Source organism: Ursus arctos, unplaced genomic scaffold (genome assembly GCF_023065955.2).
Source record: "Ursus arctos isolate Adak ecotype North America unplaced genomic scaffold, UrsArc2.0 scaffold_22, whole genome shotgun sequence".
Taxonomy (NCBI): domain Eukaryota; kingdom Metazoa; phylum Chordata; class Mammalia; order Carnivora; family Ursidae; genus Ursus; species Ursus arctos.
This window is the reverse complement of record NW_026622897.1, coordinates 17134337-17206425: the sequence shown is the minus strand read 5'-3', so window position 1 is coordinate 17206425 and position 72089 is coordinate 17134337. Positions and strand designations below refer to the sequence as shown.

Sequence of the window (72089 nt, the reverse complement as noted above, 5' to 3'; positions counted from 1 at the left end):
ACACACACACACATACACAAACACACACACATGCACACAAAAACACAGAAGCACACACACACGTGCACACTCAGACCTGACTTTGGTTTGCCCCAGCACCCTGAGTAATGATTCAGGCTAAGTATTGTCGACCCTCTCTATGTCCTAGGGAAGATTTTAGAAATTCTAATACAGGAGGCTGAGAAAGGAAAATATTGGCTTCTACAGTACAAACATCTCTGTCCTGAAAGGAAATGTTAATTTTCCCCTAAATCAAATGTTGACATATATCAGCTGCCGTGAAAGATGTGTCACTGTGGGAGAAGGCCTGTGCTCTGGAGCATGGGTATTGGGCTGGAGTCTCTCCTCCAAAATGCTGACTGGTTTAGAATCTAAACAGGTTTGGTTTAGAGGTTTTAGGAATCGTTCCGGCTTGTTTTCAAAAGCTGATCTCCCTGGGACACCCTCCTAAGCAGGGGAGCCAGGAACAGGGTTCCACTTTATGGAATGTACTGTGTTCCACCTGAGCCTGGGCCCCTGCACCGGCCTCCGTAATGACTCAGGCTCTGCTTACCTCCGCCGGGAATCCAGGATTTTAACCAGAGGGGAGGTGGGGTAGGCTAAGGGCACGGAGAAAGGACATCACGCACAGGTGAAGAGAAACTTCCCGTCCTAGGTGTCTTATTTACCTGCTGCTTTCCTCACGGCTCCCCAAACACGCAGGCTAAGTATTCCTCTTTGCTCAACACCTATGTTTAAAGAATTCCAAATTAAGTTCCCCCACTCTCTCCCTCCACCTAGGCACACACACACATGTGCACACACACACGTGCACGCACATACACACCCTTTCCACTTGTTAAGTTGGAAAGATGATGATATATACAGCCAGCGTGCTCTGCCAGTCTGCACGGCCAAGGCCAAGATTAATGCAGGGGGTTGGTGTAATGTTGCCGCAGCGCGGCGTGATCAGAATACAAGATGGAGCAGAGGGGGAAAGGCCAAGAAATATGTCTACGCTTGGAGTTTACACAAGTCTCCTTAGCAACTTGTCTGAATTTATTTTTCCCTTACTGTGTGTGGGTTTCTTCCAAACCCGGAGTGAAACGCGAGTCGGGCTTCTAACAGTCCTCGATTTCTCTTCGAAGAGGGTGAAATTGTTTCAGTTGGTAGCAAACCCTTCTCTCCCTCCCTGGCTCCTTCCCACCCGGGGCCCCTCCCTCCCTGAGGTGGCTCTGCTCCTTTGCATTATGACTTTGTGGGCTGTTGGTAGCTTTCCAGAAATTCTCATCTCCGCGGGGGAAAGATAGAGACTGTTTCTGATGGCCACAGCTGTGCAGGTTTCTGCCACGGCCTCGCTGCTTGCAGTGTGCGTTCCTGTGTGTGGCATATGTGTGAATGTGCCTGTTTATACGCCCGTGTGTTGCAAAATGGGGAGAAGCCACAGAGCTCCTTTCCTGTCCACATATCTCCCATCATGTTTTTGTCTCGTTCTTCTCCTCTTGCATCTCTCACCTCTTGCCCCCATACACACATACGCACACACACACAATCACACATGCACACATACACACACACAGGGTCCTGTAATTCTAATTAGAATATAATATAATTAGAATATAAAGCTATTAGGGAAAAAAATCCTGACTTTTAGGGATCGGTATGTTGTCGGATTTTATGCGATCGGACTTGCTTCAGGGGAGACAACCAGAAATACTGCAGTGGTTTGACCTCACATTGCTTTCCTTTGAAATAACTCTGGGGGAGTAGAGTTGCTGCTTCACTGGAGCCAATGTCGAATGTAAATCTTAATATTTCTCCTCCTGCCCCCTCCCCTTTGAGAGTCAGGGGAAAAAAAGAAAAGAGAAACCTGGCCAAAAAACGTGAAGGTTTGATTTTGGCTCTTTTACAAACAGATGTTGCTTGTCATTCTGTTGTTGTTAAGCAAGGAGCAGATTGGACCAAGCAGCAGTGTGTGTGTGTGTGTGTGTGTGTGTGTGTGTGTGAGAGAGAGAGAGAGAGAGAGAGAAGAAAGAGATTGATCCTAGGAAAAGTTGAGAGCAAGAAGTAGATAATGTAAATTGATACTTTTTTCTTTTCAAACTTCACTTTGGCGAAGACGATATAAAATCATGTTCTCCTTGGTGGTTTGTTGTTCCGACGGAAGAGGGAAAGGTAGAAATCAGTAGACGTGGAGCGCCTGAGCGGAGAAAAGCTGGCCTCTCCTGGGCTGAGATGTGGAGGCTTGGTAGGCTGTTCAGATGTTCCCTCTGAGTAAATCTGTACCCTGCAGTAATGCAAAGGTCTTTCTGTTGCAGCCGAACCTGGTTTCTTGTGTTTGATGGTTGTAGACAACCTTGCAGGGGCTCCGGGCTCTCTTGTACGTTTCCCGGAACAAGCATCCCATTGTTACACGGTCAGGGTTCCAAGGACATCCTGACTCTTTGCATATGGCTTATCTCTTTTCTCACAGGGTCCAAGTGATTTAATTGTCAGTTCTTTCCCAAGCCTCGCTGTACCCCCACTTAATTCGTAGCTTCCTAATCTAATTGCGGGTTGCGTTCTCAAGAGTAAAACATAGCTTTGAAAATGAAAGTGTTAACGTTGGCCAGCATACAGGAAGCCTTGCACACCATATAGTTCATTTATATTAAAGAAATGACAGACGTCTGATCTTTAAAAATCTGTATCTCACGTTTCCATATCACAACCAGGGTCTTCTCTACTTCTTAAAATTGTGATTCTTTGAGGAAACCCTCCTGGCTTTATTAAACCACCTAGCTAGAAAGGAGAGTTGTAGCCTGGCATCATTGTTTGCATTTTAAAAAGGAAGAAAAATTGTCATCCTAAGCAAACTTCTTGCTTTCAAAAGTGAAAGTAGTCTCCTTAGCCAGCTGCGCACGAGACAACTTGTTACTGACAGCCTCTTTCTCTTTTGTTTCTTCGGGTGTGTTGAAAGCAAATTTGCCTCCAATTCCTCACTCTGAAATAGTTGATCTCTTACACTTCTATTGAGGGCACACACAGAGTGGGTTCCAGACTGTTGGAGGAGTGGGCTGCTTTTTCTGTCATTTATAATCTGAGGGCATCTTTTGTTTCTGACCACTCTGTCTTACTCGGTCATACCATTTTCATGTCTTTGTTCTTCCATTGACCTAGCCACACCTTCATTTTTCATTTTACATAAAATATTAATTTTTTGAATGCGGGGGGGTGGTGGGGGTGATAGGAAGCTTATCCATATCAATTCTAGTTTTCCCTTCCGCCGAAAGGAGCACGAACACGATGGCGTTGCCTGGCCAGTCTCCTCCCTCCCGCTCCCTTCTGGTCAGTTTTTCCTGGGCAGAGAAGAATTAATTTTACCTAAGCTAGCTGGCTTTGGTGCCGGAGTCTGTGCATTGCACGCCTGAGAGGCACTCCTGCACTGGGGTCTGGTGTCCCGGGGGCAGTGTTGCAGGTGGATGGCGCCCGGTGTGGCACATGGCACAAGTGAATGGCTCTTGGAGCACCGGTGGCTGGATGTGCTTCTTTTCTTGAGGTGATTGGATCTTCTTACAAAAAGCAAGGGCTGCAGAGGGTAAGAGAAAAGCCATCAGGAAAACAGAAAAGCCATAGGGAGACCAAAGACTAGCTATCTCCCCTGCTTCATGATGAATGCCAAAGGGTAGTTGAGTCTTTTGTTGTTGTTGTTCTTTTTGGTTTTCTTTTCTTTTCGTCCATCCTCCCTCCTTCTTTTTTTCTCTGTTTCTCTTTTTCTTTCTCTTTCTGCCTCCTTCTTTTCTTTTTTCTTTCCTTTCTTCCTACATTTCTTTCATTCTTTTTCTTTCTTTCTCTTTTCCTTCCTTCCTTCCTTCCTTCCTTCCTTCCTTCCTTCCTTCCTTTTTAAAAAGTTCAGTTGAATTGCTCTATCCCCTCAGGACAAAGGAGGTCTGCTGAGATTCGGTACAAGACGTACATCTTTAAAAAAAGAGGGTGGAGGGCAGGAAATCTTTCTGTTGGTGTCTTTCTGCTGACATCACCATGGATTTGGTGTTCAAGTCCACAGCCAGGCAAAACTCAGATACATTTTCCGTTTTGCAAGCAGCTGCACCGTGAGTTTGCCTTCCATTAGTAAAGGAACAATGAAGGAAAAGCAAACCCTGCGTCTAAAACATGGCCAATGAAAGAACATTGGAAAGGGAGCCAAGAATCCTGCTGTGGTGGAAGGGGGTGGACTCATGAATTCTCCACAATAAGATATTTTACTTCTTGTAACAGCCCCATCAGCAGAGAGAAATAATGACTCCCGAAACATTTCAGAATCAAAAAGTTAAAACGATGTTTCAATGATGCTACATCAAGCCAGGTAATGATTGCCCAACTTGATTATACCTGAACCATTCTTAATTATCAATAGCCTGTCTCTTAATCATGTTTAGCAAGTGAGCGGTTTGGTATAAAACTTTGGAATTTGTGAGTATTTTGAGACCTCACATTCCTATTTGGTCATTTTTCTGGTAAAATCGTTCTCAGGGTTTGTCGATAGCCAGGGAAATTCCAGGAAAAATGTGAAAGTGACTTATTTGCAAAACCTTTATATCATGTGTAGTTTGGGAAATGAAGTAAACATAATGTTGCCCAGTGATTTTCTAGAATTATTTTTATTTCAGCGTTTGGTGTTCCCTTTTTACCCTCATTCTGGCGTTAATTCTAATTTAGCTTTCATCAAGAATTGGGTGGCAAAAAGAAACCAACCAAAAAACAAAGGGTCTTGATCCACTTAAAATAATTTTATTTTCCAGATGCGGGCTAATGGTTTGAAGATATTGGCCTAGCAAGATGGCCACAAGCTTAAAAAACAGGATTCCTAAGAAGTTACTTTTCTCAGGTAATAATGTTTTCCTATAACTTACCCAAAACTTCCATTTCTTCAAGTACTGCAAATTTTTAGGGCATGCCTGAATGCTTTAGTTCTGAAGAATAACTGAATTTTAAACTTGATTTTTTTAAACTAGCAAATAGCTTTATAAGATTCATAGCAAATGAGTAGAGCAGTTATGGCATTCGATTCTATGGAATTCAGGAAAAAAAATTTTTTTAAGTTATTACTTAACAGTGCTTACTTCTTTTGAAAATGATTTAGCCAGAACTCATTTGAAACCATCAGGCACTGTCCTTAAACTCTGTGGCTATCTTGGGTAATTGAATTTAAAAATGTAAATATTAGAGGATTGTCTCTAAAAAGCCTACCGTCTGCTCTGAATTCCTGGAAGATAGGGCTTGTATAAATTGCATAATAACAATATTGACGTTTTAACTTTAGTCCTAGATTGGTAATACAGTATGGCGTTTAATGCAGCTATCCCCATACCTGTCCAGTGGCTAGGATTTGAGCTCAGCTATCGTGATATAGGTAGTTTCCTTTTAGTGGTATTGAAGGACTTTGTGCCACTTAAAAATATTTTATAGCATAAATGATATATTTGCTTGATAAATTACCTTACCCTGCTTTGCCATTGTCCATGAGCATTCATTCTCCATTTTCCAACTTAATTATGAGTATTACTATCTAACAGAGCCCCACAGAATCTTGCTTCATAAAGCAAGCCAAAATTTCCTCTGAAAAGAACCTTTCTTTTCCTCCTTAACACAGAGAAGTTTCTTGAAGGAGGTAGTCAATTAATATTTTGGAGAAAATATCTTCTCCCAAACACACCATTCTTCTATGAGGTCAGGATTTGACTTATTTTTTTCCCCTGCAATCTAGACATCTCCTGATTTTTCTTTTATTTTCTGAAATTAAAACCGTGGATTGTTTGGAAGCTAACGCTACAGCCCATTTGGAATGAATAGCTTCTCTCTGTCCCATATTTACCAAAAGAAAAAAAAGAGAGAGAGAGAGATGCCCCCAATTAAAACATAACATCGCGCTCCTTTCTTTGGGGTTCGAGGGTGCAAATGTATGAAGAGGGCTCTAATTGAATGACTAAGTATAACCCTTGGACAGATCTTCTTTCGTTCATTGTGAACAAATACTGCATTTGCTCTTTTTAATAAACCCGATAATAATAGTTAGCCCTCATCACTTTGGAAGCCTGGGCCGGTTTCTTTCTGTTCCAATGAGAGTTCTTCCATCACACGTGCTCCAGCGACCCTTTAACAGCGCGCAGAGTGTCCAGCCTCAAATGCCTCTGGACCTGTGCCTTTGTCAGAAAGATCAAAGGAAAAGAAGAGGCTCGGGGTTCATTTTAAAATCTTTCATTTTAGAAAGGAAATGAGCATTTAAAAGAAAGCCAAGACCACTTGCAGGCGATCGGTTTGGATCCTAGTTATTTCCACTTGCTACTGTTGTCGCTTTGGATCTGAAAGTCAAGCCACAGAGCTGCACCTAAATTCTCAGTTTGGGGAACCTTCACTGCACGAGTACGCTGCCAGGAATCCTACCCGCAGCTCAGTCCTAATGAACGAGGCAGGCGATGGAGTATCTGTGAAGGGTCGCATCTCAGTCCCTATTGGTCCTTGCCGTTGGTGGGTTTTGTGTTCTCTTGCTTTCCCCTTTCAGGCTGTGTGCATGAGGGCCTGCTCTTGTCTCTAAATAATCCCCAAATTCAGCTCTGCCTTTTTTGTTATCAGTAGAGCCTCCTAGGATCTTGAGAAAGTCTCATGCTCATATGTCGAAGCGAAGGAAGAGAATTTTTTTGAGAGCCGGGATCTTTGATGTTGCTAGCACAAATTTAAAAGTTTCTTTTTAGTTCGTGTGGAGGATGGAGGCATATGTTTTCCCCAATATCGAGGGAGGGGGATTATATTGCTTTTCATCATGTGTCGTAGAGATGCTTATGATCCAGACTATGTCTTTAAGAAAATTCACAAAAGGAACTGTTAGTGAAGCTTCGTCGTCTTGGATGTCCCACGTTTATGCGTAGAGCGTTAGCGTGGGAGAAAGAAGGCTATACTGACAAATGAAATCATTTTACAAGAGGCCTCAGAAATAGATCCATTTTCACATCCTTGAACAGTTTTGGGGGGAACAATTACACAATTTCTTTTCCAGTTCAAATTTTATAATATATGCCCAAACTTGTTCTGTGTTGGTGTTGGGACCAATAATGGGGGTGGGGTGGAAACAGAAACACACATTTTTCCTGAAGATGAGTCTTCCAATTTAAGATAGCTAGAAATCTCCTCTAGAAGACTTTTCAGAAAATACTTCTAAGCCTGTTGGTGGTGCTTGCCAGTTTATTCCACCTGTTTTCCAGAATGTAAATGGAAGGGAAAAATTCACCATCCTTTTTCACATAATTACAGGCATTTAAAGGAAAGAACTTGCACTTGGGATTTCATGTGTTTCTCAATCTCTCTCTCTTTCTCTCTCTCTTACAATCTGATACCGCTTTGGCCCGATCGTGTGTGTAGGTCTGAATAAATAAGGCTTCCGTAATATTAAACGAATAACCTGATGAGATTTACCTAAAGCCTAGCGTAACTGGGGGATAAGTGAAAACAGAGGGACTTATGTGGGGAGAATGCAGATGCTGTTGGTGAACCTTCGCCCCTTCTAAGAGCAGAATGAAGTCTTTCAATTTGGAGCATAAAATATCAGAATGGCAGAATCTTTGGCTGGACTAATGGCTTTAACGTTTTATTTTCAGACATCTCAAACCCCCAAACGAGAGAAGATGCTGAGGCCTGTTGCCACAAACCCGTAGATCCGAACTTGTGATGATAGTCCACACAAGCTTGTGTCTATAGGTATGTGTCTGTTAGGCAATCGCACAGACTGCGGGCTTTGCCTGTATGCCACCCAATCCCCCTTCCCACCCCTTTCACGCCCCCTCTTCCCCTTAATTTCCTTTAAGAGTGGTAGAAATGGAAAGAAGGGCTGGTACGGGAGGAAGGAGACCTTCTGTTCCGAGATGGATGGGACTCCTCATTCATTAATTTATAAGCGTGCCCTCAATTCCCTTAGCTCTTGTAACTATTCTCAGCTATCAAATTAGTAGACGGGGCTCGCAGGTGAGGCAGCAAGACTTTGGGTGACTCAGACAGCTTACTGTTGAGGGATGAGTAAATAGATACCTAAACAAGGGTCTGTTTTGTTTTCTGTAGGCCTGACTAATTGTTTTGAAAGTTACCGTGATCTTTTTTGAAAACGAACAGAAGCTCGTGTAGGAGACCCATCTCACCCTGGCTTGATTTGTACCTTGTGGCAGTTCTTTCTCCCCCATTGTTCTCAAATCCATCCTTACCTTTTAAAATAAAATTAACTGGGGCAATGGATGTGCTGAAGTCTTTATACTTCTGTGCATAGCCAACACTGTAAGAAAAAGAACTTTTTATAAAAAAGAAATCGCCCATTGAGGTCTAACTTCATAGTTGGCCAGAGTTGTAATATAAGTCTTCACATGTTTAAGAGGCTGGAATGAAAATAATTTTATCCCCTTGCCTCTTAAATGTCACCATTGTGCCAGGATTGGAAAGCCAAACTGACAGCAGATCAAAGCAAAAGTGGCTATATTTGTCTCATTCCAACAATGTGAGCTGAGGAGTCTGTAAACAGAACCCAGGGTGAAAAGTTGATCAGATTTGGATGACTCTTAAACTCTTGCATTCCCTTCTGGTCAAACACGGTGCCAGGAATTCCCTTAAGATTTTTTTGTTTTGTTTTGTTTTATTTTTTTTTTGTGCAGACTCTTCTAACCAGAAGAGTCAATATAAAGCAGTTACTGAGTTACCATTGGCAAAAAGTTTGAAATTCGAATGGTAACATTTTATTTCATTAAATGCTCTTTCCTCTTCAGAGCCACACTATTCCAGGGGGTAGAACTCTTTCTTCTATTATGTCCATAAAAATGAAATGTTGTATGTTGGAATTGGGAAGGTCTAGGTATAGACCCCATATGTTTAAGGGGGAGAATGAAAAGTTCTGCAAATACTCCACCAGAAGGATATGGTGTACATGCATTTTCTTTGTGTTTGCTTGGCATAGCATCGAGAAGGGTTGTAGATCTCAGCTGCCAGCTTGCCAAGAAGTCATTACTTCATTATGCGATGATAGAACATGACATCCAGAAGAGAAAGATTGTCCTCATTGACATGTATCATGTATAATTGTTTGCCCAAGGCCTTGATCCACCCATTAAGCAAACAATCTACTTGATTGGTTTTACCTGCTTCTTTGAAGTGGTTGACTTAGAATGGATAAGCTGCTAGCAAATTAAACTTGTACCTTCCCTGGATAAATACTTATCTTTGATAAAGGCAAAATCATGTCTCTACTCATCATCCCTTTAACCTGCCATTAAAGTGTGTTACCAGTGGGACCGATGGAGTTCATTGAATCCAAGGGAATGTTATGCTGCCTGTAGTCCCCATACAGAGACAGCAGAAGGACTACAGGATGGCCATGAGGTGACTGCCAGAGTGTTTCTTTGAAGGAGGTTTTTAAAACCCATTACCCCAAGAAAAAAGATTATGGAGAGCAGTCAATCTTTTCAAGGTTTCTCAAAAACCTGAGATATTATTATTTGATTCATCTGACTGGAAAATATTCTAGTGGAAAACCCAAAGCCCCTGGACCCTAGCCACAAGAAACAGGATATTAAATATTTTACTTGATGATGCAATTCAGTGTTTTTCCCTCCCTCCATGTGCATGAATGAGTGCTCCTGTAGATAGTAATTATTCCTCTGGGTCTCCCTCAGAGTGGACCAAATATTCTACAGGAAGCTGCAGAAAGTAAAATAATTTCAGGTCTTCCTGGGAAGACTCTAAAAATATATTTCAGCAGTCATTATTGCATGGAGGTGTAGAGAGAAAGAGTATAAAACAAAGCAGTTTTATTAAAATCCTCAACTCGTCACTATCAAAATAAATTTATGAAGCTGTAACACCAGGATGTAGTTTAGATTTTTTTTAAAAAACAGAAAATTATAATTCTTTTTTTTTTTTAAGATTTTATTTATTTATTTGACAGAGAGAGACAGCCAGCGAGAGAGGGAACACAAGCAGGGGGAGTGGGAGAGGAAGAAGCAGCCTCCTAGCGGAGGAGCCTGATGTGGGACTCGATCCCAGAACGCTGGGATCACGCCCTGAGCCGAAGGCAGACGCTTAACAACTGCGCCACCCAGGCGCCCCAGAAAATTATAATTCTTATTCCAAGAATTGCATTTGATAAAGCAATTCACCCTTCATCACCAGAGATGAGGTGGGGGGCAGTGGGAGGAGCCGATACTTAGTTTTAAAAGAGTTTCTTTTTTTTTATTCCAAAATTAATAAATGGATTTTTCTACGTGGGAAGAAAATGGTATGTATGGGAAATAGTTAACTCTGAATTTTAATTTGATATGATTCCTTATTTTTCAATGTGCTTACTAATAATTCCTGGTATCTGTTAGGTCTTATGAATCTTCGTCCACTCACTATGGTATTTAACCTTATCTGATGTCCCCTACCCTCTCTAATTCAGATTTTTTAAGCTTCTTATGCCTGGAAGAGTGCTGAAATTTTATAGAGAAGTCCATATGAATGACTCTTTAAAAATGTCAAAGATTTATCAACACCTAAGATTTATCAAGTGCTCAATAAAGTAAAATTAGAATAAGGCTCCTTATTTCTTTTGGGATAGCCTTATGGCTAGAAAAATTATGAGATTCCTTCACTCATTCACCCAACAAACTTTTATAAATGCTTATGTATTCAGTACTTTGTGAAACGGTGAAGATATGACTCTGACTTCAAAAATAGAGCTCTTTAGTCAGAAGCCCCTTTGTAGGATTGCATGTCAGTTACACCGAACACTCACGCCTGTTTTAATGAATCATGCTTTACTCCAACAGTTGCCCAGCTTCCAAATACCTAATGGACAGACAATGTGTTTACTCATGGGGAGTCCCTCCTTTTCCACAATCTCAGACATTTGTAGCATAGTTTGAGGTTCACCCTTATTTCATTTGGGGGGATTGCAGCTAGCACCTCAGATCTCAATGTTCAACAGACCAAGAGTCTGTAAATATGGATTTAGAATGCCTTTGGAATCTATTTTTGAAAGTGAAAGAGTACAATAGATTGTCTATACCTAAAGATATATAACTATTGTTCTTCTATAAATGTTACTTATTTTATTTTTTACTTCCTTCTTTCAATAAGACTTTTTATGACATCATTCCATATCATAATTGCATGTTGTTATTGCATGCCTACAAATATTTATACTAATTATGTAATGAGCCATAATTGCACTAATACATGATAATGGGCTAAAATCAGTGTACATAAACAAGGAAATTCACACAACCAAAAGAGCAGGGTATTGAAAACCATTAGTATTCTAGCAACAACATCCTTCTGTCTTTGACCCCTAGAAGAAGATGAATTTTTCCGCTTCTGGATATTCTCTATAAGCTGTCCATTTAGGCTCATATACTAGCATGCTAGCACATCAGAACTTATACTGTCTTTGTTCTATCTTCTTTGGCTAACTCTTACCAGCCCTTTCATTGCCTTGTTTTCTATTCCTAAGAGTTAAACCTTCACAGTGTTTACAGAAATCAAGCAAATGGTCAGTGCAAGGAAAATGAAAGAAATTCGAATGCAAAGGAAAGACAATGACTTATGTTTTCTTCTAGTGTCCTAGTGAATATTAAATCTTATCCATAATTTAATATCAAGAGGCAGAGGACTCACACTCCTTGAACTTCCCTATGAGATCCAGGACTTAAGGCAAACTTACCAAATTGAATTCAGCCATTCTGCGGGTTTTTTTTTTTTTTTAATTTACCATACTACAAAGTTATAATAAAAGTAGAAGGACAAGAGACATGACATAAAAATAAAAATCACCTGGCTTTTATCTTCAGATTCTTTTATACTCCCACTTTGCCCATTCATTCATATGCTTTTGCTTTCATACAACGAACATATTTTTAAGTCTCTCCTTTGTGCCAGGTAGTAGGCACGCAGGTTGGATTAGATTTGCAATGGTGAGTAGCACAGCCCCATCTTCAAATAACTCACGGTGTAATAAAAAGAGATAGATGGATAAATTATGATGCAATAGTGTTAGGGTTACATTAGAAATGTATATATGAAATGATGAGTGATCAGAGGAAGAACTCTTTGAATTGAGGCTTGAAGGATGAATGGGAGTTTGCTTGGTGAAACTAACTTCCCAGTCTTCCCCTAAGCCGGGTAGCACTCATCCAGAGAGGCAGCCTCATCAAAAAAAGCAGCCCCACTCCATGATATCTGCATCAGGGAATAGGGCTGGAAAAATGGGAAAAATCGTCCCTCTCCAGGTTAGTGCAGCAGCGTGATGAAGCACCAACTCTACAACATTTGGATCTATTTTTTGGAACGTAATTAGCACCATGGGACTGCCACCTTTTATCCACCATGTGGCTTAGACACTCCTCCATCTCTGAATGCCTGGGCCCAGCTCCTTTATGGAACAGCCTTTACCAGGCAAAACCAGAGCTAAGCGATGAGGAGAGGAGGCCGTCTATAGACCAGAGAGCAGACCTCATGGGAAAGTGCAAACCTGATCCCACACGAATTCACATGGAGATGGGAAGTCATCAAGCTGCAAAAGCCTGTCTGCTGCTCCAGCATCAAACTAGGACTGAGGATAAACTAAAGACCCCATTTAAAAATTAAAAGCAAACAGGGAAATTTACTGTATTTCCTTAGAAGGAAAAAAAATACAGAATCACATTTTACACATTGCTAAATAAACTATTGGGGACAGAATTTACACCAAAAAAAAAGTGCTGAAACAGCTCTCAAAAGAGGGGCACTTGATAAGTATGTGAAATATGTAATTTTATGGTAAATACTGTTGAGTGAATGTTCAGCATAGCTTCTATATTATTTGTCTATCTCTGCTTTGCTCATAATCCTGTTTCCTAGCATTTTTCACCATGTTTTGGCTGAAGCTCTTTCCCTTTGTGAATTGACCCTTTAGAGATTATAGCTGTTCCGTTGCGCGGTAGAAACATTTGTTTTCCTAATTCTTTCTCAATTGTTCAAGTTTAAATATTGGTCTACTTTTATATGGTTAACATAGATACCGGAGGGCGTTAGTTTGATCAGAATAAACGCCATTTTATATCATTACCATAATTTTGATGCACCGATAATATCAAGAAGAACAGCCCTTAGTATTTCCTCCCTTCTTGTATGCACAGTAATCTCAAGTCAAGATTCTTGTGTTATTTTCTCTACTGTCAGACCCTTTGATGTGTTGTCTCTTATGAATGGCCCAAATAGGTGGCAGCACGAAGAACAATGATAAGACTAACATGTAATTTCATTGCTTAAGAAATGGTAGCTTTCCAGCCATTGTGACTGCATGTTCCCAGGTTGAGGTAGTAGGTTGTATAGTTTAGAATTACATCAAGGGAGATAACTGTACAGCCTCCTAGCTTTCCTTGGGTCTTGCACAAAGCAACATGCCGAGAACGATCATGATTCCTCCGGGCCTTTTTTTCTAGGAAAGCCTGTGAAAGGTAAGATTGGGTACAGTTCTTTTACTGGCATTTTAGAATTCAGGTTTTGTTTAATTCTTGTACCCATGCTGTATTTTCATGTTCTGTTTCTTTGGGTTGGATTTTGTTTTGCCAAAAACATGAGACTTTGAGGGATTCAGCTTATCAGTTACCCATTGTCACCATAATGCTGCATAATAAACAACAATAATCATGTTTAGCTCGTGAGTCTGTGGGTCAGTGATTTAGACCGGGCAGTTTCTCTGATCTTGGCTGGTCTCATTCATTCTGGCTGTCAGCTGTAGGACAGGGTCACTAGGATGCTGAGGTAATTCAGTTCTGTGCCCTCCATGTGGCCCGTCTTCCAGCAAAATCTTTGTAGCGTGTTCTCATGGTGAAGGCAGAGAAGCAAGAACAAGGAAGAGCCAAAAGGCTTAAGCATTTTGCAAGCTTCTGATTGCTTTATGTTTGCTAATACCTCATTGGTCAAAGGAAGTCACATGACCCAGCCTGGAGCCAGAGTAGGAGACACTAGGAGGTTTCTTGGCAAAGGGCAGGAACTCAGGAACACATGACAGACGGGGCCATTTTTGCAATCATGTTTCACTTTCTTAGAGTTCATCACATTGAAAGTAATTACGCACCCTCCATTCAAGCAAGCTCCCCAGATCAGGAGCCATGTTTGTGAATTCACATTTTGGATTTTGGGCGAAGCTGGTCTTTGTCTGAATGTTATGTATATCCCTGTTAATGAGGTACGTTCCAACCAACTTCTGTGGGACAATGCCAAGAGCCTGGACCGGTAATAATGTGGGGATTGACTAAATCAGAAACAAGGCTCAGTCATTTCATGGTGATAACTGGCGTCAACAATGATGGACATTTTGCCTGACTTAGCGTGAACTTGCACAACCTACCCAGAGTATATGAGTGGCAGAGCAGCACTAGAATCCAAGTCTGTTGGCCAGGATGGGGTTGCTCCAAGCCTAGACGCTTTCAATAGAAAATGCAAAAAGGTAGTCCGAGGTACTTAATGAGGTTATTTAATCCAATTGATGACTTTCTGGCATTTTAATATACAACATATGTAAAAGAGAATGGTTTTGCCCATATTAGCTGCAGCTCGCTCGCGCATGCTCTCTCTCTCTCAACTACATTAACGAAGAGACAAGATCCCCATGTCACCATTTTGATCGCGTGCTCAAACACTTTCATAGTGAATTATGGTGATTGTTACATTACTAAGAGGTTCAAGGATAAGTAGCCCCAGTTTGATGATAAAGCGCAGCTAGAGTTTCAGGTTCAAGGCCACCCCCAAAAGTCTACAGTAGAACTGGGAGTGATTCTAAGACTCCTGTACAGTCGTCATTTCTTAGTTCACTCATTCATCCTTTAGAAAGGCCTTTGGCTTTGCTCTAGAAGACACTGCCATTACTTTGTCACATTTATTATGAGTTTGACATGAAACACAGTTCTTACCTATATCTGTGTTGGCTTAGAGTTTGTGTATCAAACATCTGTAGCCACTTGACATATAAGGACCTACTTAGTACTGTTTATACATTTATAAAGCTTTTTTTTTTAATCAAGCTATCTTCCTGTACAAGACAATAAGATCCTCTCCTTGCATAAACCTGAGTGGTTTCACACAGCCATGGCTCCCAAGAGCCAAGGAGTATTTGGGGTCATGCTTTGAAAACAAGCCAACTTTCATATGTTTGATCAAATGATTGGATTTCTACTGACTAGGTAATAAGGATGTACCCACCAGATTTTACATAATGCCCTCTTTGCTTTTAGAATGGCTGTGGTGTCTGGGAGGTCATGGTCTTCCCTTTTTTGAGCCAGGTCAGAGTTTGGGAACTGCAAGAAAAATAAATTATGCAGGAGGCCACATTAGACACATCTCAGTGTAAGTTATAGCAGCACGGGATGGGTAGAGTATTCTTTAAAATGAGTCATTTCTTATCTTCATCTTTGGTGAGTATGTGTTCTTTCCTCAAGGGAACTCTTCACTGAATTTTATGTCTGATAATCATTCTTAGTCCAGAAACCCTAAATACACCATAGTATAACGTAAATAACCATAGTATCTTACGAGACTTAATTTCAGCTAAAAGGAAAAAACAAAGAGGTGCATGATGCTACATTTTAAGATAGCATCAAGAAATTATAATATCTATACGGGTGGTACAAATGTTATTTTAATGTTTTGGAATCTGGTCATTTAATCCAGCTATTTTCTAACACACTGATAGACTTCAGAACATAATGTGTTGCTGGCCTCTTGACCTTCTTCATCCATCAAGGAACATTTCACTGACACGATTTAAGGAGACTCTGGCCAGTTAGTATAGTGAGTTCATAAACTTTTCTGAAGACAGGTCATTTGTACTTCTTCATTTGTATGCATCAGATTCTTTTTTACCTTGACTTGGTGTATTAGTAGAGACATTTAACTAATACATGGTAACACCATCAATCCCCTTCTTGTTTGGAAGTACGCACTTCCAAAGATATTCTCGGAAGGACAAACGCTAGCCTTCTCAAAGTTGACTTTGGTTCAGTGTCTTCTCTGAGTGTTCTGAAGACCCAGGAAGAAATTAATAAACCAAGGTTTTCTTATTCAACCAAATAATACTCTCTAAATACTTACTACGAGTTTGATCTGTAACACCCTACCTCATTACCATTCTTGTCCCACTGTACTATTTTCTTGCCCTCCAAGATTCTAACCCCTCATCTCTTGCCCTCCAAATTCTAACCCCACTGAAATATTTGTTTGTCTCTTCTGAGTAAGACCGACCTCTGGTGGTCTTTACCTTCTAGTTCTCTAACAGCTATACTTCCAAGTTCCACTGAAAGCTTCCCTTCAGTACTGTTTCTCAAACTTTAATTAATATGAATCCCCTGAGATCTTGTTAAAACACAGATTCTAATTCAGTAGGTCAGGACGGGGCCTGAAATTCTGCATTTCTAACTGACTCTTAAGTGAGGCTGAAACTGTTGGTATAGAACATACTCTTGGGGGGCGCCTGGGTGGTGCAGTCTTTAAGTGTCTGCCTTCGGCTCAGGGCGTGATCCCGGCATTATGGGATCGAGCCCCACATCAGGCTCCTCCGCTAGGAGCCTGCTTCTCCCTCTCCCACTCCCCCTGCATGTGTTCCTTCTCCCGCTGGCTGTCTCTCTGTCAAATAAATAAATAAAATCTTTAAAAAAAAAAAAAAAAAAGAACATACTCTTGGGTAGCAAAGTTCTACATGATCGACTGCTTCTGAACCCCAGGATGTCCAGGCTTTTAAGCTGAGGGCAAGAAATTTGGAGACAGCTTTCCATCTTTAGATAAGTACAGCAATTTCCCCTCTAATTGTAGTCACAAAGCTTATCTTTTAAAAATATCTTAGTTCCTTTCACCAACAGAACTCAAGATGCAGGCCTATGGAAGTTGCATCTTAGAAACAGGGACACTGTGACATTGAGTGTAGTCCTAAAAACTTTTCCGGTTACCGTGATCATCCGTTCCACAGAAGCATCCTTGAATAGCACATGTCAAGAGAATTCAGCCGGAGGCATGAGTGCAGGTATCAAACCTGGCTCTACCGTACTCAGATCACTTAAGCTTTCTGACTGTCGGTGTCTAAATATATAAATCCATGGACCAGACCCAGATCTTTTCTGGGGTCCCTGTACTGTAGAATATCCTGCAATTCTGGGGCTGTCGCTCAGGAATCTTAGATGGCAGTGACTACAATCTTCTTGGCCTCCATATCCTTCCGTTTTATGACATGGCAGGGGATATTTTCAGTTCTGTCTCCATGCTGTCAAAGGGACGCGAGCACAATGGCAACATTTGCAGTAACGGTGACCACTACAAGCTGTCAACATGAAAGGCCACGTTAAAGCAATGGAAAAAGTAGCCTAAGAAAACAGTGACTATTAATCCTCTTGGTCCTTCCATGGTTTGTAGATCACTGGGGTAATAAAGAAAACTAAATTAATTTCTGCCTAGTTAATGTCTAAGAACAAGGTATGTTAAAGCACTGAATATCATTTTCCAGTAGAGGTTATCTCAGTGGTGAACAGAAGGGGGTATGTGGGATATGTGAGATTCACTACCTCCATCCCCGGTTCCTGTTTGTGCTCTTTCTAAACAAAAATTATGTGCTTCGTGCTCCACCGCCAACTGCAGTATGGAGCACACGAGAGCCTCTGTGGCCCTTCTCAACCCTTTTACATCAGTCACAGAACTCCCACTGTTCTGTGCTAATGCAAACTGCAATAACGTTTAGCATCAGGACATCTCTGAGTCAAGAGGTTAACGGAAAACACATCTCCCATTGTGTTCCTGCAGCTCTGATACTGTTAATGGCGAAAACACCATGGAGACAAATAGATCTCTCTTTATTCAGGAAGCTTTGAGTGAAGAGAAAATATATATGACACCTTTACAACATGAGAGCCCTCTCTATATGGTGCATTAAGGAAGGGTGGAGGAGGGGGACGTTCATGCAACACCATGTTTGATAGGGTTTGAGACTTCTCTAGATGGAAAATTCTGTCTCCTCCATTTTCTTTCTGTTGCTTTAGTAAATAGTTCCAGTTCTGGCAGGGGAAGTGAAATTTAACCTTTCAAGGTACAAATTCAGGGTAAGAGACTTCATGGAGTATTTTCTAAACCATGGCTAAAGAGCTAGATGAAGACACGCTGCCTCTTTTTTTCCTATCCTGCCTTTGTGCATCTTGCCTTTATCTGTTGTGTGCTTCAGACAGATTGTGGATCGATATGTTTATAAGAGGGAACCAAGGGAAAAAAAATCAACACATTATAATTTTGCTGAGATTTCACTTGAAAATTACCCAAAAGTAGACTGTGCGTTTTGTCTGGCCATATACAGATCATATGGAAACATATTTTGATGTTCTTATTTTCCATTCACTTGAGAGTGTCCCTCAGGGAAATCTTAGTCAAGGTCACTTCTTGTTCCTATAGAACATTCTTTCTCCAGTTTTATCGAGATATAATTGACATACACCGCTGTAGAAGTGGAAGGCATACAGCATAATGGTTTGGCTTACACATATTACGAAATGATTTCAGTAATTAGTTCAGTTAGCATGTATTGTCTCCTATAGATATAATAAAGAGAAAAAGCAAAAAAAAAAAAAAAAAGAAAAAGAAAAACAATGTCCTTGTGATGAGAACCCTATAGAGCTTTAAAAAGAAATTTGTTCTATAGTTTGTCAATTGTCATCGGAAGCTAAAATTAGGAGGCTCCATTTCTTGAGGATTAAAAACTTTTCACTCTGTGGTAAAAAAAATTCTGGTTTAGGAATCCATTTGAGGGCTTTTCTGCACAATTTAGGGGCATCAGATAATTATCAAAATTCCGTGATATATATAATCTTTGAAGCATTTGGAGGGTGTATGTTATTGACTGTCAGATGACTACATGGACATCGGTGGGGGGTGGGGTGGGGGGGAAAGAGCGGCACGAGCATCCAGCTTCTGCACTGAACTGGAAATTTCTAGACCTGTTTCCCAGCCAGGCTGATCCATTGCAATACTCGTACTCTCTGATTGTTGACTCAGTTGCATCAAGGGCAGCCAAATTTCATGTATAAAAGTTCACCAAGTCCAGGAAGGAGGGAAAGGAATTCCAGAATGACTCATTGTTTAATGAATAAGGCCCCAAGTGTTCTGCGGTTGCCATTTTTAAACTTGAATAAAATGTATAGAATTCAAATCATAGCTTGAATTCCAAATTGGGGCAGATCATGCTCAAGGGTGAGGCTGCCGTGTTATAGCAATAAGCCGCTTCTAGTCAACGGCTAATAAGCAACGTCAGAACATAAATGGGGCACTCATGATGTGTGCTCTGAGTCCTCTAAAGGTTTAAAAGTCTTTTAATCTATTTGTAGCTTTTTATTATTGAGTAATGAAGTGCTGCTAAAATACTGGAACCAATATGCAAAACACATATGAAATCAAGCATAATTCAAGGAGAACAGATCCCCGAAGACTGAACAGAAAGGTACAAAATGAATTGGTGGGAAGTAAACTTCTGTTGAGGGTGGGAAGGAGAGTCAACTTTTTATTACCTTTCATGACCAAGAAGCAGGGGTTTCTGGTTAATCAATAGGGGTTTTATCAAAATTGTCATATATAATAGGCATGAATGACGAGTTTAAAAAAGATTATATTTTGCTTAAAGCAAGATTGTTCTGAATACAATGTAATATTTCTTTCAGATTTATAAGTTACTTCGTGTCTCAGCACACATTCTGCCTATGATTTATCTTTCATCTCAATTATTCTCCTAGCTCCTGCTCTGAAATTACCTTGTGCTTCAACATCAGGACCATCAAGCCAAATTGATGTTATAGGGTTAGGTGACACGTGGAAATGCCCGTTGTAGGCTTAGCTTGGCAGAATACTGGTTAACCTAGAGTTTACCACTTACGTCCTTTGGCTTAAGTTGGAAACTGAAGTTACTATTGACTGTGATCTCATCTAATAGAAACATGCCCAAATATTCCGTTGCCAATTAAACCCTACCCTTCACCAATCAACCAAAATATTTCGCTCTGAATACAGCACATACATTATCCTGTGAACTTGTGTGGTTCTGAATTTAGCCAGCTCTGTTGGCTGTTCTCTGCCTTGCCAGATCTTCCCTCTACCTTTGTTCACCCTGTTCTGTGCTCTCAGAGATTGTTAGTCAAGGGCTGCCTCAACAGTCCCTTTGGCCCTCTGGCTTCTAAATGTGTTTGGCCAAGGGGAGGCACCAGCAGGAGACGCCAGGGAAAGTGGAGATAGAGGTCTGGTACATAATCCCCTTGACTGTCTTCCTGCAGGCCATGGGGTTGACCTGCTTTCATTCCCTACTGAAGATGGTGGCCACTCTGACAGCTCTAGGTCTTTCTCTAGCTTCTGATAACCACCTCCCCACCCTTGTTCCCTCACGCCTAGGCTTGGTACTGACTTTCCCCTGCTGTTAGAACTTGGACATTTACATATCTTAATGACTGTCTCAACTCTTCCCAACCTTTGCAAATAACCCTTACACTGAATTTCCCTCAGTTTCCCCATCCGAGTGTGCTAATTTCCTGTCTGGACTCTGATTTTCTAGCTAAAGTTAACATAAACTAGATAACAGAACTTAGTCACTCACTTTCCATCCTGTGTGGGAGATGAGGGATGGGGGAGTAGATATTTATCTTTTCCATAATACTGTAAGCTCTGGAAGGGCAGGGACCATGTCTAATACCTCCTTTATAATTCTTTACAACACCTGCAAAGGGCTTAGCTCACAGTGCATGCTCTGCTCATGGAGAGTCTTACTGAGTTCCTCTGAAATCCTCAAATTTGTTATAGGCTTAAATGGAATGCAAGCGCTTGACTTAGGATGTAGACTTCAAGAAGTCCAGGACCACACTATTTTTTAAAACAGCATTTATAATATATAATCTCTCATGACACAACTATCAAACCCACTCTGGAAATTCTAACTCCATAAAAATAGAAGACTTACGTCATGGGTCAGGTTGGTTTGTGTTTAGTAGATGAGAAATAATTCTACTTAAAAGGTTTAGATCTCGTTTTCCTTTTACATTCTTACTCACCCTCTACTGTACATTAAGTTTTCCTATTTGTGCTATTTTCTATGTATTTATTTATGTGGCTTTCTCCATAGAAATGGTGTTGAAACTAAAGAGTAGCATTGACAATTTTCTGAATATAATCTGGGTGGAGGGGACACAGAGGGTGCGTCTGAAATAAGGATTTAAGAACTGCAGGATAAAGGGAATGGTTACCAGGATGGTCACTGTTTCTTTGGGGTTCCTATTCCTGATTTGCCCTTTGACTTTTGTCATTATGCCAAACCTCTCCATACTTAAAATTTCGAAATTACTCCCAACTTCAGGAAATGTAGCAACTGGGAACGGAAAACACTTTGATTTGTAAAGTAGTGAGTTGTTACCATATCCTAGCATGTTGTATTTATTTCCCACTTTGAGCAAATCAGTGTTTTAATATCTACTTGCTCTGAAACCGGTGAAAAAAGATTAGGAGAAAGTTACGAAGAACTTGCCTTTTGACTTTCTTTACTGAAAGGAAACTGCTTGGCTAGTTCAAAGAGCAGATGCCTGACTGTTCATATTTTGCAAACAAGATCATTTCTTCAACAAATGGAGGCAGTTGGAACATGGTCAACTCAGATAAGTTAAGCTTTGTGTCTCCCTGATAAGTGAAACTGTTTAATGATAATTTTACTCGTCCACTTGGGAAGTGACCAAAGCACTATTAGATAAGTTAAAATTTTTAAAAAGCGTGGAAAATACTTTTGCCAACTGTTTCTTCTTGGCCTCTTGGCAAAGATCAACAGTTACGTTCCCTATCTAGGGACTATCTCTTGTGGGCCAGACCGGATGATCTAATAGGTCTTTATAATCTCTAAATACTGTGACTTTTATCCCCAAGTGAACTACATAGTTTATTTACATAGAAACACATTCACAGGCTTAAGGAAATGCAGTATGACTAATGCTAAGGAAAGTGAGCCAGAATGATTCAAGTGACTTTTTTTTTTCTAAATAGGATAAGTAAATTAAAATCATAGACATTCCCTCTAGTTCCCTTCCAGCATCTCAATATGTAGATTTTAGGTGTCAGAATTCCCCAGTAGCGAATTATTTTTCTGCCACCAGCAAATTATAAACATGTTGTCCTGTTAAATCAGTAAACCTTTGCCATACTTATCAAGAAAGCTCTTCAATGGAGATTAGGTTTAATTGTTGTTTTAATTTTACATTCTATCCTAGGCACATGGGAAATTAAAAATGTTGGGAATGATAGGAAAATAAAAATTGTTAGAAAAATACAAGCATGATAAATAAAGCAGAATCACTGTGCATTTCAACTTTATTAAGAATGTGGTTTTGTGCCTTGGGTTACATTTATAGAGACAAATGAAGCATTGGAGGAATCTCAATTTTTTAATAAAAAAATTGTTTCCTCGGGGTCATGCTGGCAAAGACAATGTTTTTAAGGAGACTTTTCTTTTTTCCCTTCTGTGTTGTACAAATATTTTATGCTTTCTACATCAGGTGATACTTTGAATTGTCTATCTGGGACTAAAAATCAAATGCTTTTATTGTTGTTGATTTTTTTTTTTTAAATCAAATCTCCTCCATACACATTGGGTCTCCTTCAGAATAAATACAGGGGCAGTCAAAAGCTCTTACTTCCAGAGGACTTAGAGCTTCCCAGCTGATTACTTGCCCAAATTACTCTGGCATACACAGGTTAAAAGAATGTGGTTAAGAGATACCAAATAAGAAAGCAGATGAAAAACCCTAGTATCACCCATGAATTGTGTTCCTAAGCCAATTGGGTAAGCGTCAGGCCATTTATTTTCAGAGGCGTTGTCTGGATGCTGATCCTTTCTGATAAAAATGGTCAAAGTGAGGAATTCTGTCTGGGGGCTTGATGATCGGTCCCTTCTATGGTGCTTTCTGCTTCCCCGGTCCTGATTTATCATTTGAAAGTCCGTTCTAGTTCAGCACTGAGGAGCAAGGCCATATAAATACAATGCATTACTTTCTGACATCCTGTAACTTAGTGCACGATTGATGATGTTGCTTATCCTTAAACGAAAGCATTTCTTAAAAGATGATAATTTTTCTACGGGCTCTCTTGGAGTATATGCTACAAGTTCCAGTAAGTCACTCCCAGCCCCCACTGTGTCAAGTGAAGATATCTCTCAGGTCGCTTCCCACAATAAATTCAATATGAAACGTCACATATATTCCTCATCCCGCAGTCTTAAGGTCTAAGTGAGGGTATCACTCTCCTGAACGCAGCTCCTTTTACTAACTTATCTCAGTTTGGTGTCTCATCACACTCTACCATGATTTATCTTTCATCTCAATTACTTTCATAGCTCATGCTTTGAAATTATCCGAAAACTCAGATCCCTGCTGAGGGCCGGGTTCATGGTTGAGGATACATTTGTTTTCACTGTTTGTGTCCTCCGAAGTCGAGCTCAAAGGTCACCTTCTCCCTTTCTGTTTGCCTCTCACCTCCCTCCGGCAGCTCTTCTTTTTGTGCTCACATAACACTTTGTTCAAACAGCGAGCATATCATTAGACGAGTGTTATACATGTCTGTTTCACTGAGAGCTTTAGCGAATTCTTTGATGGGACGGACACCATTTCAATCATCCTTTTATTCCCAAGCTGACACATAATAGTTGCTTAATAAGTGTTGGCTCACGCGAACCAGATTTTCTTTCAGTAAACAATTTTGACAGGCCTGTGATTTAGGAAATGTGAAACTCAGCTAACATTTGCACCCCACGTTTAAGTTCCGTATTGTATTCTGTGGCATCTACGGGCTTTTCCCCTTTCATTCCGCTATTGTTTCAGGGCACAAGATTGGATCTGAAATAGACTTAACAGCCAAGTGAAAATAGGATGCCGTCAAGGCTTGGCTTTTGAAAAGTTTTCTTAGGATATTGGGAGTTCCCAGAAATTCAAGGGTTCGGTAAACTGTGGATACATAGGCTAAGGCCCAAAGAGAAATATTTTAATGCTTATCAGAACAGAATTGATCAGAAATTGTATCACTCCCATGCGATTTCCCTGCAATGGGATGAAACTTACTGGAGAGGAAATCTCCCTTGATGAAATCTACCCTTCTCTGCATTGCTTATTGAGTGTAGATAAAACCATCATGGTCATGAAGATGATGAATGGCTTTGCTTTGATGTGACTAAGCTTCCCCAGTTGTCGTAGCCTCCTACTGAGCCACATTTCTACTATAGTTTTTGAAGTTTCTTTAAATTGAGGAATATATTTTATGATGGTGGTGGTAGTGATAGTCATGATGCTGATTCGTTACATTAGTACCCGTTGTGCAAGTGGAGTAGCCAGTATACTGAGCTCCTTTTTTCATTATCAAAATTAAAAAGTCCTTCCAATTAAGTGAGGTACTATTACTGTATCAACTGCGTCTAGCGATGTTTGCTCACTTTAAGAATTCATCGAATACATTTTGTTCGTATGTTATCTTTTATTTTTGAATCCCAGGAAGGAAATAAATACAGTTCTCTGAAAGGATTTTAGTACAACTCTGCCCAGAGAGTTAATGTGACAATAGTCAACTCATTGGTGTTTTCCAATCAGTTTCATTTCACTCTATCAAACAATTGTTAATTTACTGCTCTTTTTTTCTCTATTCCTCTATGTCCCTCTCAAGTTCTAATTTATCAATAATTAATAATCAACATCAATAATATGGGCTATTAACAATGTGTTGTACCTGTTCAATTTTCTGTGTTGTACATAGATTTTATGCATGTGTGTGTATATATGTGCGTGTGTGTATATATATGTGCATGTGTGTATATATATGTGCGTGTGTGTATATATATGTGTATATATATATCTATGTCTCCATTCATTCAATCGTTAAATAATACTTTACTGAGCGTTTATGTTAGGTGCTGTGGTAAAGGCAAGATAGATATGATTATTTCTGCCCCCAAAGATCTTGAAATGTAGTGAAGGGAATAAAATAATTACAAGATGATTACTTCACAAATACCAGCGCATTAAATACAATTCCAAAGTGCTGTGGTGAGTCAGAAGACGAGGATATTTCCAACAGGCTTCGTGAAAGAGATGCGTTTTGAGCTGAGGCTTGAAGAATGGGTCGGAATTTGAGGGACAGAGATTGGGGACAAGATATTCCTGATAAAGGCAGAAGCATGAAGAAGGGGCTTGATTAGCAAGAAGTAGGGAAATAGTCCGTTTGGGTTTAGACAAATTAGAAGAAGAGACTTTACAAGTAATCTGAAATCAGTCCATAGAGGGATTTGAATGCCACGTAAAGGTGTTTGGAGTTTTGCCAGGTAGCTGTGGGGAACAGGTAGGTTGATTAACTGTCTACTTTAAGATGATTAATTAGCGTATAAAGTGGACAGGATGGGATGTGGGGAGACTAGTTAGGAACTTATTACCGTAGACTCAGGTGATCCCCATAGCAGTCTGAACTAGAGTATTGGCAACGTGTGTAGAAAGGCGGGAATGTTTGGCATATCCTGTCTGTGCGATTGGGATTCAACAGAAGATGATGAATCGGAATAAGGAGGACAAATACTTGCTGAAGGTTGATTAAGTAAATTAATTTATTTTGGACTTAAGCAATATGGTCTTGTGCATTTTTATAGCAATATCTGCCAGGCCAGGGAGAGAAGCAGGAGAAACAAATGGCGATCACTCAGGATCATAGTTTGGAAAATGGAAAGCTGTAGAAGGTCAGAAGATAATAGATCCTGGGGTCCTAGGGAAAACCATCATTGAAATGACTTCACAAAAGTTACTGACCAAATGGAGATGAAGTACAGCTAGAAGACAGTGATGAGCTGGGGGGATCCAGAGGAATTTTGGAGCTTCTATGTTACAAATAGAAATTGAATATGTACGGGGCGCCTGGGTGGCGCAGTCTTTCAGCGTCTGCCTTTGGCTCAGGGCGTGATCCCGGCGTTATGGGATCGAGCCCCACATCAGGCTCTTCCGCTATGAGCCTGCTTCTTCCTCTCCCACTCCCCCTGCTTGTGTTCCCTCTCTCGCTGGCTGTCTCTATCTCTGTCGAATAAATAAATAAAATCTTTAAAAAAAAAAAAAGAAATTGAATATGTCCAATACAAGTGAGGACTGGGTGGCAATAAATGAAGAGATTTCCTGAGGGTGAACGCCATTCCTGATGATGAGGAAGCTCAGGCTGTGGCCGTGTGTATTGTTGGCTACACTGGAAATGAAAGGAAATTAATATCATTGGACTTGATGAGGTCAGGGTACTGGAAAGACCCTCAGACAGCATGGAGGAAAAGATTGTAACTGAGACAGAACTAAATTACAGAATGGAAACACCCCCCCGCACAGAATGAAAGTTCAGAGACAAATGTTCATGAGCTGCCTCCATCACGAAGAAAACTGTGATATGAAAATCAGGCGAGTCTTCATGAAGAAGCCCCGTTCTTGCCATCGGGTTCTGATAAGTAGTGAATCCTCAGTCACTTTCGAATTTTTCAAGAGCTCAATTTGTCATTTCAAATGCAAGTAATGTATTTATTCCCTTATTCACTTAAGGCAAAGGTACCCTAAGTTCACCATCGCTGGATACATGTAAGGGTGCAATCGATACTCATTTATGAATTCCATATTTTCAAATTCGCCAACTCACTAAAACGTATTTATATTTATGCACCCAGATGAATACTGACAGTGCTTTTGTGGCATTTGCAGACATGCACAGAGCATCGAAAATTTATGTCACCTGATTCACACGTTTCCAGCTGAGGTCAAACAAGGTGATGCTCTGCCTTCTTGTCTCGGCTCTCATCCTGTGTCCTTTCCGAGGTCTATTTAGTGCCACGTTTTTTGCAGTTTTGCACTTATTTGTTGATGATTTCACCGTTTAAAATGGCCCCCAAGTGCAATGCCGAAGTGCTGGCTAGTTCCTAAGTACAAAAAACTGTCATGTGCCTTATGGAGAAAATACATGTGTTAGATAAGCTTCATTCAGGCAGGAGTTATAGCTCTTGGCTGTGAGTTCAATGTTAATGAATCAACAATATATATTAAATAAGGTGTCTTTAAACAGAAACACACATAAATCAAGGTTATGTATTGATCAGTTGATGAAAACATGACCAGAGGCTTGCAGGAAACTCTCCCAGTATTTCCCCGGGGAGAAATTCTTCGGTATTCACTAATTCAGTGTTTGTGGCAACTCTGTAGACCTAACTACCACAAATAACGAGAATCAAGTGTGCCTTGCTTGTTTGGGTTAAAGGTAGCTGTTTTAGTTGTTTAGATCCCCACTCAAATTCTTTATCACTAATGACCATTTACTCTCCAAAGTGCATAAACTTTGCATAGATACCATTCTCTTGTTAATTGGTTGATGAAAACCAAAAGATAATTTAGTTAAATTTTTATTTTGAAGGAATTTTAGACTTACAGACAACTTACAAAATAATTATACAGGGTTCATCTAAATTTCCCCAATGTTCACATTTTTATAACCATCGTCTAATGAGCGACACTGAGAAATTGACATTGTTATAATACTACTAATCCACAGACTCTATTAGAATTTCTCAACTTTTACCTCCAATGCCCTTTTCCTGGTGCAAGGTCCAACCCAGAATCCTGCGTCGCATTCCGTGTCATGTTTCCTGTCTCTTTCAGTTTGTGACGGTTGTTCAGTCTTTCTTTGTCTTCCACGACCCAGACACTTTTAGTGTTTCCTACTGGTCAAATATTTTGTAGACTGTCCCTCAGTTTGGATTAACGTGATGTTTTCTGATGATGAGATTGTGGCTACTTATTTTTGGCAAGGATTCCACAGAAGAGATGATGACATCGTATCGGGGTCAATGATGTCATTATGTCATCTTACTGGCGATGTTACTTTTGATCATTTGATTAAGGTAGTGTCTGCCATGTTTCTCCACTATAAAGTTATCGTTTTTCTCTTTGTAATAAGATTTTTTTTTAATGTTAAAATTTTCTAGAGTACTTTGTAGTCAATCAGGAAACACATTATCACTAATCAGGTCAGTGCTGAGCGCAGTGATAAGTAGTTGGCTTAATTTTTCAATGGTATCATTTTGTTCACTGGGAACTGACGGTCTAGTTGAGGAGACACGTGTGGCACTCATTAAACAGCACTAAACAAGGAAAGATATGGAAAAGTACATTGTGGCCAATGGTATGGCACAGAATATAAAGGCTGCAGGAGTAGGGAAGTAATCTTGTGGAAAGTGGGAACACGTACTGGACTTGGAAGGGTGGTAGGACTTTTCAAGGTAGTAATTTATAATCCACTTAATTTAATGCAATATATTGAGTACCTTAGTTCCTTGGGAACTGTGCTAGAAGCCGGGAATATGGAGATAAAAAACGGAATTCCTACCTTCAAGGAGTTCCCAGTCTAGTGAGAAGGACAGAGATGTCTGACCGGAGACCATATATGATCAGTGTTGTACAGATACAGGTGAACAGTGGGTATTACAGGTGCAGGGGCAGCAATACCACACCGTAGAGGTTCGAAGTCGACAGTCTTCAGGTTGTCTAGACTCTCCACACTCTAAGAATGCCAAAAAAAAATATGTTCCTGTGTTGATGTCACTCAGTCTATATTTGACCACTTTGACTCACAAGAAGTTAACTTCTCAATATATCTTATTCTATCAGTGGGTCTAGTTTCTCCCTCTGTTGCTGCAGGGAATAATTCTACTCCCTGGTTTTGTTTTTGTTTTTTAGGATAGTCCTAAAAGAAGAGCTATTACATCTTTTCTTAATGTCTTCTTTTCAAGAGAAACATGAATAAATCTACATACTATATCTGATTTCTAGATCCTTCACAATCCAGCATGTTGGCTTGGTTTGTGTTTCCCTTATAAATAGTCCATTCCCCTGCACCCTAACCCTCACCCTCATCCTGATCTCCTCCCCTGGAAATATTTTAAAATAATTGTTCTATGAGGGCTCCCCCACCCAGTTCAGTTAGAGTTTTGAACCTAGCATTCAAAACGTATTTATTTCTGTCATATTTGGTGCTCTTCATTTTGACCTCTTGTGGGAGTTCTCTTTGAACTTTGATCTTTTTGTCTGGCATAGCTTTTATTTCCCCTCCCTTTTAATGTCTGAAGATTTGATAAGAATATAATCTATTTTCATCCAAGAATTTAATAAAATAAACAAGACAGGGTCAAGAACAGACCTCTTGGGCAAAAACCATGTATGTCTGATCGTTTCACAATATAGAAAGCTCCCATCTGTACTCTCATGCAGCTTCCATGTCTCCCTCTGGAGGGAACGCATGGTAAGGGAAGAGCAGGGCATGCTCGTTGACAGTGTTGAGCTTGATGCAACTAGAACCCAAGGTAGCATGTTGGCCACCAGTTTCAAATCAGGTTATACTTCCAAGAAGATGGGTTACAGTAGGTCATATCCTAAAAGCCAGGAAGAATCATTATGGCTAATAACAATAACTCTCTAGTATTATACTGCCTGTGGGGTTTTCTCACATGCACGGTCTTAGAGATATGAAATGGCATAAGTTGTCAGTAAAGACTTTGGGTTAGGGAATGATAAAATAAAAGCAAAATTTAAAGCAGAGTATGGGGGCGCCTGGGTGGCTCCGTCGGTTAAGAATCTGCCTTTCGCTCAGGTCATGATCCCAGAGTCCTGGGATCGAGCCCCACATCGGGCTCCCTGCTCAACAGGGAGTCTGCTTCTCCTTCTGCCCCTTCCGCCACTCATGCTCTCTTTCTCTCTCACTCTCTCTCTCAAGTAAATAAATAAAATCTTTAAAAAAATAAATAAATAAAGCAGAGCATGTATTCTGTTAATAGAACTCCAGATGGACTGGAGGGGGAAGAAACTGGAGAGGGGGAGATTAGTAGGGAAAATGCTCAAGTTATCCAGGAGGTGAGGAGGCAAAGAACTTAGTCAAAATAGACAGCAGTGAAAAGTGGAGGGGAAGGAAGAGATAAAAGACACATGTCCACAGAAGAGCAATAGACTTTATAACTTTTGTAAAAATGGACTTGGGGAGGGTGGGGGAGGGGCAAATCAAAGATAACTTACACATTCTAAATCTGGAAGAACGTGGCTCAGTAGATGGGGGGAAGAAAGGAATCAGTATGGGGAATCCTGTTTAGCTGAGGTTGGTTTTCCTGTTTTTGTGTGACTCAGTGGCGATGAGAGACAAGAGTATCCCAGGGGGAGCCTAAGACTATAGAGTAGAGAGAAGGGTTTTTGCGGAATGCCATGTTCAAGCAGAAACTTAAACAGCTTCCTTTGTGGTACAGCAGAATCATAGGATCACAGTAGTTGTCAACACCCCCTTGGTTTTCTGGCTCATAGATGGATTATTGCAAAAGTAGTAAGTGTTGTTTCTGATTGAATCAAGGATCTCTTAACTTTGCAGATCCTCTTAATGTGTTGCAAATGGCAAATGTGGTTATGAAAATCTTGGAAATGGAGGTTGGCTAAGACAGATTATGTCCACATCACGGAATGAGTCATAGGAATAAAATCTTGGAAATCCTGTTCCTTCACCATCAGCAAATATTCTAACAAAGCTATCTACCTACTTCCAAATAGAACATTCTGCATTTCTTCTTTCAAGGAATGTTCAATTTGTAGTCTCTCTACACCCACTAAAAAATGAGTGCAAAGAGAGAATGAAAAAATACTAACTTGAAGCCCCATTAATCAGCCTTTAGAGGAGACCCCGTTATTAAGCTCTTGTTCGTCATCATCACCAGACGTTTGTTAAGCACCTGACTGGGCTTATGCATGGGGCAAAAGTCACATAGGCTGGCCCTCTCTGGCCATGTAGACCCTGCATGCAAGAGCAGGAGAGAAAAAAATATACAACGGCCACACAGAAGTGGTAAATGAGCCCCTCTTCAATTACATTATCAATTCCTCGCCTATCCTATTTTATCAAGGAACAAAGTCCTCCATGTCAGTAAATGTTTGTAAGAATAGAAGCTATGTATGCAGGCATCACCACACTTCCACCTTCTTAGCCTTTCAAAACAGTTTTCTGCCCCTAACCCACTTGGTGGCTAAGGGTCACCTTAGGAAATGACCCTTGTTGAATTCTACGCTCTCATGAAGTCTTTCTTTGCTTTTTGCTTCTTGGTCATCTTCGTATTCATGGTTGGCAGTTGCCTCCCCTGGTCTTGCTGTGCTTGCCCTTCCACTGCTCCCCCATGTGACTTACAGCCTGTTTCTCTGAAACATAGTCAGGCCTGGGGAAGCAGTTAACCAAGATTGAGGGAAATGGTAAGTGCAATGAGTCAGTAGACAGTTCTGAGTGGGCCTCTAAAATAAAGGCATGGAGTATTGTGGAGACATTCAGCTTGCTACACTGAGTGTCCAAAAGTATGTGATCTGCTCACTGCTGTAGACTGGAGGTTGAGGTTAAAGAAATACTGACCTCAGGATCAGGGAGCTGGCTGTGTTGCTCTATTTACAGTATAGATTATTAGGTCACAGGTTAGTACGTGTTTTAGGGATGGAAAGCGAAGTCTCATGTCTGGAGAGTGGAGAAATTATAAACTTTCCTATAATCACGTGCAATAAAAATTGAGCTTACTATGGAGTTATAAAAATAAAGATAAGTGTTATACTCCCATCTTAGGTACCTTCTCCCAAATACACACCTATACATACACCATTTTGTTAATTTCACTGGTGGCCATTTTTATTAAGCCAGAGTAAAGTGGTGTTCATTCCCTGATGGGAATGCTGTTGTTCCCCGTGCTTCTGAAGAGCATTGTCCCTACCGACCATGGAACAATGGCCTGAGAACTAAGCACTGAAGAGTAAGCTAGACGCACAACCCTTAGGTAGAGACAGAAAAAAGAAACAGTCACTTTGAAGATCACAACTGTATTTTATTATCGAGAGATTAAGAGGTATCATGATTAGCTCAGAGCTTCGGGTTTTGTGCTAAGCTTTGGAGGGTTATTTGTGAGTCCCTAGAAGTATCCCGGTGGGCTTTTCATGTGTCAGGTGACTATGCAGCATGCTTTTCTTTCTTCGCTATTTTTAGGTTTTTCTAAGACTGAACATGAGGCCATACTCTTCCTTCTCATACTGTTTTAGAGGAAAAATATTTTCAGTGTTAAAGCTTATGATGATTTCTGGGGCGCCTGGGTGGCACAGCGGTTAAGCGTCTGCCTTCGGCTCAGGGCGTGATCCCGGTGTGATGGGATCGAGCCCCACATCAGGCTCTTCTGCTATGAGCCTGCTTCTTCCTCTCCCACTCCCCCTGCTTGTGTTCCCTCTCTCGCTGGCTGTCTCTATCTCTGTCGAATAAATAAATAAAATCTTAAAAAAAAAAAAAGCTTATGATGATTTCTAGATTGACTATTTTTCAACTGATACATAAATAGTTCGATTACAACCATCATTTAAATTTCCTTTAGTAATACCAATATTAAGAGAAGCTGTTATGCTTGCAAATTAGAATAGTGGTGACCTCTTTATTTCTCTTCGGTCGATCTATGCAGAGTACCTGAAAACACAGCATTCCCATTTTATTTATGGCTAACCTGGAACCCAGGGAGGACTAAAGACCCAGGGGCACGCTGGGACATGGGTAGCATGAGACTGGGGCTATCTGCAAGCAACAGGACCAGAAGTTCAAATAAGCAGGAAGGGTTTGGTGACAGCAGACAAAGGTTCAAGTACAGAGCAGTAATTTACAAAAGAGGAACAAGTCAAAGCAAATAGAGTCCCAGATTTTAAAGGTCGGGTGACAAATAGGGATATGTTAATAAGCAGAACTGAAAATCAGTCTTAGAAATGGAAGGTTTCCTGTCTGCTCAGTCTTATGGGGCTTGCTGGCACAGGTGGCTCTTGGGCCTCGGAGTCTAGGGCTAGACAGAAGTCCAAAGATGAATCCTGCCCCTCGAAGAGACGAGAACAGAGAAACACAGATTGCCTCATATTTGGTTCCATTTAAGTGGCACCCTGAAACTGAACTTCTCTTTCTGAGTTCGTTGCACAATTTCTTCTATACACTTATGAAATGGGTGGCAATATTTGAAAAGCCTTTCTCTTAATCTTAGCATAATGGTTTCAGGAAAGATTGGGAGAATTCAGTTTTAAATAGGATCCCAGTAACACCATGAGAAGAAACAACTTTCAAGAGAGCTTTTTAGAATAGCTCTGATACAGCATCGATCAGAGCTGTATCAGAATAGCTCTGATACAGCATCGATGCAGATATTCCAGTATCTGGATCTAAGTTGGAGTTATCTGGGACAAGATGCCATCAAACTTCATCTGTAAAGGGCCAGAGCATAACTCTGCTAGGCTCTGTGTGCCACATGGTCTCTGTTGCAACCATTCACTCTGCCGTTGCGTTGAGAACGCAGCCATCGACAAAAGCAACAAGTGGGAGCAAGCAGATTCCAGGACAACGGGCAGCAGGATAGGTGTGGCTCAAGGGCTATAGCTTGCTGACCCCTAAACTAAAAGAAAGAAATTTGTTTACCAACAAAAATGTATTAAAAAACAAACCCGCATCTTCCTCTATGTCATGAAGAGTACTTCACCAGTGCGCCATAGAACATGGAGAAATAACAAAGCTCCTCTGAAGTCTGTGATCCCAGAACTTCTCAACGAATGTAACTGCTCTCCTCTGCCACTTGTCATGTTGGGCAAACATTTGTATGAATCCATCAGTCCTTGAAAGTGTGATTAGATTATCCATTTTATTTCTGGGGAGAGGGATGTCTGTGTTCTTTTACTGAATGTGTCTGGTTACTTCTTAAAGACCAACTTCTAGCAATTTTTCCTTTCTGAGCGACTGGATTAAGGAGCCTCCTTCTGCTTGATTTTCTGTAGTCGAGTGCCCTTGCTGTATGTTGTATTCTAGCTTCTCCTTAAAACCTTTAGACCGGGGCCACATTTACCTACCACTTGTTTATCTTTTGTGTGTTTGGTTTTTGTTTAGACAATAGTTTGCTCTCCATTGACTGCACTCCCTGAAAGCAGTGGCACAGAAAATCTAGAAACAATGCAGAATCCCCAAGTCACTACTATTTTGGAATGCTTTCTGTGATTTTTTTTTTTTTTTTTGAGGAATGCATTTACTTTTTTAATTGTATCCTGCCCAACCTGATATAAAATCAACTCTAATTTCGGGAGTATTTCATTGACCAAAGTAACATAGAAGTGTGTCTCTGATTAGGAAAAAAAATTGTTGGACATGGATAATACTTACGCAGATAATAAGAGATTTGAGTATATGAACAATCAATCAGCAGTTGGCGTGTCCATCAGCAAATATGTTTGGAAGCCCCACTATTTGTCATGGATATGTAACATGTACTGAAATATTATTGGGTACTATCCTAGGTATTCTCTGAACCTTTCCAACAACTGTATTATGGGAATATTGTTATTTTTATTTTGCAGTTTAGGTAAAATGACTTCCAGGGGTCTCAGAAAGATACATGATTGGGATTTGTACTTAGTCTTCTGGTAATAGATCTAACACCCTCTAAATAGCTACCTGTGGATATGTACTGAATAACTTTATGCAACTCAGAAACATCATTGCCCTCCTTTTTTCTGGACCCTGAGAGGACCACAGATTTAATACAACACAGGGTTGCTCCCCAGAGGGACTGTGTGAACTATTTTCCGCGATAAGGCATGTATATATTTATGCTTCTGTGCCTTTGTTCTCGTGCTTCTCTCTGCATGCCCCATCTTCCTCCGTCCATCCGCTCTCTTTCTCCTCCATATGTTTAGCAAATTTATCGAGATATGATTTACATGCAACCCACTGCATCCCTTTAGAATATACAATTGATGCATGTTGACAGGCTCGCATCCATAACACAGCCATGACCGTCAAAATACGAAACATCTTTATCACTTCCAGAAGTTTCCTTGGGTCCTTTTGCCATCTGTCTTCCTCTCACCCTAGCACTAGGCAAGCTCTGATCTACTCTTTGTCTCTATAGATTGGTTTGCATTTTCTACAATTTCATAGAAATGGAATCAATATAGTATATACTCTTGTGTCTGGTTTCTCTCATTCAGTATAAAGATTTCGAGACATCCATATTGTTACATGTGCAAGTAGTTTGTTTCTTCTTATCAGTGAGTAATATTTCATTGTGTTGTGGATATATAACAATTTGTTTATCTATTTACCAGTTGATGGACATTTGGGTTGCTTCGGTTTTTGCCTATGATAAATAAACCTGCTTTGAATGCTAGCTTGCGAGTGTTTGTGAGGACATACGTTATTATTTTCCTTGGTAAACCCTAGGAGTAGCATTGCTGGGTCATATGATAGATGTAGATTTAACTTTGTAAGAGACTTGTAGTTGTCCTCAGTGGTTTGCCATTTCACATCCCCACCAAGAACATATGTGAGTTCCACTTTTTCCATAGTCCTGTCAAAATTTGTTATGGTCGATCTTTTAAATATAGCCATTCTAATGGGTGTGTGGTAGCATCTCGTGATTTTAATTTGCATTTATCTCGTGACTCATGACTTTGAGCATCTTTTCATGTGCTTATTGGCCTTTTGTATATCTTCTTTTGTGAAATGTTTAAATTTTATCTTTTGTATTAGTTATCATTATTATTGGGTTATAAGATGTCTTTATGGATGCTAGATACCATTCTGTTATATCACGTTTTGCAAATGTTCTCTCTCAACTTGTGGTGTGTATTTTCATTTTCTTAAATTTTTCTTTCAAAGGACAAAAGTTTTACATTTTGATCAAGTCCAGTTTAGTAGTTTGTTCTCTTATAGTTCCTTGTGTTTTTGTGTCTTATCTTTATCTTTGCCTACCCCCAGAATTTCAAAGATTTTTCTCCTATGCTTTCTTCTAGAAGATTTATAGTTTTAGCTTTTACATTAAAGTTTGTCATTTACTTTGAGTTAACTTTTGTATATGGTGTAAAATAAGGGTCAATGTTTATTGTTTTCTATACAGTTATCTTGTTCTAGCACCATTTGTTGAAATGACTTTTTCCCCCGTTTAATTGCCTTGGCACATTTGTCAAAAAATTCAATTGACCATGTCTGTGGGGGTCTATTTTTAGACTCTGTTCTTTTCCATTGATCTGTATGTCTGTCCTATCCTCCAATAACACACTGTCTTTATTCTAATATCTCCATAGGAAATCTTGCAATAAAGTAGTATGAAACCTCCATTCTTGTAAAACTACTTTGAAAAGTCTAGAACCTTTGTGTTTCCATATAAATTTTAAAATTGTCGGGGCGCCTAGGTGGCTCAGTCATTAAGTGTCTGCCTTCGGCTCAGGGCGTGATCCCAGCATTCTGGGATCGAGCCCCACATCAGGCTCCTCCGCTGGAGGCCTGCTTCTTCCTCTCCCACTCCCCCTGCTTGTGTTCTCTCTCTTGCTGGCTGTCTCTATCTCTGTCAAATGAATAAATAAAAAATCTTTAAAAAAATTTTTTTTAATTGTCAATTTCTGCAAAAAAAAAAAAAAAGAAAGAAAGCTTGCTGAGATTTTGACTGTCAGATTACTTTGAATCTATAGCTCCATTTGGGTAGAATTTATATCTTAATGATGTTGACATCTTCCTATCTATGAACCTGGTATATCTCTGCATTTCTTTAGGTCTTTAACTTCTACCAGCAATATTTTGCCCTTTCCACTGTAAAGATCTTACACCTTGGATTAGTTTCCTAAGGCTGTTGTACCAGATTATCAAAACAGGTTGGTTGAAAACAATAGAGCTTTATTCTTGCAGTTCAGGGACCAGAAGTCCACAATCAGGTTAGCTCTTTCTGGATTCTTTCAGGGTGAATCTGTTCCATGCCTAGCTTTGGAGGGTGCTAGTAATCCTTGTTATTCCTCAGTCAACCTCTCTGCTTGTATCTTCGCATGGCCTTCCTCTTCTAGGTTGCAGTATTGTCTCCTTTTCTGTCTCTTGTAAGGACACTGTCTTTGCACTGAGGGAACAACCAAATGCAGGATGATTTCTTCTCAAGGTCTTTCCCTTAATTGCCTCTGCAAAGACCCTTTTACCAAAAAAGGTCACATTCTGGGGTTCCAGGTAGACATATATTTTGGGAACCACAATTGAACTCACTATATGCATATTTTTGAATATTTATTCCTAAGTATTTTATGTTTTATGATGCTATTATAAATGGTTTAAAATTCTTTGTTTCCAATGATTTACTGCTAGTATTAAGAATATAATTGATGTGTGTGTATTAATCCTATATCTTATGACTTTGCTAAATGCAATGATTAGTTCTGGTCATTGTTATATAGATTATTTTAGGATTTTCTACATAAACAAGCATACCAGTTGTATATAGAGGCAATTTTACTTCTTTTTCTAGTTATGCCTTTTCTTTTTCTTGCTTTATTACAATTACTAGGATGTCCAGTGAAATGGTAACTAGAAGGGATAAGAGCAGGCCTTATCCCAATATTAGGGGGAAATAATTTTATAGTTAAGCATTAAGGATGATGTTTACAAATCATTTTTTATATAATGCCTGTTGTCAGATTGAGAAAATTCTTTTTTTATTCTTTATATGCTGAGAGAGGCTTTTTTATAATAAAAAATGAATATGAGTTTTATCAAATAATTTTTCCTGCATCTGCTGAAATAATGATGCACTTTTCCCATTTATCCTACCAATATGATGAATTACCCTGCTTCTTAATACAAACCAATCTTACATTCTTGGAATAAGTCCTAATGGGTGACCATGCTTTTTTGTTTTGTTTTTATTTTTTTATGTTGCAAGATTTGATTTATTAAAATTTCGCTAGGGATTTTTGCATTTATGTTTATGAAGGATATTGGTCTGTAATTGCCTTATAATTTATTTTCCAATTTTGATTTTAAAAAAATGAGTTAGGAGGTGTTCCCTCTTCTTCTATTTTCCAGAAAGGTTTGTAAGATTAGTGTTATTTCTTACTTGGATATTTGATAGGAATCACCAGTCTTTCCATTTGGGCCTGGAATATTCTCTGTGAGAAGATTTAGATAATGGATTCAATTGCCCTGAGAGATATAAGACCATTTAGATTTTCTGTTTCATCTGTGTCAGTTTTAGCAAGTGTATTTTTCAAGGAATTTGCTCATTTTATCAATGTTCTGACCTAGTTATTTTTATGTTAGCCTAGATACCTTCTCCTCTTGAAACGTTCCCAGAACAGAAGTGATTTCACATTCTTTGTGCCAGTACCTTCTCTGGTATCATTTGTATTCTCCACCGTCCTTTGTGGTTGTTTGCCCATATATCTCTTCATATACTAAGTTAAGGGCTTTGAAGCTTAATGAGAGCATCCTACATATCTTTGAGTTTCTGCCCCCTTATATGGTGCTTGGCACATAATAGATACCAACCACCCCCAATGTTTAATGAAACAATTCCATTTGCCATTGTCTAATTTACAGTTACACACACGTTTCTAACTTTCTCAGGAGATTATGAATATCTTTTGAAAAAAATGGCAAGTATTGTTCAATGCTCACATTCCTTCTATGTCTTATATTTACAATAATTTTTAAAACTATTAAATAGATTTGCTGAACAGTATAGAAAAATCAGTATTCTATAAACTCAGGGAAGAGGTTAAATGGAAATCGGGAAAGTATACATCAATAAAGGGAGAGAAATAAAGGAACTAACATTGTCGCGTGTTTACCTATGCCAGACATTGTCATAAACAATTTATATTCCTTGTATCATTTAACCTTAAAATAATTAGGCATAGAAAATAATATTATTGGGGCACCTGGGTTTCAGTCAGTTGGGTGTCTGACTCTTGGTTGCTGTTCAAGTCGTGATTTCGGGGTTAGGAGATTGAGCTCCGAGTCAGTTTCCACAATCAGCACAGAGTCTGCTTGAGATCCTCTCCCTCTCCCTGGCCCTTCCCCCACCCAGGCACGCCCACAAGTGCACACTCTCTCTCTTTCTCTCTGAAAGAAAGAAAGAAAGAAAGAAAGAAAGAAAGAAAAAATATCTTTTAAAAAAATAAAATATTATCATCCCCATTTTATAAATCGGGAATCTGAGGTGAGGTTTCAGAAAGTTAAGTACTTTGCCCAAGTCTACAGAGTTATTATTAAGTGGCAGGTCTGGATTTCAGATGTAAACCCGAATGATTCCATTATCCATCTTCTTGGTTTCAATTATAATTTTGCCCATTTGGTTTCCTACAAGACACTTGATGGATTTTCCCAAGTTACCTTTAAATTCTACGTTTGCCAGAGGAGAATATTCTGTGATGCCCCAGTTGAGTGTTGGAATCACTGTAAGTTTAGAAAAACTCCAAAGTATTCCCTGAATACTCATTCTGCCATGAAATACACAGAAATGGCAAAGAAGATTCCAAACAGCCTTATCTCAAAGTATGCTGTATAACTCCCTGTTGTCTCCCCCTACTCATCAGCTTTTGTCTACAAGCTTGCCATTATTTTGATGATAGCAGAGGCTACAGTTCTGGATGTGGTTAATTGGATGGCATCATTGGTTCCTGAGTTCCTACCCACATGGCATAAGGGCAATTAAGAGCCCAGGGTCACGATAACTCAAGCAATCTCCATAGCTTGCTGTGAAAGGAGAGAATATTTCCTTACAATGATGTTCCATATTGGTTCTGTTTAGAAAGGTCTGTGGGCTAATTTGTGCAAGGCATATTCTTTCTCCTTTTGCTTTGATAAAAGATATTTGAAACATCAGATCCAATCACACACCCTCTTTGCTACTGCTAACTTAGATGTGTCTACTTTAAGTCTCTTCTCTCTCCACAGAATAGTACTCTACAAAGCACCTAACTGGGGTTCTCTATGATAATCAGGCTTTTCCCAGTTAGAAATGTGACTAATGCACCATTTTCCCAATACATTTTAGCCAAAGAAGGGGAGGCACGTTTTTCAGTGATTTCTGTCTCTCCATAGGAACAAGAGGTTTCTGAGGTCTTCCCAATGTGAAAAACAACAGCATCAAAATAATAGCATTTGTTTTTTGGGTACAATACCATGGTCAGGAACTTGCTATTTCAACAGAGAAATTATTTGCAATACATCATTGAAGAGATGACTTAATTCACGCTAATCATTCCCTCTAGTCTACCATGGGGAGGGCAATACTTTCATGTATCATAAGCACCAGACAAGGCAGCTGGATGCATTTTCTCTCTCTTGAAATTCTAGTCTCTGTTGGAATGACTCCCTTAGGCATCCACAGCTCTAGGTTCTTTCTAAGAAATGAAGCAAGTACTCCCAGGGCTGTTCACATTAGGGAACAACATCTAAAAATGTATTCCTGCCTTGTAGACATCAGAGAGCAACATAGAGATGTTTCTCACTCGGAGGCAGAAGACACAGCTTCATTGTGGTTTGAGTGTCAAACTTGTTGAGAGAAGGACATGGGCAAGACTTAACGTTAATTAATAGTGCGTATTCATACAAACCTGGATCAAATGATATTCTACACGGAGGCAGGAGAGATCCAGACCCAAGCCTGGATCAGATAATATTGTACACGGAGTTGGAATGAATACACGAACCCTCGGAAGAAGCTGTTTTCGGCTGAGGATTTTTGAGTAGCCCCTGGGAATTAAGGGAAGTACCAAGGATAGGAGGAGTTGAGAAGAACAGAAGGGCAGGATATAATCTCTTTTTTCTTCCACCTTACACTGTGCTTAGGCAAAGCCCCGTCTATGTGAGAGCTGACCTGTGAAAAGTTGCCGAATGAATGAATGAATGAATGAATGAATGAATGAACGTTTGATTCCAAACACTTTCTTACACGGTAGCTTTAAATTGTGGTGAATTCTCTTGTGTTCCATCTGGGTGTTGTAGGAAGCCAGGAAAGATCTTTCTGTTAGATCTTGCAAAACTGAGAGCGTACTTTGTACTGCCCGGATAGGACAAGCTTCTGAAAGTTCCCTTTATCCAGAGGCAGAATGGACCCTCTTGCCTGCAACTAGAACATTGTTGCCAGTTTCAACAAAAGGCCTAAGGAAACAGTGTTTCCCCTTACAAGGTACAATCTTGGCTCCTCTACCATAAGGGGGGCTGTTCTTGGAAATGTACTCCAGAAACTTTTGTATTTAACCAGGATACAAATTGCATTGCTACATAATTCCCCCTGCTGAGGCCCTATGAAAGGAATGAGTTGGGACAGATACAGCAAGATATTAGGACAAATTTTCCCATTCTTCCTGCTGTACTACACAGAAGTGAACTTGATTTCAACAAGATGACCTAATTCTTAGCGTGCTTTTCTACCCACTTTCACCCATAACGCTTCCAAATCACTGTCTGATGCAAGATGTGCAGAGAAACAAAATGGAAAAAAAGATAAACTGGCCAGTAAAAAGTAAGATGACATTTAATTAAAACTAAGTTTGCAAGTTAATGGGGAAAAAAAGGTATATTGTTAAAAAAAAAAAAAAAAAAACACCGTGATTAAACCTCAGGGCAGCCTAGCACATCACTATCCTTTTGTGGTTTTGAGTGTATTTTATTCCTGCCCTGGAAGTAGATATTTGTCATATTGTTAATAATTGCTCTACTAAATTGTACTCAGCAGCGAGCATCTCTGTAACCTTGTTTACTCACCAAGCTTTCATTTTCTTCCCGTACTTTTCTTAAGCTTGTTTCTGAGGGGTGGTTCGTTCACATAAGCTTTCAATTTTTAAATAACACAATCTGTGTATTTCACTAGGCATCTTTATTTGCTTAAAATGGGGAAGAATCAGATTGTGATTGTGGTGTAAATCAGTCAATCCTTTTCTTCCCTTTACAGGAAAAGCTGTGGGTAATAAAAAAGAGAATTGAATGAAATAGAAATTCTACTAGGCTTTTATGAACTCAGTCATTAGAGTAAGAAGAGCTAAATCCGTGGAGTGGGGGGAAGAGAAGAAAATGCAAATGGTGTTTTTTTGTTTTTGTTTATGTTTTTCTTTTAGAGCTTTTACTTTAAGCCACTCTAGTGTCCCCCTTCTCTTCCTTCCACTCTCCTGGCCCCACCCGGACATAGTCAGAATCCAGGGCTCCGGACACTTCAGAAGCTGGAAGGAGAGCGAGAGTGAGGGTCTGTGTTAGCCTTCCCCGGTCTTCACGAGAGGTCCAAGCAGAAAGGCTGCCTAGAGAGCCTCATTCTGACCTCTCCAAAACTGCATCAGAGAAACTCCTAAATTGTATCAGTCATCCTGAAACTTGATCAGTAAAGAATTTTTCCTAAGAAAAAATAAAATAAAATACTTAATCTTGTTGGGATCTTTTGGGGTAGGAAAATCTGATGAGAAATAAACATTCCCTATATTCCTATGCCTTGGGTATGCTCCTGGAAACATTGGAGGGATTGTTTGCCAGAAAGTCTTGGCAGTTTTCAAAGATGGCTGGCCAAGTCATAAGAGAACGAGGAGAAGAGGTTTATGTAGTACTGAGTCCGGCATTGTGTGTAAAACACAGGTTTCACTGTAAAGAAATCTGTTGCACAAAACCTTGGAATACATACCATCCTGTCTTTTCTTTACTACCCCCTGCACAAGTACCCTGTTCCTCAAAAAAAATTTTTTTAGATAATAAGAAAAAATAGAATGAATATGATCCTAAGGAAGCAAATCTCTTTGTTTTAATTTTCTTTTCCTTTTGCTTTTACATTTAAGAGTTAAGACAACATTTCAGCAGAGAAATGTGGAGAAGGGTAAAGGGAAATCAATAAAGTTATTCTGTGACTTTTCCCAGGAGGGAGCAGTGTTAATCGAGAAAGGCCTGCTTGGCTATATGTCAAGTCCGAGGAGAGAGCAGGAGTTGATTTTGAAACAGATTTCCCAGCTAAACTGGAGGAGGGAGATAAAAATATACATATATGTACATACATACACACATACACACATACATACATACACACATACTCGCATACACGCATACATACATACATGCATACATACACACATACACGCATACATGCATGCATACATACACACATGCATGCATACATACATGCATGCATACATACATACATGCATACATACACACATACACGCATGCATGCATACACATGCATGCATACATACATGCATACATACATGCATACATACACACATACACGCATACATGCATGCATACATACACACATACATACACACATACTCGCATACACGCATACATACATACATGCATACATACACACATACACGCATACATGCATGCATACATACACACATGCATGCATACATACATGCATACATACACACATACACACATACATACACACATACACGCATACATGCATGCATACATACACATGCATGCATACATACATGCATACATGCATACATACACGCATACATGCACGCATACATACACACATGCATACATACACACATGCATACATACATACATGCATACATACATACATACTTTTTACAAGAACGGTGTGTGTCTGCATGTACACTATTATATACATTTTAATGTACATGAAAAGTGTGTATTACGTGCACACACATTTCAAAAGTAGGTAAGAACAATTGCTTAAGGTCATAAGTGATATTGGACAACAATTCCTCTAACAGTAGTTTCTGTATATTGATCTAGGATCATTTAATACTTTATAAGTTTCTCTAATAAGTCCTTTGACTCCCAAAGAAGGAACTTGATGTACAAAAGCCTAAAGTGACAGATGAAGGGATGGAAATCAGATTTCCTGACCCAAGGCCAGTGGAAGTGTCTTTGACCATGGGGAAGCTTCTCAAGAGTCTCTCTGGGTAATTCGTGTAGTCACGTTCTCTAGTAACTACAGAAATTTCTAGCAGGTGTGATTTCAGTAGAGCTTTCAAGAGCCAAGTTGGCCAAGGCACTACCCAGTTCCACTGGGTCATAGCATCACATTCTCATGTTCACTAGAAGCTGTGGTGGTTTCTTCCTGGACAGATTTGGACGACATAATTGAGTGGGATACCTGAATGTCAGTCCTGATGTATCTTCACAGTGTGATCTTGAGTGAGTTACCTATCCTTTCTGTACATTGGTTTCTTTTTGTATGAAATGGGATGAATAATTCTTACCCCTTTCAAATAACTTCCTTATTGCCCAAGAATCTTGTCCAAATTTCTTTGTCCCACTCAATGCTCAGATTTCGGAGACGACTAAAGGGGGATCTCCTTTCCATGACCCAATCTACTGGGATTAATTCCACCACTCTGAAACCTTTCACATTTTTCTTCTCTCATTTTGGATGTTCAAATTCTAAATTGTTTTTAACATCAGCTAAGATGCTCTCTTTATTTTCTTTCTTTCTTTTTAAAAGATATTATTTATTTGGGAGGGGCAGAAAGAGAGAGAGCATGAGCAGGAGGAGGGACAGAAGGAGAGGGAAAGAGAGAATCTCAAGCAGACTCCCCACTGAGCACGGAGCCTAAGGTGGGGCCCCATCTCACCACCCCAAGATCATGACCTGAGCCAAAATCAAGAGTCGGATGCTTAACTGACCGAGCCACACAAGCACCCTTCTATTTATTTTCTAAATCTAAACTCCATATGTATCATAACTGCTAAGAAAATACTTTTGTAAGAGAATGGCATCTAGACAGGGAGAGGGACTATGCAGTTCTAGAATTTCCCTGGAGGAAATTTCAGAGTGCATCTACTCTAATCCTCTCATTTTACAGTTGAGGAAGCCAATGATCTGAGAGGTAAAATGTCCAAGGTTACTGTGACAGAATTAAGTGGAGAACTCATGCCTCTTTAACTTTCAGTTCTATATTCTTTCCATTGGTTCATATGTCTTGAGACCAGTATAATTAGAAATAGTACCTGAGGGGCGCCTGGGTGACTCAGTCGGTTGAGTGTCTGACTGTTGATTTAGACTCAGGTCATGATCTCAGGGTCGTGAGATCAAGCCCGATGTTGGGCTCCGCACTCAGCAGGAAGGCTGCTTGAGATTTTCTCTCTTTCCCTCTGCCCGCTCCCCACCTTCTCCCTCTCTCCCTGTTTCTCTCTCTCTCAAAATAAATAAATAAATCTGAAAGAAAGAAAGAAAGAAAGAAAGAAAGAAAGAAAGAAAGAAAGAAAGAAAGAAAGAAAGAAAAGGAAAGGAAGGAAAGAGAAAGAAAGAAAGAAAGAAAGAAAGAAAGAAAGAAAGAAAGAAAGAAAGAAAGGAAGGAAGGAAGGAAGGAAGGAAGGAAGGAAGGAAGGAAGAAAGAAAGAAAGAAGGAAAGAAAGAAAGAAAGAAAGAAAGAAAGAAAGAAAGAAAGAAAGAAAAGGAAAGATCGAACCTGAAGTTCAAGGAAGCAGACCAGATAAAGATAGGTCAACCTTTGGTTTTCTCCAGGGCCAGATTCTAACTCTGTGCGTAACCTGACCAGCATGGCTTTAACATTCTCACAGGAGATGGAGGCTTCCTGGTTGCCAGAGCCTCTTCTTCTTGTCCCTTCCTGTCCCATAAGACCCAGCCTAGAATCTGGATCCAATCGAGTTCCTACTTTCCCATGTCTATTTTGGACATGGTTGCATTTGCACAGTATCTCGTAGCTCTTAAATTTTATCTTTAAGTTGACTTTACACATTTTTTATTCAACATTTGCTGAGAGTTTCCTGTTGCCAGTCACATGCAGTCGATTGGTCTGTGTTACATGACACCGTGACCCTAGATTATATTAAATTCCCAGAAGAGTGCAGACTGCACAACAATTTGTAAAGCACCTATTACGTGGCGGGCACGGTGTTAACCAGAGTAAGATCAAAATCAGCGTGTCTCCATGCCGTGCGTGGTAAGTACCTGCAGAGCTAAGAGAGCCGTGGGCCCCATAAACTCCGCAATTTTCCAGACTTGAGCTGGGGAGTCAAAGTATCACAGTGAATCTTGGAAGACTGAAGAATGCCAGAAAATTCACTTAACCTCCCTTCACTTGGGAGTGCAGGTTGGTCGCCAAGAACAGTTGGTTTGCTCTGTACCTGCCTGGATTGGAGCACGCAGTCCAACATTCCTGAAGGGCAAAGCATGACACCCCAGAAGGCTGGCCTGGCTCGCTCCGACATAGTTCCCTGTGCTCTTCATGTCATTGCTATTTGCTGCATGGAGAGACTCTCTGACGACTGTCGAACGTGCCACACTTAAAATCTCTGAGGTAGCAGTTTCCACCTTTAAAATATTCCTCCGTGTCTCCCCAGCGTGCTCCCTATTCATCACTATTCATCTCTCTCTGTTTGAATCTTAGCTGGAATTCTGATGCTGCCGAGGCCCCTTGGTCCCCAAAATGTGTCTCAAGCTATGTTTCTGTATTCTTTTAATTTTATTAATTCTGCACACTCAGTGCTTTTGAAGCTCATCTATTTCACAAAAGCTCAAGTAAATTTAATCCCATCTTTTTGAAGCCCTTCCTAACCGTGCTGTCATTAGTTAATAATGGGGGAAACCAAGAGGCACAGGTATGATTATTATGAACGACACCTTGGATTTGCACACACTCACTCCCAATGAACTCTAGGCAGTTCATACACATTAGCTCATTTTTCCTCACAACAGCTGGGCTGGGAGACCTAGATTCTATTCTTGGTGCTATAACAACCTTCTTGGGAAAGGTATTTAGCCACTAATTGCCTCAGTTCCCAACTATGAAAAGGGAATAATGATATGAGGATATTTGCTTCTCCCTCTCCTTATCCTAAACCTTTAGAACGTCAATAGCACCAAAAACAAAACAAAACAAAAATCTGACGGGTCGAAGTTCAAAAGAGAAGAAGGAGTGTGTCTTGACTTTATTTCCATTAATGAAAAGGTGAGATACAGTCCAGGGAATTTGACTGGAAACCTTGAAATCTGAATTGTGATCCAATCTCTGCTTCTTGATGGACCATTGCCTTCAATACCTCTCTCCTTTATATGGGAAAGCACTTAGAGATCCGGAGCTGCTGAATACTGTAAAAGGGGCCCAATCTTCTAAAGAGCATTAACTCGGTCAGCAAAGATGTCTCTAGGAACCATGGCATCAGTAAGACACTCTTGGCTTCCAAAGCCTTCCTCTTCCCCGACCTCTCTCCTTTCCCTTGCAGCCTTCAGGCTTTTTAGCAATTTCAAAAGTATATACCACCAACTGCAGCCCAAGTCACTGGCCTGTATCTTTGGTCTCATCTCATCTCTAGACTCTTGGCCTGGCAATCTCAATCTTCAAAAGTTCCAGGGGCGGAAATATGCCTCTTTGCTTGCCAGCCTGAACCTAATGACTGAATGGCAAAGAACCTAGACCAAAATAGAACTTGGCTCTTAGATGACATGCGTCAGCCAAGAATAATGCTTTTTATAACGTCAGGCTCAATTCTATTAGTATACAGGTAATAGGGATATCACCCTTTAGAAGGGCCTTGATTTTCTCTATTTTTCTCTCTCAGTTTACCCATTATTCTGTAGGAGTGAGAGCTTCTCTCTTTTACCTGTCTACACTCAAAAGGCTATTGAAATGTACTACTTACAAATTGGTAAAATCAGACCCCAAGGCAATGGAACATAGATTACCTTCCAGAGGGTTTCCCAAACAACATGGGCCATTAGATAAACTCCAGTCCTTATATGGAGTTAGTCTGGAAGCCAAGAAAAGTCCTCTGAAGCTTACCCAATGAGGCATAAGGAGGCAACAGAATTATTTTACATATTCATATCAAAAAATTATTAAATATATATGCTGAAGATTTTTCTCACCATTGATTTCTCCTAATATTCTGAAAGGCTAAAGAAAGAAAAAAAATTTTTTTACTAGGCAAAAATTTAAGTGTTTAGCCTGATATTACTTAGCCTAACACTTGGAACTCTTATGGATTTGGGGTATAAAATCTGCCAGATGACTTATTTTGAGACCACTTGAGTTACACAGACTGCTGGTACCAAACACTGCTCCCTACTGGTTCAAAGTCTCATTGCCTCAGGAAAATGGTTTCACCCATCGGAACATCAGACAGCTTCCTCATCCTCCCCTTCCTGGGAATATTTTTGTCAATTAATGAAGGATTCTTGCTGAGGGAATTTAGATAGTTCGCATCTAAAGTATGTTTAGAGTTTGGGGGCTGGGGTAGGAGGGCTGTGGCGACATATCCCGCTCTCCCTTGAGAGTTGCCTTCAGCCCCCTCAAGGGCCACATCTTTAGAAACTTGAGTGGGTCGAAATTCTGAGTGTGTATCAATGCTTGTCGAAGGACGGACTGAGCGCCATCAGGATCCCCCTGCCCTTCCCCTATTCAGAGACAGGAATTGCCTGGATGAAGACTGGGATGGAAGCTAGCCTGCCAAGAATACCACTTATACATACTTAAAGATTCTTCCCTTAGGCAAAGAAAGGACTTGTCTAAGCTTTTTTTTCAGAATACATATTATGAAACTCTGGAGCCTTGAGGTCATATGGTCACGAACCATTTCTAGCTTCTCCGCCTCATTTTCTGAAATGAGGGCATCTGAGCTGGGTTGCTTATCTCAGATCTGGACTTACCCACACACTTTAAAGTGCAAGAGATCTCCCTCCCTGCGTGTAGCCCAGAATAGTCCTTCACAGCCACGTCATCCTGGACACTTTATCACTTGATATTACCTCTTAATCCACAGATCAGTGAGATTTTAGACAGAATTTGTCTGGCTTCAAAGAGAAACAGCATGACTGATACACATTAAGAATGAATTAAACAGACCAATTTGTTATTTTTCAGAAACACAAATAAACATGGCTGTAAGTGGGACCTCAGCCAGAGTAGGGTCTTCACAAATAGGGCTGCAATTCATCCTTTATTAAATATTACTTTTAAAAAAAGATTTTATTTATTTATTTGAGAGACAGAGAGATAGAGAGAGTATGAGCAGGGGCTGGGGAGAGGGAGAAGCAGGCTCCCTGCTGAACAGGGAGCCCGATGCAGGACTCGATCCCAGCACCCTGGGATCATGACCTGAGCCGAAGGCAGATGCTTCACTGACTGAGCCACCCAGGTGCCCTAAATGTTACTTTTATGTGGCATTGGACTAAGCGTTATTCCAAGGGTTATTTAGACATGAACTCGGCTCTCTCAAAAAGTTTCGATCAAAACCACATCAGCATACAAGTTTATTTAAAAAACTTCTGCTGTTTGCCAGGTGTTATGGTATATACCAGAAGCACAAAAGTGACCACATGACAACCCCTCTCTCCATTCACCTTGGAGTCTGTGGATAGAGACAGCATAGTCTATGGACAGTGCCAACACCCGAGCACCACATTCTCTCCTCCAGCTAAGGGAATTACACTGCCTAGCACAGTGCCTGACATACAGGCATAAATAATTATTGGCCAACATGAGCTCAATGAAAAGAATGAATAAATGTTAAGGTAGTACAGAGTGCTATGGAAAATACATCGAAGGAGAAACTAGACTAGTTCAAGGGGCTGAACTGTGGAAAGTGTCATTTACACTGAGAAAGAGTCAAAGAGCCTAATGATGCAGAGGAAAGACCAGGCTGATGGAGTTAGACCTGGTTCAAGTCCGAGCGGTGCCACTGAGAGCTGGGCAAGTCTAACTATTCCATACCTTCTTCTCTGCCTCTGTAAAGCCCTGGCGATGGCTTTGGAAGACTAAATGAGATATTATTTAATCTGTAAGCCTCTGTCACAAAGCAGAACCTCGATGATGGCTATTGGAGGAGTAACAGAGAACAGAACTGCAATGTTCAAGCAATGAATACCTAAGTAGTAAGGTTAAGAGCACAGACACTTTGAGGGATGGATGGCAATGATGAGCTTCAAGTCACGGTGGCCACTGGGAGAGGTGCTATAGACCTTCTTAGCTTCTAAGCCCAGACGACGGGGCGGGGGAGGGGAGCAGGGCAGGTGACTTATGGGATTCGTCTTCCTCTTCCAATCCATCCCAGAAGGCTTTCCTATTCATGTTTTAGCTACAAAACCATGTGGGCCCTGCCTGTTGCTGTTCACAGTATGGTATATACCCTTTCAGATAATCTGAAGATATTGTGATGTGTGGAAACTCAATGCAAACTATATATATAGAGAGAGAGAGAGAGAGAGATATCTCTCTCTATATAGTTTATATACATATATTTATGTTTATATACATAAAAATATAGCCTCTTTCCCTATAAGTTCTTATAATAATTAGCTTCTGTTGTTTTTATCTTAAATACCCACAAATATACCAGACCCTCTCTTCTGTTCTTCCTTCCCATTAGGCGCTTTCCCACTGCATTCATATAGTTGAATCAGTACACACACACACACACACACACACACACACACACACACACACCTGTTCTCTACTGGCTTCAGCTTTTTTTTAGGTGAGATTTTGGGAAATGCCCTGAGATGAACTGGCTTGTTAGCTATGTTAATATGGGGGGGCTGGGGAAGGGAAGATGCTGGCCGCTGACTTTTGGTTTGGGTTGTCAGTCCATAACATGAGGTACAATTATAATTTTGACATGACAAAACCAAAAAATGTCAAACAAGAGTGTGAGAGACCAAGAAAGGGGATGGTGGTGGCCAAAGACAGGAAGCTGCTGGGCATAAAAACGTTTTAGACATAAAAATTGGGGGAGGGGAGAACTAGAGGTATTTCCGATGATGATGATGGGGGAGGGAAAGCAATTGGTGGGGCCTTTGAAATTGTGCCAGGAACCAAGAGCCAGGGGCAGTGGCAGAGGGGAAGGCCAGGTAGGACAATTAAAACGGAAATCTGGCTCCTTACAGCGCAGCGTGAAGCGGGGCTACAGAATTTGCTGCAGTGGGAGGTGGGGCCAGTCTGGCACAGTCTGTGGGTTTGAAAGGAGCTGGGCGGGTTGGGGAATGCCAGTCAGCCTTTGTAGTTCTGAGCTCAGAGAGGGGGTGACGAATACTGGGCTTCAGGTCAGAAGCCTGGCTTGGGTGGCTTTTGGAGGAATTTTCCCTCTGCTCCCAAACTCTTAAAATGTGCTCATCACACCACTGGCCTCCAATCACAGCGTAAACACGTGTCCTGGAGGCTGTCCTCCAGCAGAGGTCTCGGCCGTGATACCTGTTGGCTGGCTGATGGGGTCCTTCTCCTCTCCTATTCCCAAGATATCCTAAACGGGACTGAATACAATATCTTTGCATATTTCCCTTCACCCTTCCCACATGCTTCCCATCTCCCAGACTCCTCGGGTTAATCCCCAGGACAACCTTGCTTTGAAAGAAAAAATGTGGTGAGCCTCCTAGAAGATTTGGATCTCAGAAGCCTCTGTCTGTCCTGCTTCAGCCAGACGCCAGACAGCCGGCTCAAGGAGATGCACAGAGAAAAGCAGCAGTAAGTTTTTGTTGTTGTTTGTTTTCAAGACTTGGTTGCTCTCCAGAATTAAGGCCCCTAAAAGCATGAGGCTTTCTCTTCTTTCTTTTCCCCCTTCCCTTCCCTTTCGTTTCTTTTTCTTTTCTTTCTTGCGCAGCAGAAGGAAATAATATCCCCTTCCCATCTTGGGGCAGATTCAGGAACGCAACTGAATTAGAAAGTGTTTCTTCACTGGTCCTATCTTGGGTGAAAAATACCTGAAGTTGATCCGTGCGTGTCTATTCTCAACACTGTAATATTTTAAAATGTATCTGCGTTTGTTAAAGTAATTTGTACCGATTGTTCTTCTCCAGAATAAATACCGTATCTCTGGCTGATTGATTGTAATTATGATGAACTTGTCCCCGCACTTGCATGGATGTCTTCTTTGAGAATTTGTGCGCATATTTGCTGCTCCTCAAAGGGAAGGATAGAAGGACTTTGGAAGGAGGGTGTGGTCCGGCTGATTCAGCTACCTCCCCAGCCCATCCCTGACTCCTTCCCTCTGCTCCTCCCTCTCCCCATCTCCCTACCCTGGCTCCGCAAAGCCATCCTGAGCCAACTGTCAACAAAATGGCATTTACCTTTCGTTTCTCTCACTGCCTGTGTTAGACTCCGGCAGGTAGGAGACCACTCCCCACAATCAAATTCATCACATTTGTAATCTCAGCATATTTTCAGACCAAGACAGGGACCAGACTAGTGCACCCACTCCTTAAGCTTCCCTCATCCTGGGATTATTAGCCCAGATAGTAATCACAATAATAATACCGTATTTAGAAACTCACCAGCACATTTCATCTCTGAGAGTCTTACAGATGTTAACTAATTAATCTTCACAACACTCCGTGCAAGAGAGGTAAATATTATTAACCATGATGGGATATACATATGTATATGCGAAGGACAGCAAAATAGTTCACTTATGTATCATGGTTCACTTGATATAGTAACTGGTATTTTTAAAACACCCATCATAGATACAATAATTAGAGATGTGCTTTTGTTAACAAAACCACTACCCACTTCTAGCGTACCCTTGGGTACTAAATAATTACCCACTTTGTGTGGTTATCTAGCTCACTAATTACCCACAGAAATTGGGGTCAGGTGTTAACTGCTTGAAATAAGTATCCTCCAAAGACATCGCTGAGTTGTATAGAGAAAATGATGTGTTCATAGCAAAACTTTCATAACTCATATATTTGTATATCTTTGTAAGCGGAGTGAATACAGATGGGGGCAAATGAGCTTAGCATGTGAAAATCGTGCTGAACTGTTGTTACAAAGGTAGAGAGGTTTAGGAGAGTCTCGGGAAATTTCATCCTCTGTTTACCTTTCCTTTCTGAAGATGAGTGAAAGGACACGGTTCCCATAATCTGGTCTTCATATGCAAGCACACTAAGACAATCGGTGATTCTGGTTAGGAATGATTCATTTCGGCGTTACAGGGAGGCACCCAGTGAGTCAAAGATTTTTTTTTTTTTGACAGCTCCACCCTTTATGATTATTCTAGCATGTTTCTTTTTTTCTCATCAGTCTAGTGCAAACACACTATTAGCCAAATCCGAAAAAGATTCTAACCCAGTCACCAAGCCTGCCAACCATCTCTTTCTCCTTCCCAATAACGACCAAAAAAAAAAAAAGAAAAGAAAAGAAAGTATTAAAGGGAATCCAACACTATGATTGTAAGTCTTTCTCTTTTTGCCTCAATATGCTCTCCCCTCCCCTCCCCTCCTTGTCCCTCCCTTCCCTTCCCTTCCTCTCCTCTCTTCTCCTTTCCCTTCTTCCTCTCTCTGTGTCTCCTCATTTGTGCTTTTCCTTCTCCTTTTCCTTGGCATCCAGCTGTGCTGCAGGTCTCACAGTGAGAGACAAAGCACAGTGTCTGAGTTGAGCACAAAGAAGCTACCTTTAAAAAACATCGACTTGGAGGAAACCTGCTTCCCCAGATACCTCCCTCCCTTCTTTGCTATTTACAGAACCCAGCCTTATACTTCACACAGCACAGCCTGTTGTCTGCGTGATTCTAGCCCGGAAAATCGGGTGAAGATGGCAATATACCCACTGTGTGTATAGATAGGTAGAGACCCCGATTTTCGGGAGCTACCTGTTTTCCAGGATCAACGTGTAGCCGAGCTTTGCAAATGCACGCCAACAGACATGACGGGAGACGCTCCCCCTGCCCAACCCAGATGTCTTTCATTTTTATCTTGCGCCACTTTTTTTGTCATCTGAATGATTACTTATCATTATCAAGGGGCTTTAGGCTGATCAATGGAGTGTGTATGTATCTGATGGACATTTGAGGAGAAATTCTTCGGAAAGAAGGACAATGTCTGCAGTGGAAGTAAAGGGTTAGGATGGGCTGCAGTGACTGATGAGTTCATTTCAAAATCCACGGGAACGTAAGTGGTAAATTAGTACATATGGCAAATATAGTCAGCGAGCAAAACCTGCCACTGAAAGGAACGAGATTTCGAGCCTTTTAGTCATCTCACGGCTGAATAGAGTGCGTATTTTAAATATAGATTTGAATCACTGCTCTTTTATCCCTCTCAATGCCGATTTCAAAGAAGTATTTGGGCGCTGTGGACTTTCTGTCCATAAAGAAAACCCACCAAGATTCACAAAATGCACCGCCTGCCCTCCAACATGCTTAGGTGTTTTAAATGCCCGTGGGATGCGGAACAATTAGGCAGAGAACTGCACTGAGGTCTCTCTTCGTCACTCCTTCCTCCTTTTTTTTTTTTTTTCCCTCCCTTCTGGAAAACATGATACCTGATCTCTGGGTCTAGCAGGCTGAGGATTTTTCTGTATTTGTATAATACAATGTCTGGCCTTCCCCCTGACCTGCTGGTGTATTTTTGGTCTCATTAGTAGTCAGGGAGATGTCTTAGAGCATCCGGGGCTGCGAGTCAGAATGAGACACTACAACGGAGAGAGGGAGTGAGCGCGAGAGGATATTAGAAGGGAGGCTTGTCTCCAAGATATGGAAGGAAGTGAGAAATGACAGGACCGCAAGCTTTGTATGGAGGAGCCTGGCGGGGCGGGGGAGCGGCGGGGAGAGCCAAGTGGATTCTCAGAAAAGGAGGGAAGCCGTAGAGGAGCTAAAGGTGATTAGAGGGGGATATTGATTCCTTATTCTGCCAGAGATTTAAGCAGGCATGCGAGGAATCTGCACCATGGTTGGCAAAAGGAGACCCGTTGCCTCCTGTAACCAGACACTCGGGCTTTCCAGGAGCCCAGGGAGAGAGCTGAGAAGAAAGGGGGCAGTGTGGTCTAGGAAAATTCAACTTGTCGCTGATTTGTGCCTGATGCTTGCTGTCCGTCAGCAGCCTCCCTTACAATCTTTTTTTCTCTCTCTCCCTTTTTTTCTTGCCTTCTCCTTCTTCACTGGAGCCTAGGGGAGCCAGCAAAGATTAAATGTGCTTTCTCAAAGGCAGCCACTTCATGCTGCTATGTCGAAAGGGCCATTATTATTATTATTTTTAATAGTAAAAGAGAACGGGAGAGAGAGCTTGAGACAGAGAGAGAAGCAAGGTAGGTTGATGACGGACTAGCTTTTCTGGGAGGAAAAGGAAAGTGAGAGAGAAAGGAGAAACCCTGAACTGAACCGGACGATCGTGCCTGAGAAGAACCTACAGAGGTGAGAAAAAAAAAAAAAAGTTGTCTTGAAGATGGGGGGGTGGGGATGCTGAATAGACCTTGTGCAGAGGTAAAGGAGGCATAATTTAGCTGTCTTGCTGGTATGATTCTATTTTGGAAGAGGGGGGAGACGGGGGAAGAGCCTGGAGCTTTAACGGTTTTTAGTTGCATATGGAAATATATACCAAATATTTAGCATTTTTACGAACTGCTGGAGGCCCCTCCAATGCCTTCCTTGCAGGGGCTGCTTTGTCATTCTCTTTGACTGGCCAGCCATCTACCTTGCTTAGGCTGGAATAAAAGAAGAAAAAAAGAAGGAAGGAAGGAAGGAAAGAGAAAGAAAAGAAAAGAAAGAAAGGGAAAGAGAAAGAGAGAAAAGGGGGAAGAAAAATTTTAAAAGAGTCATCTACCCACCCACTTCCCCTCCCTTCCCTTTCGACATTGGAGGCGGCATTGGAGCCCCTGGCACAGAGAAGCTCAGCTTCCAGGCAGACGGGGGAAAAGCGACCCTCTCTCAGGTACAGAACCGGTAGCTTCTGCGAAGATGGAGGGGAATTAGGCTTCTGGTTCCTCTGAAATATTGGCAAAAGGCTCCGAAGGTTTGGCGGCGGGAGTGGGGCGGGGGAGACGGATCTCCCCAGCCTGCACCCACCCCTTCCCACCTCGCCTCCCAAATGACAGCCTGGTGCTGGCTCTGCGTGATTTGGCCTTGGCTTCAGCCAAGCAGCTGATCCAGAGGAGGCCCCCGTTTGCAGGACGGACTGGCCAAGTGCACGCTAAAGAAAAGACGGAAGAAATTTTTTAAAGCAGCTCTGGGGAGGTTTTTCGTTCTTTAAAAAAAAGAAAAAGAAAGAAAGAAAGAGAAAGAAAGAAAAAAAGAAAAATTCAAAAAAAAATTTTTAACTGCATATTTTCAAAATTTGATCAGTCCCAGCCCCTCCCTGCACTTCCACCAAATTGCCCTTTTTCTTCCTCGTCAAAGCATAAACTACAGAGTTACAGTCTCTAGATTTGGTGTAACGCTTCCTGCCCCCGCCTCCCCTCCCCGCCCCGTTGTCGGTCCTCTATTGAAACACCTCGCCCAGGCTAGCGCACTGCGAGCTCACATTTCCCCCCCTTGCTCGGAATGGTGTTACGGGAGGCTGCAACCCTGCTCCGCTTCCAATGGGTGAGTTTAAAACGCTATTCGTATTTATACTTTCATGGCCTCCAAGCCCTCCTTCTTGGTCTTCTCCTTCCGAAAGCGTGATTTCTATGATTTTGCATGCGGCATGCTTGCCCAGGAGGAAAGAGATGCCTCCTATTTTCCTTATGGTCAGCTGTGCTAGTTGTAAATTCACGCTTTGAAAGGGTATTTAAGCCTTATTTTAGACCATGGTTTTAAAAACGTCAGCATTTCTGGGTCTATGCATATTATTTTTCATTTTATTAAAACCGTTTTGCCCAAAGCTTCAAAGAGTTTTCTCTGATATACACGCGATTGTATGTTCAGGTATGTATATGCGTCTTCAGAACCTGCGTGTGTGTGTGTGTGTGTGTGTGTGTGTGTGTACAAATATATTTACATGGAATCAAATTGTGTGACCTAAGGAAGCTTCGAGAGTGAGGGAATACCCTGCCACCTGTTTGTTGCCTTTTAGTCAAGAACCTGGAACAGAAATTGCCTGTCATTCTTGTTTTGCTTTGCTTTGTCTCAAGAAAGAACAATTTGTTGCGCTCCTCTCAATCCCTGAGACCCTAACTTGTGATGTTTACGGTTTAAATCCACGGGTTAGGCTCTTGGGAGCTGCGAGTCGTGCCTTGGCATCCTGGAAATTTGGTGGAACTTTTCTCTTTAAAGCAAAAACAAAAGAAAAGAAAGTTTGTCTGAAGTGATTGAGTGCACCTCTGAGGTTTTCATTGTTAGATGGGGTCAGGTGACCAGAAAGTGGCAGCTCCTGGGTTTCTGTTAAAGTAGGTATATATTGTTTTAAGAGCGTGTTGGCTGCTGTGTGTGTGTGTGTATGTGTGTGTGTGTATTATGGGTGCCTGAGGCTTGTGGAACTCATCTACCATGGTCTATTTCTTGAGAGCAACACGCAGTACTATCCGAGCGTAACAAGAACAGCTCAGTACCTGGTGCTTGACCTCAGAACATATCAGCTGAAGTCCCAGCATGCCCCGTGCCTCCAACTTTTAAACTCAACAGTTAATCTTAAATTTGTGTCCAATTAAAATGGGCATGTGGACATGTTATACAGTCAATACTCACATGTATGTATCATATATGGCTAGACAGTGAACACGCAGACACAGATGGGGGCAAACCAATAGTTTGGGCTAAAATATTAATAGGCTAAAAATTCTACTCTTGCTATTCTACACGGAGGATGAAATTTACAGTGTTCGTAAAGATTCTATTTGTATTACTTTGCAAGATTTTGAAAAATGAGAGGAGCAATGTAGCCTCCTTGCTGGGCATCTGTTTTAAAATGTTATACACCGTGAGTTTAAAAGTAATAGGGATTGGAAATATATTTTCTAAATATTTAAATGGAAAGAAATAACAACAACACACACATATGCGATTATTGTATCTTTGGGGAGTAATCAGTGCCCATTATTCTTCATTTAAAGATTGAAAAAAATTTATCAGGATTTAAATTCAGTCCAAACAAAGTTATTTGTAACAACGAACTGTACATTTAAAATAATCTTCTCTTAAGGTAATTGTTTACCTAGTTTGTAGTTTTCTGAAAACGTAACTTTTCGTGACAGAATAATTTTAGTGATTCAGATCTCTCTCTCTTAGTTGAAGAACAGAAAACAGTAACTTACCTTTCCTTTGTTGTGAAAAATTCCAACATACAATTTTATTTAAACGGTTTTGGTATCCTTGGGCCAACATTTATCTTCTATTTTTGGAAAATACCTAAATCAGTCCCGACTTTAAATGCTTTCTTCTTTTAAAGACTCTGTATGGGCTGTAACCTCATTTAATACGTGTAGTCGAAGGTTAAGGAAACTGTTCTTTTCCTGTGTGTGTGTTTTTTTAAAGTGTTTATTGCAATTTCAGTCATTGACTCCAAATCGTAGTCAAGAAACCATTTTGTATCAGAAAACTGAATCCAGAAAATGAACTGTGTAACAATTGCACCATGTCTTTTGTTGAAATCTCTTGCGTAGTTGTACTATTTAAATATTACTTTCCAGCCTTTGGTAGCCTGAAAATGCTTCAGAGAAAAGAGTTACTTGATTTCGAAGTCATCCTTTGGTTTCTGTACAATGGATTAATGATTTTTCCCCATCTTAGCGGATGTGTGTGCATAGGTATTTGGAAATTATGGAAAGGGATCTATTTAACTTATGGATCTATATTACTGCAAGATTCATATCAAATATTTGCAAAACATTTGGTGCTTTACTAAGTCAAAATATATCTGCAGTTAATTCTATGAAACTGTATGCATGGGCCAATAAAAACATGCTGGATATCATTCTTCTGCGATTGTAAAGGGTAACAGGATAGTAATTTAATACAAGTGATACAGTTTGTATTCCAAGGCACTCTTTCGGTATTTTTTACGTGTTTTCAAGTGGATTGCTCATGCTCTGAGGTTGCTATCACAACTGATCACACGGGCATTTAGGAGTGCACAACGGCACACAGGATTTTGTATTTCAGCAGGGGACTGCCCCAGTGTAAGGGCAGGTTTCTCAACACCCCTTCTTCCTCACCGAGCCCATCAGCGAAGTTCAGTGAAATGAATAACATAATTGGTGGTTGGTTCAATCACTACCAGTCTAGACTAGCCCAGACGCATCAATTAGAGAGAGCTGTCTTTTAAAGGGGGAGCACAACCGAAACAAGCAGGGCATTATTGATACTGATCTTTAAAAGTGCAAATCCAGCTTGGCAGATAAAAAAAAAAAAAAAAAAATAAGGCGGGGAATTGGGGAGGGCGGTTTGCGTTGCGGGAAGAAAAGAAAAAGACGTGAACTGGAGCTTTCGGACACAGAAGGACAGGAAGCTTGAGAGAAAAGGAGTGGATAATGAGTGCAAGCCAATGCAGCGCCTCCTTGGAACACACAGTTACAATTCAGTTCACAGGGCATACTGGTTCACCATATTTTTAACTAGATTCTCCCCCTCCTCCTTTTTTTTTTATTCCTTCTTCTTCTTCTTCTTCTTCTTCTTTTTTTTTTTTTTTTTTGCCTCTGTTTCCAAAGAAGTGCCAGCTCAAAGCCAATGCAGTTGGAAATTTAACAGCTCTAGGAAGCTCTACAGAGAAGAAAGCCAAGTCATACGAACCAGCCAAAACTCCTTTTGCAACATTTTTCCCCAAAAGAAAAACACAGAAGATGTTTACTTTTGAGTCTCTAATTCTACCTTTAAAAAAAAAAAAAAAATCAGCTGTACTAATGAACAGTACTTGCTTTAAATCCAGCACCTGGGAGCTAATTTTATGGGCAAGACACCTTTAGGTAAACAGTTTTCTGTCGAATACAGTAAAATGATGAAGAACGTAACAAAAGACTTTGGTAATTTGGTGGAGGGGGGGTGATTTTTGATGGAGAAATAACAGATGATTTAGAAAGCGTTAGGAACACATCAAGCCCCAGGGAAAGAAAATGTTTGATTGGTATTAATTAAAACACTGCTAATATATTCTAATAAAATCAAATTTAACATTCTACACTAATCCGCTTGGTATGTCAAAGGAAAAGAAGAGTATTATCTTATTTGCATCTCTGCCATCCAAATGCATTTGCTCATTCAGCAGAATTAATTTTTATCACCAGCCTGTTTAATCTCCTCACAGATTTAGTCAAACTTATTCTTTCAAACTAAAAAGGATCAGGGGAGGGAATCCATGGAAGGTATTGGGAAGACTAGCGACTGTATTTAGCACTGGCTTTATATTTTCCCATACCCTTTTCTCTCCATTTGCTGTAGTGGGGTGTGGAGGAACCCGTGAGACTGCAGGGGGGTGATGGATGGTTAATTTTCGTCTCTTTCTCTTCTACCTACCGGGTTATTTGGCAATTTCAGTTGCCAAATTATTTGAGTGGCATTTATTAACATGACTGATGTTGGTCCGCTGATTAATATCTCATTTATTTCTAATTTCAGAATCTATTTTATGACAAATTCCTGATGCAAAAAAGAAAAAAGGGGGGGGCTCTCATGCCCTACACCCATTGCTTCTTCTCAATTATTTGCAACTGTGGTCCCCCTAAGAGAAAGTGGGGAGGTGAATGTAAAATTGTATTCACTAAGAACTGAGTTCTTTGTCTCATTTTTTAAGGGAAAATTTCTACAGAAAAAAAAATGTATATTTTCTGAAATGGCGAGTTTCGTGCCCTTGATTGTTAAACTCTCACAATGGGTAAAACCGTCCCCAGATGACATCATAGCCAAAATGTTTCTCCTCTCATTAGTCTCTCATGACGATGATATCATATGTAAATATGTGCCCAACACAAAAAATGAATGGGCCAGAAATACCGAGGGCCGCATTTGTGTATTTCAAAAGTGCGGAATTCTGCCCGGTCTCAAGGAGATGGAAACTACCAGACTACAGTCCTGAGGATATTGCCTTTTTTGCTCCATTGCCTTTTTCAGTTCTTCAACATAAAAGAGCAATCGCAGTTCGGTTTCACATGTATTGTTCTATAATCCAGGCAATAAATGCTAATTAGTAATGCTCAAGGATCCGACCATTCAGAGTAATTATCATAATTTACTTCTTCCTTGTTAAAGACATTCCTTGCTGATTAAAAAAAAAAAAAAAATTAAATCGCTTTCCCATTGCACCGTAGTGGAAATGCACTGGAGAGATGTCCAAGGTATAGTAATATCGTTCTGGCAGCCTTCAAAGTCACCCACACGTGCCTCTTAGCTTATTCCAAACGGAATTGCAACTTAATTTCTAAAAAGAGATTCATGTAAATGCATAAAGTTTTGCGTGTGCACCAGGAATGTATGATTTTATTTTACAAACCCCAAGGCTCCTCCTTCCCGGCCCACCCCCTTTCTAAAACCACTTACTGAGCAGAACAAAGGAAACTGCTAACTATAGAGACATCATTAAGTGTGAACAGCAGCAGCGTGATAAAGTATGTGATATGACAACATATTTCATTGCACAAAAGTGCAGATAATTAAATAATTCAATAGTAACCCTGACTAATTAGCAGAAAGATCTTTAAAAGGAGGAATCAAGAAAATGGATCCAATCAACTTGAATAATATGCTCCGTTCTCCAAGATCACAAATATATATTTGGTTATTTGATAATTGATTGATTCATACGGAAAGATGAGGACAAAAGCCTGTTCCTCAAAATGGAGCTTTGATCTGGCATCCTCTTTAGGACAAATTAATCCTATGTTCTAGAAAAGCAGAATTTAATGGAGGGCTCTCTGTTTTCAGTCGAAGGTGTAATCCTCTGTTCGGTTGCACATTTCTCTTTTATCAGGTGTTCTAAAAATTCGTCAACCCCTTCGCTTTTCATATCATTGCCTCAGAATATACGTATGAGGCGTCCCCCACATTTTCTAATGAGGATCGTGTTTAAGTTTGCTTCTTCTTGCTTGAAGCAAATAAGGATCCTATGCACGGAAGGCATAGGATAAATCACCATGCTGAATATTGTATCTGGTGGAATCGCCCCCCTCCCTTGCTTAATCTATCAAGGTAATATTCCCAGTTTCATTGTTCATTGGTCCTTTCGGGGAGAGTTTCAGCTTTTACTTGAGGGTTGTAAGCACATTAGAGGAATAATTCCCTCTGGATACTATACAGAAGGAGCCACCTGCAAAATGTTGATGCTGTTATTGAAATCTCAAGTGGAATCAGCTTTCAAAAAATTAGATATTAGATGCATCCGATATAATTTGCAATGTGTAATTATACTAATGTGCATAGAGTTGTGTGTTGCTTTACATGTTGCCTACTTGAGATTTTTTTTTTCCATGGGCATTTCGCATCATTTGAAATGGCTCCTGAGCAGAATGTTCTTAAAATCAGCTTTTAAAAAAGTCCTTGCTAATTAATATACGAATACAAGGGCTCTACGGTCTGTGTTCTCGTGCAAGAATGAATGAATGCATGTGACCCAGATATTGGAAAGTAATGATCTCTAAGAGGGTTGTCATTGTGGACACTTGAATTAGTTGTAAAATATTGCCTCCTCTTGACTGATTTAGTCTTCATCCAGACTTTGGACAATTTGTGAAGTAATGGAGAATATTAGAATAGTAAATCTTATTCCTAAGAAATCCATTTCCTTCACTAGGATGAGATAAAATACCAGGGAAATGGCTTGAGGCAGAGATCATTTTAATTTAATCAGAGTGACCAAAATCATAACAGTAATAAACAACTTATTTTCCATCTTTCCCCCATTTTGCACGGCGCGTGAGGATTTACTACAACTCTGCCTTAGGTCATTTACACGCTAACACCAACTTCCCTTTTGGTGTCTCGACATGGTGTTGCGTTGGACGGAAGACCCCTCCCCACCAAGGAGCTGGCCCCCGAAGACCTAGCTATTAAGGAAAAACCCAGGCAGTGAAACAGTGAGTTGATTGGTCAGCCCGGTGCTTGGCACTTGCTGTATGCTCGGTAGGCGAAGGTGCTCTTGATGCAAATTTGGAGAATCATTACCATCAGATCACAGAGGGACCCTGAGCAAGGCTACGCAAGAGTCCCAATTTATGCTTATACGTTTGGGAGACAAAAAGGATTCCAAGGGAGGCTCATGTTGAGATGATACAAGATATTACTCATTCCAGTTAAGTAGGCAGAGGCCCCAAAGGAGGCTGATTTGTTAAACATTTGACTCATAATAGACCCCAAAATACGGTGGTTCATATTTTTATACTGTGTAGTCTGCAAACTTCATTGTAATGCTGGGGCCTATGTTACAAAGGGGGCATTTTGCATGGGCTGTATCCATATAGCACCAAAGCAGTGTATTGCTTTACTTTTCATTTGCTCCTATGTACAAGGACTTTCCATGATTATGCCACCCAAAGGAGTCACCAAAATATTGTGCGGAGCGTCCTTCCTTACTCTAATAACATTTTAATTTATTCACAAAGGAGTCTTACACACGTGTCTCAAGAGCTTAGCACCCCCACCTTCCCAATCTATGTTCACAAAATATTGAGGTCTAAAATCTGTAAGATACATTTTTAATTTCTCATCGAGGATCAGTTGTCTCGTGCTTGATCAGAACAAAAAAAAATACCTGTTAACAATATGTAATACTGGGTTATTTGTTAGGTGTTAGAAAACAAATACACCTGCCATCTAGAGACCCATCTTCAATGTATCCAAAGTGTTTAGGGCAGATCTGTGGCAGTATATCAGTGAGATGGGGTCATCTATCCCTTTTGCTGTGCCTGACTCATTATGCCTCTTCATTGTGCTGGCGTAATGAAAAGGCTGACAATAAAGGCTTTAGTTAAATTAAAATCCACCTGCAAAGTATATTTCATTCATAACAACTTTCATAGAATAAAAGAAACATTAATACAGCTCTCCCCAAATATCCTTATCTGCAGAATGAGTGGGTTGGATTAGTTGGTCTCTAAATGTTTTTACAGCTTTAAGAATTTTTGAAGCTACTCTAAAACAGAAATAGAAGAACAACCCCAGGACCCTCGAATCCAGAGTCCATTTGCACCAACAGTTGTCTTTTAAAGTTATATTTGATTCCGCCTCCAGGTGCTTTATTTACTAACATATTTTGCCTTGCTGCTAAAACAGTAAAGGCTGACGTTCATTTTCAGGATGGGCAGCGACAAAAAAGAGGAACAGCTGAAGAATGAACAAAGCTCCACAGTGGGAGAAGGAAATTCTTGATCTGACTTCTAAGCCCATGTCCTTCAGCATTAACACAGAAGAAACCCAGACAAGCACCTGCCTTTCTATTTTAAGACCATATTCTTTGGTCCTTCTGCCTTCATTTAATTTCTTGCAGCGTGGTTTTGTTTTACCCCATTGGGTTGATGCCTTTGAGTTTCACGTTTCCCTTTCCATTCGATTCATCTGAATCATGTTAATATCCCCTTCAAAACCCACAGTAGTCACATTAACACACCACGCTTCCCAAATTAAATCTTTATATGTTCAAAACCTCCTGAAAATTGCCCTGCCCTATTTTCTAAAGCCACTCCGAATGTATAATCTCTCCTTGGGTTAAGCAAGCCTGCTCTTCCTGGCTTCCAAGTCTTTGAAGGAGCTCGTACCCTGCTTTCCTCCCTGCACACTTTGTCTCTCTGCCACTTGTACATTTCAGAAACCTTTCCCTCTCTCTTTCTCTCCCTCCTTCCACCTCCATTCTGTCTTCCTTCTTTCCTTCCTTCCTTCCTTCTTCCATTTCTCCCTTCCTCCCTCCCTTTTGTTCTTTCTTTCCTTCTTTCTTCCACTGGGCACAACGTGTCATGCTCTGAGCCAGGCACCAGAAATACAAAGACAAATACGAGGAACTGACATTAACTCCTAACAATTTCAGTGATTTCATTCGCCTCTGCGTTGCTAAGCACTTCTGTCTCCACAATCATTTGATTTTGCCTTTAGTCTTTAGATTTCTTTGAATTTGTCCTTAGAGTCCTGCGTTCTTTTGTTTTTTCCTACGTGTCCTATTTCAGTAAGTTGCCTGTTGGGTAAACCTGAAGCTTTTCTTACGGAGCGTTTTCTCCCAGAGTGATGAGCGTGGGGTGCTCACACACTCAAGCAGTGCTGTTGCTTGACCGATCCTCCAACGACGTGAACAGTGAGCGAGCCCTACGTCTTTGTGGTGATGCAGCATTCCACGTGTACTTAGAAATAGCATGGCCCCCGAAGCATCCTTACGTGCACTTATTTCTATCAAAGAGTCAATGCGATAACTTTCTGTGACATGTTCTGTTATTTTTTTAGTTGTGTTGATGTTCCTTTCAGCTGGTCCTATAGCCCCCCTCCTCGGGAAGGTCTCCCCAGTGAAAGGACATAAACGGCACTGGACACAGCTGCACTGGGGGACGTTCCAGCCAACTATGAAGTTGAAACAAAGGAAGCGATCACCTGAAGACACCTCTCCTGCTAAGCAGCACCCCCAAATGGTGCGATTTCAGGCACGAGAACTCCCAGAACACGAGGCAAGCTTTTCAAGAAACAGAAAAAACTTCACAGTGACATCTAGATTTCTAAAGAGCCAAGGACTTTCCCTTCCTCGTGTGTATTCCTCTGTTTGTATTTTAATGCAGTGTGACATTCATTTCTAAATTATTTCCCCAGTATGGATATGCTTATTAACGCACCGATTTTTTTAAAATAGAAAATCACACAAATGTATTCATGTTTAAGGAACAAAATTCATGCTATAAGTAGGTTGATTTTTAGACACACACAGTTTGGTCTGAAGAGTGACCTAAAAGAATATAAAGTACTTTTGAAATAACAAGGTAGTCAGAGATAATCCAAAGGCTGAAATAACGGTGGAAACTCATAAGGCAGCTGAGAAATACCACATTGTCCTATCTGACACCAGACAATGAACTCTTCTATTAATCAAGCAAGATAGGTTCCGGAAGACATGGTCACTGCCTCTAAAGAGTGTAAAACTAGGTCTACAGAGATACATAAACTCTTGAAACGACAGTAACAAATCAGGTCTATAGATGTTAAGACCACAACAAAACAAAATATAAAAACAAGGAGTTCAGAGGAGGTCACCATTATCTGGGCAAAACTAGTCTGTTTAGGGAAGAAAGTTCCCAAAAGAGGAAAATACAAGAGGAATCTTAAGGAATGTTAAAGATTTAGTGGGCACCTGCCTGGCTCAGATGGTAGAACGTGCAACTCTTAATCTCAGGGTTGTGAGTTTAAGCCCCACGTAGGGCATAGAGCATACTGGAAAAAAAAAAAAAAAAAGAATATTAAAGATTTAGATAAATGGAAAGGAAAGAGAAAATAGAGTTCTTTAAATGAATGCAATATTGTGAGCAAAGCCATGGAGGAAGGAATCTACGTGAATTTAAGGAATTACGCATATACGTGTCTAGTTGACATTCAGTGTATGTATACATATACGGTAAGGACTTCACACACACGCTTCCCCTCCCTCACCCTGGGTTCACCTAGGATTATCATCGTATTTCTTTGTCATTAAAGCAAGTGACAGTGCTCGGTGGTAGTATGAGAACTTAGGATTTTTCTGTTAACTTAATACTAATTGGTATTTCTTGAGTTCCTACTGTAGGTTAAGCATTTCACATACGCACTCACTTAAGCCTGCAACTCACGACAACCCTGCAAAATAAGTATTATGATCCCTGTTTTAAAGATAAGGTTTAACGAGGTCAAGTAACTCGCCAAACTGCCATGTACAGGGTTCACATTCAGAACTGTGACTGCAAAGCTCGCGCTCTGAAGCACTAAGTCACAATATTGTGATCAACGTTGCAATATTACCGCTTGAATATTCCTTGATAGTTTTTTACGGTAAATAAATAGCTATGACATTCACTTTAATGATTTAATTTTTTCGGTGGTCTGCTCACATCACGTTAGAATGATGGAAAGAATTTTCATGATAGAAAATGGAAGGAATTGGGAAATAGAGCTTATCAGCATTGTAGGCTTTTGTTTTGGTTTTTATTGTTCTTTGCCAGACCTTGAGGAAATTGTTCACTGTGTTCTGCATGAAATCTCAAATTCTTGAGAATTCAAAGAGGGGGGCACTTAAAGGTCATCTGTTGCAACGTGCTTTTCTACAGATGACAAATCAAAGTTAGAGCGACTTACGGAAGATCACACATTAGTGTTTGGCAGAGCCAGGCCCAGAAGCCAGGCTGCCCAGTCTCCTCTCAGAGGCTCTTAAACGACTCTGCCCTGCCTAAATGAAGGATGAACTTGCATTTGATCAAGGAAAGCGTTCTCTCTGGGTGATCCGGGAGCACCACACCTAGTAGATTGCTTCAAGTTGGCACCTCAAAGAGCCAAAGGCTTCCCACCTCAACGTGAAAAATAGCCAGTTAAGAACTAACATCTTTTGACGCAGAAATTTTCAATGATCCCTCCTCAGAGAACACATAATGGCTCAAGTTCTGCGTATAATGTCTTCAATGATATCCTTAAGTTATTTGGAATTCTTAGCTCACCTAAACAAACCAGATCTTCTAACGAGCATTTTCTTACCCAATTTTATGCACTGTATGTATTTGTAAGTGCTTCTGCATGAATATTTATACATGCCTATTTCGATAGTCCTTATGTTTTTGAAAATATCAATGGTTATTTGCTATTTTAATCCTCACTTATCCATGTAACTAACTCAAGAATACTTCAGCCCTAAAAAGCTAGAATTGAGGAAATCTCACTCTTCTTTACCAGCTCCTTTGCATTTAGTTGGCATTTAGTACTGATTAATAAAGTGGTCAGCTGGATAACACAGAGGTTCAGTACGCAATTCCATCTTGAAGGAGTCAGTGAAGCTGGGTCTACTTAAGGACAAACATCTAGACGTCTGGAAGTACCTGAATATTTGACTGTTGTAAATTTCCACGTAAAAATCTGGCATTGTCCGACATAGATCTCTTTGTGGCTCAGGTTGTCCTGTTTTCAAAATGATGATTATTGGCCACATCTCACACAGTTCTCATTAAGTGAGTTCATAAATAAACAGGTTTTTTTTTTTAAAGAGTAGCCAAGCACAAAATGTGACTTTGTTGACATTTTATGAGATTTCGTCATGTGTCCCTTGAATCCCCAATAAAAGCAATGTTGTATCAACTGTGAGCCTGTGTTGATTTCTTGGAAGAGCATGCTCTCATAATTTGTTTGTTTTCACTAGGGTATATCAAAGCTAATTTCAGGATGCACGAGGAGCAGTTGATCCGATGTGATGGAAAAAACTTAAATTTGGAGCCCGTTTCTAACAATCCTATATTGGCCCTTCAATAAACAACACTATCATCTGCCCAAGTGAGAAAGCAAGGTGTAGTCCTTGTCTTTTCTCCTGCCACCTGTCAAGGCCAATCAGTCAGGACAATCAATTAGATTTTTCCCTACTGTTTGCAAATATGTCTGCCTCTCTTCGTCCTCTGTGCGCCTATTAAGACAGCCCTCATTTCTCACCTGGACTACTGAGTCATGCCTCCAGTTTTTCCTTCCACACTGCCAAGCAGCAGCCAGGGAAACCTCGCTAAACCACAAACATCATATCATTCCACAGTTTCAAACTTTTCACCGGCTTCCCATTGACCCTGGAATATCGTGACACCTAAAGCCCTTCATATCCTGGATCCTGTCCCCCAGCATCCCTGTCTGGACTCCTTGGGTGCCTGTCTCCCACTGCTTTTCTAGGTTCTCGCCATATGTCTGCCATTTCTTAATGTTCTTTTTACCTTCTGGGCTTTCTCATACACCTAACACTTCTGCTTAGTACTCTTTCTACTACCCTTCCAGACACCATCTCTTATCCTTCAGGTCTCATTCTGGAAGTCACCTCCTCTTGGAAATTTCCACCCCAGTTCATTACTACCCCTACCTAGGATGGGCTTCCTCACGTAGGAGCTTTCCTAGCATTCTGTGCTTACTTCATATTAGCACTTATCACCCTGATTATGATAATTTATATGCCAGTCTCCTCCATTTGAATGGGAAATTCTAGACCTGCCTTGTTGGATGGGGGCACCACTTGCCGCAAGTGGCTACTGAAATTTAAATTCACTAATATTGAAGTAAATTAAAAATTCGGTTTCTCAGTCGCACTGGCCATCTCTCAAGTGCTCAGTAGTCAGATGTGACTAGTGGCCACCCTGTTGAACAGCACATATATAGAAAATTCTATCACCAATAAAGTTCTATGGGATAATACTGTTCTGAAAGGCAAGTATTCCGTTTTGTTTGTCATTTCATCCCCTAGACTTACAGGCTTTTTAAACTGGATTTTGTCATCTGAACCACAGAGCAAAAAAATTGAGTGACTATTTTTTTTCAATTTTCCCAGGGATGATATATAATGAAAACTATACTATATGCATGGGGAGGAAATTAATTCACTACATGGTAAGATGCCCAGGATAGAGAGATTTAGTTCTAGTATAAAACCTTCACCGAGAAAGTCTACTACGGGCTGTCGTAGTGCATGGTGGAATGTAAGTACTTCCTAACTATCTGCCGAATGAATGAATGACACCTCTGGAGTCTTGGGCGTTTCATTTTATTCGTTTTTCACCTAGATGTGTGGAGTCATGTAGGAGACACAACTTTAGATTCCAAAGGGCCTCTTCTCTGGAGGATGTGGTGATACATGATTTTCTCACTTTCATCTGAGGGATAGTTGAATTGTATCAGTGCAATGGCATTACCCATTTGTTCACTTTCCTTCTTGTTTACACTGGCAACCAATAGTAGAGAATTGAGTCACTCTTCGGTGAATAAGATCAAAGTGAAAATGATCAAAGTAGATACGCTATTCGATAAGGCCTATTTCTTTTAGGAATTGGCCAAAGTGTACTAAAAATGTTGACCATATCCTGAGCACCTACTGTGTCCCAGACATTATGTTAGGTCCTGAGGATACAGGAAGTAACGAGATGGACACAATTTTTTGTGCTCATAATGAAGCATTCATATTATTTCATTTCCTCTCCTTGCCTTTTACCCAGAGCAGGAGTTCTCGATGTTGGTTACATATTGTTACCACCTGGGGAGTTTAAAAAATATGGATACCTGGGTCTTTCTTCAAAAGGCTCTGATTTAACTGGTGTGGAGTATGGCCTGGGAACTGGAATTCTCTAAAGGCTCCCCGAGTAATTGCAAGGTGCAACCAAAGTTGAGAACTGTTAATTTATGAGGACATAATCTTGGAGTGAGCTCAAAGATTAAGAGCTTTTGGTATTGATAATTGATAGCCTATTCGAATCAAAAAGACAAACTTTAAGAATCACCTACTATATCTACATTCTACTCTTTAGTCCTCAGAATATAAGCTGGTGCATAAGAGTCACTAAGGTGTCCAGGTGGAATAGCCAGTTCATGACTGAGATAAGACCCGACCCCGGGTTTCTGACTCTAACACCATGCTCTTTTTGCCCCACTAAGCCATCTCAGGGAAACAGAAAATATAATTATCCTGAAGGCAAGAGACAACCAAAATACACCGTGGTCATGCTTTTTTAAAGTAATAATTGAATTTGGACCAATTTGAATCCCATGTACTCAAATTTTCTTGCTAATCAAATGTGAGCACTATAAATTTATTTTGTACGATATATATATGTCACTGTAAAAAGAGAGCTCAGGTTCCCAGGGGCCCTAACCACAATCTTACGAATTCAAAAAATCGATATATGTTATGTCCAACTCCACACATCACTAGGAAGGACATTTTGCCTTTAAACTTGAACTCCTTAACAGCAAAAATGATGGTAGGAGGAGAAAGTAAGAGTGCATTGTGCTCTCCCGTTCTCTGTCCCCACTCACCTTGTTACAGGACATTCTATCCAGTTTAACATTTCACAGCACAGGTAAAAATTTCCAATCTGGCCTCATGAGAAAAGCTGACTCTGAAAAATAACCGCCATTTAAAAACAGTTACCCCTCTTCACAACCACCACTCCCCTTTTGTAGATGCCGCCCGTAGATGAAGAGAATCCGGGAACCAGAGTCCACTCTTCTCTGTCCGTGCAAGGCCACGTGGTGAAAATGCGCCTTTCCCTTTTTTAAGGTATCAGAATAAAACTCATGTTCCCATAGTTCCTTCGAAACATATTTCGGTGTTTGAGAGCCTACACAGTTGGGAAATTCTGTTTTATTTCGATCCCAAATCCCTCACGCTATAGTTTAATCCCATTTTCTGTTGTTCCCTGTGGAGAGAAAGAACAGCTGGTCTCCATTCTCTCTAAACTCAATCCCTTCAAGTCCTTAAAGACACCTACCTCCCAGCCTTCTCTCCTCTGGATTAAATAATAACAGTTCCCATCAGGAAAACGTTTCTCTTGGAGTGTGCCTATTTGCTGCCATATCACATATATTCATGCTTATCACATAATGTTCCGTAACCAAAACAAGCAAAGCCAAGAGCAAAAACAAGCAAACAGATCATTGTTTTCATGAATGAAGTTACAGATCCAATAATAGGTGCTAAATACGTAGCTGTGAACGGTAATCTCCCAATAATCATGTGCCAAAATTATCATAATTTCTTTTAGAAAGTATTGGCAATCTGTTGCTTTTGGAGAGGTGAATTAAAAATTCGACGATTAGGTTTCAATTTCTTTTATGCAATTCTCCCCGTGCCCTGCGATGGAATATTCCATTCAGCATTCCACAGCAGGAGCCACCATTGCTTTGACAAAAATAGATACAGTATTGGAACATTCAGTCAATGGAGTAATCCAATTGTCTGAACATTCTTTTCTGCTTTGTCATTTACATTTTAATAAATCCCAGAATATGTCAAGCTGTATCGAGTTGTACCAAGTGTAGCTAATAACATGCAGTTACCAGATGCAATGAGGAAATCATAACATGCAAGCTCTGAAATGCATCAACATTTGGTTTGTGTATATTTTTAGGTTCTGACATTTTAAATAGGGATACTCTTAAAAATAAAAAATGGATATTTAGCAAAATCCTTGCTATTATCAACATCCTGTTAGTATATTCAGTCTTCGTAAAGGAAGCTGTGGGGAGGGGATACTGTACTTAATTGATCTAGGAATGCTGGAGTCTGTTAACCACAAGGATGACACCGTATGGCTAGCAAAATGTGGAATGTTAAATTATCATCTTATGCCCATTTTTCTCCAGTTCACTGTGTCTCCATTCAGGAGGCTCAGATAATCACATTTTAAAGTCACTTGACATCGCCCAACGCCAAGATTTCAGACAAACCAGACAATCTTCAGAAAAAGATTGTGTGTGTGTGTGTGTGTGTGTGTGTGTGTGATTACCGACTATGCATAACTTATCCTGTGCATATATTGACCACCAACTGATTCAACACTTTGAGACATTTGTTACCCTGGTTTGACCGCGCCCCCTGAATTTCACAACATGGCAGAGCTGTAAGGATGGTGGAGTGAGTCTCAGCATGCTGGGGATCCCTCGACAGGTGTGTGCCTGGAGAGGAGAGACTT

General features: G+C 40.5%; 1 protein-coding gene and 2 long non-coding RNA genes across 4 annotated transcripts in view; all 3 read left to right on the top strand.

Annotated features, from left to right (window-relative positions):
• LOC130544600 (uncharacterized) overlaps window positions 1-8287 on the top strand; it is a 25634-nt gene extending 17347 nt beyond the window's left edge. The window contains exons 1-2 of the long non-coding RNA XR_008961010.1: window positions 1-4324; window positions 4761-8287. The exon at window positions 1-4324 is cut by the window's left edge and continues 17347 nt beyond it. This is a non-coding gene — a long non-coding RNA (uncharacterized LOC130544600). The remainder of the gene's footprint in view (window positions 4325-4760) is intronic.
• Window positions 8288-29855: 21568 nt separating this feature from the next.
• Window positions 29856-47732, top strand: BLID (BH3-like motif containing, cell death inducer). The gene is given in 3 exon segments (XM_048217127.2): window positions 29856-29948; window positions 40873-41010; window positions 41013-47732. Coding segments are annotated over 3 exon segments (387 nt in total). The 3' UTR covers window positions 41169-47732.
• A 3579-nt stretch (window positions 47733-51311) lies between these two features.
• LOC130544601 (uncharacterized) lies at window positions 51312-67740 on the top strand. Of its 2 annotated transcripts, none has more exons than XR_008961012.1 (2): window positions 51312-56136; window positions 64903-67740. It is a non-coding gene; the product is annotated as an uncharacterized LOC130544601 (long non-coding RNA). The 2 variants fall into 2 exon arrangements; XR_008961011.1 differs by having other exon boundaries at window positions 64882-67740.
• The last annotated feature ends 4349 nt before the right edge of the window (window positions 67741-72089 follow it).